A 72089-nucleotide genomic window follows, 5' to 3' on the forward strand; every position below is an offset into this window, starting at 1 on the left:
GATAGACGGTCAGTGAGAGGTTTGGGGTACATTGAAGTCCCAGTTGAAATCTGTGTGCCAGGAATGAGAGAAAAGAAAAACAAGTCTTCTTTTCTCTCAGTCTGAACTCCCTGAATTCCAGTCTAAGGGAGAAAACTCAACTCTCAAAGCCCACAGAAGAATAAATTCCCCCTTCAATAGTAGAGTTTTCAAAACAGTGCTGTCAGGTTCCATAGATCTGAATACCCATTCCAGGCCTGTAGTACCCTCCTTTGGTCCCAGTTACCTATAGCGTTTGGAATCTACTGGCACCACATCAATGGCCACATAGTACTGTTTCCCTGGGTCCAGTCCTTTCACTTTGACCCGAACAGAGGGGAACATCCGCCTGTGGGAGAGAAAACAGCGACTGACCTGGGCACGATTAGAAATGTTTGGAGCAGGGGCGAGGTTGGGGACAAATGAAAATCAAAGGCATTCACAATACTCTTCTCATTCTAGACAGGTTCAGGAATGACATTTGGTTCATGAAGAAAGATTTCTGGTTATATATTTGATTGAACGAACTCAAGATTTCTGAGTGGAGCAGAATATTCTTACCATGAGGCTTTCGTCTGCCCCACTTCCCACCACCACCACCACATAGAAGAAAAATAGGAGAGAAAAAGCTGTTCCCCTCCCATCAGTGGTGCTTTCTGTGAGGCAGATTTGGAGAAGACTGAAATTAAGAAGATTCACATACACAAAAATTACCCAGGTGATGTGAGGAAACTGTCCCACAGGAAGAGGGAAAGACCAACCTCAAATTGACTTGGGCTCAGTTTAGTCAGCCTGCTTGATGGGATATTGTTCACTAATAACTGTGAGGCTTTAACAGAAGGGCCTGACTGTAGCTTAAGACGTGGGGGTGGCATCTGGCACCTGCCTTGGCAGGTTTAATTTTTATCATTTACTTCACAGGCAGAAGCTGAGAGAATGAATTCTTAGAACAGGGTGTACAGGAAAGAAAGGATGAGCCACTAACAATGGCCAGGCAAGGCCTACTCTGGTCAACTGAGAGACAGTGGTTCCTAATACTTTTCTGGGGTGTGGATATGGGGAGAGGGGTACAAGAGCATAAAACTGGAGGAGCTCATTTTATGTGATAAGAACATTAAGTGCCTACTGTGTGAAGCCCTTGAACAACTTGGGCAAAGCCAAACCTGCCAGCCTTTGTAATGATCATCTCAGTCCCAATGTCATGGAATCTATTCCACAGCTCAGATCCTTGAAGTTCCACTTGAATAATATCTTTCTCTTCCAGACTTCCAAAGCTGTTAAAGCCGAAAGTAGTTGCTAAAGGATCTGTTTTGGTTCGCTTTTCTGTGGGAAATAGAGACACCCAGAGTTTGAGAGAGCTTCGCAGCCGTGCACCCCCTTCTCACTGACGCCTGTCTCAAAACAGACCAGCCTTGTCTCTTTCCTGGGAACCTTGGCGACTAATTTCCAAGTTCTTCAAAATACCCGCTATGTCCCCCTTGATGGAGAAAAGGGGACCCAGGTCGTGCCCTGTGAAATGCATGACACTTCTTCAAATTTTCCCACTCTCATCTCTTTTGGAGAATTTTGGTCCCTGATGCTGAATCACCTGGGGATCTGGGTCCTTGCCCTGCTTCTTACTCTGAGCAACAGCCATCCTCTGGCTCTCAGGGTTTCCAGGAGGTTGGAGAGACTCACTTCACAAACCTGTGGGGATTTCCCCTTCACCGCAAATGAACCGCAATACTATAGGCTGAACTTGGAGGCTCTGAAACTTCCCCCTACAGCCAGATGGCTGAGATATCCCCGCAGCCCGGAACGCGGCCAACAGCTGGGCCAAGACATCCTTTGATAGGGCTAAGACATCCTTTGATTGGGCCAGCAGCCCTCAAGCAGCCTTGAGAGGCCCGCCTGAGACTTTCGGACCCAGCAAACTAGGGTAGCTGGCGCAGGGATTTGGGCTGCGGTAGAGGTACTTACCAGGCGGCTCACTCTTCGTCCCTGCAGCGGCGCTGCTCCTTCTGTCCTCCTCCTCTCCACCCTCTTTCTCAAGCAGCTCAGGTTGCGTCTCTTCTCTAGGGTCTTGTAGTTTTCTTTTGCTGGGTCTCCCCACCAAGGCTTCCACCGAGAAGGCATGCGCCCGAGAGCTCAGAGCCATCCCTGGAGAGGCTGAAGAAAACTGTACTCTGCAAAGACTGAACCTGAGCCGGGTTAGGGAGGGAGAGGGTGGGAGGGCGCCGAGGATAGGCAAAGGAGAGAAAGCGGGAAAATCAGAAAAACTGAGAACTCAGAAAAAATTTTCTAAATCTATATGCAGGAGGAAAAAATGTATAATTTTTATATATACATATAAATGTTCTTTGAATAGACAGGGTGCAAGAAGATTAAACTGGAGTTAGAGTCCTCTGGAGTCTAGTCCCCTTTGTGGTCTCCTCCCTCCCAGTGGACATGTGCGGGCCGTCAGTCCTCAGATCCCTGATTCCGTGACTTGTCAGAGCTCAGAGACTGGCAAGCACAGCGCTTTTAGGGAGCAGACCTGCCGCCAATGGCGGCTCAGGCCGCTCGGATTGGGAGATACTGTTGCATCCGACTCAGTGAATACCCAGCTGGTCGGCTGCTCCTAGCCTCCACTGTTTGTTTTGGAAACTGTTGGAAGTATAGAAAAAAAAGAAAAAGAAAAAAAGAAAAAAAACACCGTGAGTGACACTTCAGAGTTTGACAGGGAAGGGGGAGGTGGGGGTGTAGGGATAAAAGTGGGTGGAGGTTGATTGGAAAGGAATTTGGGATAGTCTAATGAGGAGGAGGGGTATAAAAACTTACTGTTTTACATTAAATTGTGAAACTTGAAGACACGCAAAGTAATTGCCCACGGGAGACCACTTTTCCAACAAAAGTGAAACTGATTTAACCAGATCCAGAGAAGTATATAGGGGTTTTTGTTCTTAAGTGAGTACACTAGGGAAACAAAGAGCAGCACAAGCTTTCTGGGCCTGTCTGTTCTACAGTCTGGATCTCAAATTAGGTGGGCCCTGTGCTGGTCTGACCTCCTTATCTAGGTGGGGAGATAAGAGAGTGCAGGCAGGAAGCTCCCAGATGACCACTGTCAATGATGAAGAACAAACCTGGGCCTTCAGTCCCTGCTTCTACTGTGCCCAATATTCCCACATACAGCCTCTTACAGGGTTTAATTAACAAACACAGCCTAAGAATTCCAGGGCCACAAGTAGAGCACCAATCAGAATTGTGCTTCCAATGATGTGGCACCTCAAAATGTTGTGCTTAGTAACTGATTCCATTGTCTCCTGAAATATCCTCCTGGGCTAAATTTTCTTTTCCTAAAAATGGATAAAGTCACCTTTTTTGTGTCAGGAAGCAACTTGCCTACCACTTCCAAGGAATGTGTTTATGCATGCAGACCTGAGAGGCCTGCCTGTGTGCTTGGGATTTAATCATACACTTTTTATCAGGCATTCCTGGGCTCTCTTGCAAACTGCATCCTAACTCCTGACATTTTCAGCTTTTCAGAGAGCTGAACTCTCCCATGTGTACTGAACTAAGTTGTAGTTAAGTTATGTTAACTTTTTTCCTGAGAGTAAAGTTTTTGCAAGCCTCAGAACCAGCTCTCTGATTTGTTCAGCTGCCAAAGCACTAGGCTGTCAGCTACCTGAGGCATGAGGGACATGCATTTATGATAGAAGTTCTTTTTTCCACTGCTGAAAGTCTCCTTTGAATATTCTCTTTATTTCAACCAGAAACACTCATGAACCTTTATAAGAGATTCTTCAGCCCACATGGAACATGCAGAGACAGAGAGAGAGAGAGAGAGGGGCTCTGGAACCCATAGATGTCCACATTAGAAAGAAAGTTTTCTGGTTGACAATTGGACAATCCTTACAGTAAAATGTTGATTTTGAATTGCCAAAAAATTGTTATAACTAGGAACACATACAGAATTTATCTCTTGAAGAAAAATTAAATTTGTATTTAATACAAATCAAATAGTCTCAAAGTCTAAGGAGATACAGAGGATATAGATGTGCCTTCAGGTATATACGGTTTTGAAAGCTCTTACTGAACATGAAATCTGAACTTGCTTTAAGGAGAGATAAAGCAGTTTTTAATTCTCTAATAAAAATCTAATATTTTATTAATCACTATAAATACGTATTATGGGGTCACAGAAGAGTCAAATACAACTGAGCAACTAAACAACAACAAAAAATAAATATGTTATTTAACACATGCACAAAACAAGATCAACCCTGAAAATATTGCTTCTGATGAACTGTATGTGTGTTAAAATAAATGTTCAGATGTAAGTTTGTTTCTGAAAATGTTACGTTTCTCGGATATTTATGAAATGAAAAGGGCAAAGACTCATGGCCTTTCTACTTTTCTATATAGGCAATATGGGTTATTTGGGAAAAAAAAGTATGCATAAAAAAACTAAATCTCACTGAAGGAAAAAAATCTCATATTCTGCAGTATTTACTAACCAAACAGATTATGTCAAACTCATGTGAAAGGATTCCAACTGCCACTTTTAATTTATAAAAGAAGGAATGAAGCATACTTAATGAAATAAAATTTTCAAATATATACCTATATTGTTCATGCATGTGTGCTAAGTACTCAGTTATGTCCGACTCTTTGTGACCCTTTGGACTGTATAGCCTGCCAGTTTCCGCTGTCCATGGGATTCCCCAGGCTAGAATACTGGAGCAGGTTGCCATGGCCTCCTCCAGGAGATCTTCTCAAACCAGGGATTAAACCCATGTCTCTTTACGTCTACCTGCATTGGTAGGTGGGTTCTTTACCACTAGTGCTGCCTGGGAAGCCCTTCAGTTCAGTTCAGTTGCTCAGTCATGTCCGACTCTTTGCGACCCCATGAATCGCAGCACGCCAGGCCTCCCTGTCCATCACCAACTCCCGAAGTTCACTGAGACTCACGTCCATCGAGTCAGTGATGCCATCCAGCCATCTCATCCTCTGTCATCCCCTTCTCCTCCTGCCCCCAATCCCTCCCAGCATCAGAGTCTTTTCCAATGAGTCAATTCTTCGCATGAGGTGGCCAAAGGACTGGAGTTTCAGCTTCAGCATCAGTCCTTCCAAAGAAATCCCAGGGCTGATCTCCTTCAGAATGGACTGGTTGGATCTCCTTGCAGTCCAAGGGACTCTCAAGAGTCTTCTCCAACACCACAGTTCAAAAGCATCAATTCTTTAGCATTCAGCCTTCTTCACAGTCCAACTCTCACATCCATACATGACCACAGGAAAACCATAGCCTTGACTAGATGGGCCTTTGTTGGCAAAGTAATGTCTCTGCTTTTGAATATGCTATCTAGGTTGGTCATAACTTTCCTTCCAGGAGTAAACGTCTTTTAATTTCATGGCTGCAGTCACCATCTGCAAGTATAAATAAAATAAAATACTTTGAGACTGGTCATACCTAGTGCCACACTAGTAAAACTACAAGCGACTTCATGATAGAGATTGTTTCCTCCAAGAGTTATTCTTCCTTCTCTCCCTTGATCCTCATTCCCCATGGTTAAGATATTTTGGCACATTACCAAGCTTGTAGAATGTGAGTCTGAAATAATTTGCTTATGGTCATTGTTGCCATTTTTTGGGAAAAGTCTGCCTACAAAAGTCAAGAAGTGCAGAGAATCAGTTTCCTCACAACATCATTTGAGTACCTGAATTTCACTTTGTCTGAACTAGCTAAATTGCTTACACAAACAAATCATCTTTGCCCAAGTGAGTTTCAGCTGTCTTTCTATCACTTGCAAGGAAAAGAATCCTGATAAATACATTCATCTTGATAAAAATTTGGAAAAATCAACATTTTCCCCCTGATTCTTCTTCCTTTCCTCTTCCTCCTTCTTCAATATCACTGGTTCTGTGAACTAGGAAATTACATGCTACACACTATCCTAGAATGTAAAAACCTGGAAGAAAATTTGACTTTCTACAAAAATTACTAGGACTATGATAATTAACAAAAAGGAATAAGGCTCAAGCAATAGAACACATAGGAAGACAGACTTTGGATTAATACAGAACTGATTCAAATTCTGACTTTGCTACTTTCTATCTGAGAGACCTTACAAAAGTCTTTTTTTTTAACATTTATTCTCTTTCTTCTAATATTTCAGTTTTTACTTTTAATACCTTCATAGAGTATGTTTCTGTAAGAGTATGTATCTGAGGGTTAGTAAAAGGATATACACAAACCACTCAGCATAATGCCTGGAACACAGTAAGTACTCACAGCTGTTTTCAACATTAAAGAAATGATAGAGGTTAATTTCAAGAATGTGTTAATATTTACATTAACTATATAGTTATAAATCATTTGTACCCAGCCATTAGAAACTGAAGCACTTTACACTAATATTGGCACCTTCAACTTTTGTTTAAATCATAAAGCAGATTCAAAAGTTCAGAAGTCTTTATAAAGTAATAAAGTTTCTTAATTTGAGAATCATTTTAATAAATTCAGCCAGTGAATTAAGCAAAAATATTGCATTTCAGTTTCTAAATACATGGGAAATACTTCTGTTAGAATACGTATTCTATTCTGATTCCATTATCTTGAACTTGAAAAGATATTTTTGATATTTTACCAATTCATTGTGAGTGTATGTTTTTCTTCTTATGGTAAGTAGATAAAATTTATTAATTATAGGCCTCAAATATATAACTGTGTTCTCACTCCAGAAAATTAAGGAAGCAGGTCCAATTAATATTAAAAATAATTCTCACACTGAATCCTTGAACATTCAGTTCAGTTCAGTCACTCAGTCGTATCCGACTCTTTGCGACCCCATGAATCACAGCACGCTAGGCCTCCCTGTCCATCACCGACTCTCAGAGTTCACCCAAACTCATGTCCATCGAGTCGGTGATGCCATCCAATCATCTCATCTTCTGTCGTCCACTTCTCCTCCTGCCCCCAATGTCTCCCAGCATCAGGGTCTTTTCCAATGAGTCAACTGTTCACATGAGGTGGCCAAAGTACTGGAGTTTCAGCTTCAGCATCAGTCCTTCCAAAGAACAAGCAGGACTGATCTCCTTCAGAATGGACCAGCTGGATCTCCTTGCAGTCCAAGGGACTCTCAAGAGTCTTCTCCAACACCACAGTTCAAAAGCATCAGTTCTTCAGCGTTCAGCCTTCTTCACAGTCCAACTCTCACATCCATTCATGACCACTGGAAAAACCATAGCCTTGACTAGACAGACCTTTGTTGGCAAAGTAATATCTCTGCTTTTGAATATGCTACCTAGGTTGGTCATACCTTTCCTTCCAAGGAGTAAGCGTCTTTTAATTTCATGGCTGCAATCACCACCTGCAGTGATTTTGGAGCCCAGAAAAATAAAGTCTGACACTGCTTCCACTGTTTCCCCATCTATTTCCCATTAAGTGACGGGACCAGATGCCATGATCTTCATTTTCTGAATGTTGAACTTTAAGCCAACTTTTTCACTCTCCTCTTTCACCTTCATCAAGAGGATTTTTTAGTTCCTCTTCACTTTCTGCCATAAGGGTGGTGTCATCTGCATATATGAGGTTATTGATATTTCTCCTGGCAATCTTGATTCCAGCTTGTGCTTCTTCCAGTCCAGCGTTTCTCATGATGTACTCTGCATATAAGTTAAATAAACAGGGGGATAATATACAGCCTTGACAGACTCCTTTTCCTATTTGGAACCAGTCTTTTGTTCCATGTCCAGTTCTAACTGTTGCTTTCTGACTGGCATATAGGTTTCTCAAGAGGCAGGTCAGGTGGTCTGGTATTCCGATCTCTTTCAGAATTTTCCACAGTTTATTGTGATCTACACAGTCAAAGGCTTTGACATAGTCAATAAAGTAGAAATAGATGTTTCTCTGGAACTCTCTTGCTTTTTCCATGATCCAGCGGATGTTGGCACTTTGATCTCTTGTTCCTCTGCCTTTTCTAAAACCAGCTTGAACATCAGGAAGTTCATGGTTCACATATTGCTGAAGCCTGGCTTGGAGAATTTTGAGCAATTACTTTACTAGCGTGTGAGATGAGGGCAATTGTGCGGTAGTTTGAGCATTCTTTGGCATTGCCTTTCTTTGGGATTGGAATGAAAACTGTCTTTTCCAGTCCTGTGACCACTGCTGAGTTTTCCAAATTTGCTGGCATACTGAGTGCAGCACTTTCACAGCATCATCTTTCAGGATTTGGAATAGCTCAACTGGTGTGTGTGTGTATATATATATATACATATATATATATATATATATATATATACACACACCATGAACATACAATGAATTATATATAATCCATTGTATGTTCATAGCTAAAAGACAGCTTGGAAACAGAAAAATTAAGAGTTCTTTTCTTAAATTTTGAGTGTTAATCACAATGTATCACTTGTAGCAGTGTCTCCTAATATAAGCATTTTCTTGTTTTTGAACCCTGGCTCAGTTTATTGTTAAAAAGCAGGAAATTAATTGCCTTGTGTATCAGGGAGCTTTGCCTGGTAGTTTTTGTTTTTCAAGTACCAGATTTCTGTAATAATAAGGCAAACATTTTTGTTGCAATGTCTGTCCTAGTATTTTAGACTCTCTACTATATGACAATTTAAAAAATTAGTATCTAACATTTACAGAAGTACTAATGCGAAATATTTGGTAGTGGGCTGAGGGATTGTCCCTAAGTCCATCAGCATGAAAAGTAGGCAAACACCTACCTTGTCTATGCTTAAAGCCAAACTGTTACTTTCACCAATTATCTGCCATCCCAGGGTTTCTATGTTAATATTACTAGACAAAAAACTGCTTCTGCATGAAATAAATGTTTCTAGAGTTAGGACGCCCTGATCAATACTTCCAAGCGGCAAAAGTGCTGGCCTTAATACCCAAGGACATATACAAAAGAGGCAGTACTGCAAACAACAAGGATCTGACTACCCAAATCCATCATGTTTTAATTACTGGGGAAGAAAGAGCATGAAGGAAAGGCAAAGTCAATGGGTTTGTCTATTATCAAATGAATGCCAGCCTTTAATAAACTGGGTCCACAGAACCATGATGTGCACCCTGGCTAAAACTCACTCTGGTCACTGCTCAGTTAGGGGACTGACTAAATTATCTCAGTGAGTGGTTTAGTCACTAAGTCGTGTCTGACTCTTGGCGACCCCATGGACTCTGGCCCGCCAGGCTCCTCTGTCCATGGGATTTTCCAGGCAAGAATACAGGAATGGATTGCCATTTCCTTCTCCAGGGGATCTTCCTAACCCAGGAATCGAATGCAGGTCTCCTGCATTGCAGGCAGATTCTTTACTGACTGAGCTATGAAAGAAGGCACTCTTAAGCCTTGGAATTTGTACCTCCAGCTTAAAACTTGACTCACCTGACAGCACCAAAAAAAAAAAGTAGATAGAAAGTTGTAAAACACATTTATTTTTGTGTTTTGTGATGGTGAATCCTGAGTCGTTTAAATCGTGTGTGTGCAGGTTTCTCATGGAAAGTGATTGTTGAACTTTTTCAAGGCAATGGCCAGTAACTCTTTGGAAAACAATTGGATTATGAGGTTTAGTATGCTAGCATTTTAATAAATACCAAATCACTTGGTATCACTTCACAACTGATTTCTATTCACAGATTATGGTCTTGTTCTGATTTATTTTATTACAAGGAAATGACTTTTGGGAACTCTAGCTTAAACAGAAATGTAGTCATTACTTTCCATTTTGGCAAGCTTAAAACTACAGTCATTTTCACAGACACACACATACATTCTCTTCTCTTTTTCCTTGTCTAAGGACTAGCTGCTGCTGCTGCTGCTAAATCACTTCAGTCATATCCGACTCTGTGCGACCCCACAGATGGCAGCCCACCAGGTTCCCCCATCCCTGGGATTCTCCAGGCAAGAACACTGGAGTGGGTTGACATTTCCTTCTCCGATTCATAAAAGTGAAAAGTGAAAGTGAAGTCACTCAGTCGTGTCCGACCCTCAATGACCCCATGGACTGCAGCCTTCCAGGCTCCTCTGTCCATGGGATTTTCCAGGCAAGAGTACTGGTGTGGGTTGCCATTGCCTTCTCCAAGGACTAGCTAGAATGTCTCAATGATTTAATAAGATTTTATGGCTGGAAGAAATTTTTTACAAAAAGCATTTGTTTGTATGTATGTGTTTTTTTGTGTATTTGAATTTTTAAGTAAGAATGCTTAAGGACACATGTAGAGAGTAGTATGAAGTATTTTCCTTGAGTGATTTCTTAAAAAAATAAAAGCAAACAGATGTTCTACCCTCCATTCCCCATAATTTTATTTTGTCATTGAAAAAATTAAAAAGTCAGTTTTGAATGTTCTTTTTTGGTGACAGTGAGTTTAAACATGGATTCACCGTTTATTTTTCCTCTAGATGATGTCCTGATAAACTGGAGCCACCACAGAATGTTTGAGCTCCCCAAGATACTAGAGATGGCTTGAGTTGAGGATTATGGTTGGAAAGAGATCTCAGTGCATTTTATCAAGTTCTCTTGAAACAATAAGCCAGACTAAATCAAGCTGTCATGGAGGCATCTGATAGAAGACTCAGTGGGTCTCTACTCCTGCCACCATCCCAGTTTCCTTGTGTATCTTTATGCCTCTCTCTGTGTCTCTTTTTTGTACCAGTTGAATTTTTCTCCCTGTGTGTTTCTGTCTCTCTCAGTCTCTGTGAATTAATTTGTGCCTTTATTGCTCCTTTTATCTTCCTAATTTTCTCTCTCCTTCTTCTGTTTAGCCCTCTTTTCCCTCTCCCTGTCTCTGCCCCTTATATTCTCCTCCTATCAATAACCAAAGAAGGCCTGTATTACTAGGAGAGTACTGTACAGAAGCAACTGTACCACCTTACAGCAACTTTTTGACATCTTTTTCACTCAGATGCCCTCTGTAGTCACATGTTTTTAGCTTGAAGGCAGGTATGTGGCATGTGTTTATGTGTGTAGTTTCACAACGCAGTGTCTTAACTAAAGCTCTGGTGAGAAAAAGCAGGAACGAGTTAAAAAAAAGGTATCTTTTGGCACACCCTGCTTCTCCTTCTTCCCTCCTCTAAAGATGGTCAACGCCACACATTTTGAGGTGTCAGGCCTCCTCCATAGTGTTAGGGACTAAAGTCAAGATGAACTCAGAAAAATTCTTCTGGCTTAATGATTTGGAGCTCCTTGGAGAAAGGCCTGGGGAGAAAATATCACAGCTCAAAGCCCTCTTGACCCCTCTTAGTGCTAGACATTTACCACTCAACTCAGTATGCTTCTCTCAGATCTGACCTCATCACAGGTCAATCCTCATCTTCCAGCAAGGCATGCAAGCTTCTTCCTTTTGCTCTTTAAATCTGCCCTACATGAAGTTTCGTGGGTCCCCAGGAGCCTTCCCACAGCAACCTTGCCCAGGAAAAGGACTATTATTGGGTCATTTCTGTGTCACTGAATACCCTCAAAAGACAGGACAAGTCTAACCTTTATTCATTTTAAAAGATTAACATTCCACTTCATGTCTCCTGAGAAGTAGAGATTTCAGGATTCCTGTTACATAGCCCCCAGTTGAAGAAGATGAAACCAACAATTATGACTTCAGCTGGACTTCTTTAACTTTGTGGATTTGCCAAGTGATAGTTAATAGCAAAGGCAGATACTGAGAAGAATCCTTTCAGCTAAGGTCCCCAAAGAAAACCCACAGCGTGATCAGTAAGGGAGAAATTTTTACCTGGGTGGCAAGAAATGGTTGGCCACTGCATCACGATGCCAGGCAGGACCCTGGTTTAAAAGTCAAGTCTAAGGCTGGGCTCATTAACTCCACAGATGCCAGTACCAACTGTCTCCAGAGTCCAGAGGGGAGTGGCTCAGAGCCAGAGTAATGAGAACCCTATGTTCTGGCCCCCCAGCTACTGCATTTGGTACTTCCTGAATTGGACTGGTCCTGCACCTTCTTCCATGCATCTGAGCTGCAGGCAAATGCTTCTTAGGAACATGCCTCCTAACCAGAAGTAGACTGACCATACAAGTTGAATCGCCCCATCCCCATCCCTAGCAGCTGGAAAACCCTTTTCAAATCCCAATCAACAGCAGTTCAGTAGCTTTGCCTGTGGGGTCCAGCAATATGCTCTGTTTCCAGGTGGTCCACCTATGATGGACCCATTCAGTCTCAGCAACTTCATACAGGCAGCCCACACAGGCAGCCAATGATATGTCCCTTAGACAGCTCAGAAACTCTCAGGGGCCGTGGTCCCTCATCACCAAACCCTGCACTTCCCAAAGGAAAGAGTCAGGGCTTTCCTAAGAGGAGATATATACACTATCATACACTGGAGCTTCCCTGGTGGTTCAGTGGTAAAGAATTCCTGGGTCGGAAAGATCCCCTGGAGGAGAGCATGCAACCTACTCTAGTATGCCTAGAGAATCCCACAGACAGAGGAGCCTGGCTGGCTACGTTGGGTCGCACACAGTCACACAGGACTGAAGTGACTAAGCAGCAGCAGTAGCAGCATCATACATATATATATATATATATATACACACATACATACATACACTAATCTCTAGGGAATCTCACAAATGAGTTGGTCGGTATATTTTCCTGAGGCAGACTAAAATGTTTGATTTTTACTTGATTTAGTTCTTGAGAGTAGCTCAGAGAGAATTGAAAAGGGCTAATGCTCTAAGCTGGAAGGCTTTACTAGTGCCAAGGAATCTATGGGGACTAGAAAATTAATGCTTATTTTATCCTCTAGTGGAGTGTTTCCCTGAGAAGACAGATTTCAAATCAGTGCGGTTTAATTGAATGAACGCTAGACAGGATTCTTTACCACTGCTGGGAGCAGGAGAGCTTAATTTTTAGAGGACTGAGGGAAACCCCAGCAAGCCCACATTTGGCTACACTACTGTGAGGTCTTTTTTGTGTTATCTGGGGGCTTCCCTGGTAGCTCAGATGGTAAAGCGTCTGCCTGCAATGCGGGAACCTGGGTTCGATCTCTGAGTTGGGAAGATCCCCTGCAGAAGGAAATGGCAACCCACTCCAGTACTCTTGCCTGGAAAATTCCATGGATGGAGGAACCTGGTAGGCTATAGTCCATGGGATCGCAAAGAGTCAGACACGACTGAGCAACTTCACTGGTTCACTAGAAGAACCAGAGGCCTCCGGATTGAAACCAGTGAGCCAGGTAAAGTGAGGTCTTCCCTGGGAAACCAGCGGCCAAGGAGTGCTACACTTTATATATCAAAATCTGATACTAAATTATGAGAGTGCAGTGTGTTCTCGAGTTGCTTATGTTTCCAACTCACAGTCAACCACTCATAAATGCAGTTGCTTTAGATGATTTCCTGTGCAAGTTATAATTGTTTAAAGAAAATTGTTCTAAACTATTTTTTTCTGTTGAATATTTCCCCTTTCTCTCAAGGAAAGTGAAAAGAATTTTATTTTTCATTTATGAGTTAATTGTTCATTTTATTTCGAGTTTTAAGCCCTAAAATCAATGTAAGAAACAGGTTCCAGCCATTTTTGAAGAGAACTCAGAAACAAGAATTTCCAATGGGGTCATTTCACATCCCTTAAAGAGGAATTTTGAAACACTCTCAAATCTGTCTCTGGTCCTGGTTTCATGTTGGAAAATGTGTTTCCTATTCTAACTGGGGCTATTCACTTTTGGTGATATTTAAAATGAGCCCCACTCAGTTGATGTTTAGCTAACTATGAAGAAAATGGCTCTTGATCAGGCAGGCAATTACCAAACCAAAGCTGATCACTTCCCAAGCAAAACAAAGAAATGTGTAACTATTTTTCTTCTGCAGCAACAAACATGGAAGGCAATTATTTATAAGTGAAATAGAGTTTTCTTCACTGGTGAGCACCATCAGGGCTAGGACCCACACAGCAAACTGTCTTTACTGGAACCTAGACGAGTCATCTTTTTTTTTTTTTTTTGGGGGGGGGGGTCCATGTTGGGAAGGAGCTGAGTGAACACAAGTAAAGAGAAGATCCTGCAGTTGCAGGTCACAGCCATCTAGAGCAGAAGAGACTTGTGGCTGTCTTGTCAACAATCCCGCCCAGGCAACTAAAGAGACCTGAGTCCTCTTCCTTCCCATCAGTCTCTGCTGTGAGTCCATGGTGCTTGGCTTTGATCTATACCTCCAGTACTAATCAGCTGATACTTCACTTTTAGCCTTTGGAGATACTTCACTTTTAGCCTTTGGAAAGAGAAATTCTGGAAGATCAGGCTTGACAATCCACAGAATCACATAGGTAGCCAGAGGACAAGTGTTTGCCAGAAACCCACCTCAATGTGCCTAGGACAGAGGAAGTTCTAGATGTACTCTGCCTGCACAGATGCTGCAGTGATCTTAAACTTGGGACAAATTTTGACATTCCAAAGGAACTGCCGTTTCCCCTCATGACTTCAGCTGCTGCTGCTGCTGCTGCTGCTGCTGCTAAGCCGCTTCAGTCATGTCTGACTCTGCGCATCCCCACAGACGGCAGCCCACCAGATTCCTCCGTCCCTGGGATTCTCCAGGCAAGAACACTGGAGTGGGTTGCCATTTCCTTCTCCAATGCGTGAAAGTGAAAATGAAGTCACTCAGTTCTGTCTGACTTTTAGCGGCCCCATGGACTGCAGCCCACCAGGCTCCTCCATCCATGGGATTTTCCAGGCAAGAGTATTGGAGTGGGGTGCCATTGCCTTCTTTGCATGACTTCAGCAGGTGCCCTCAATTCCTGGTTGCTCCTAACAATCCATACTTGTGATTAGAAAAAAACAGAGGCTTGACTTTTCACAGTTCAGGGGATCTTAATAGAATTCTGTCCTAACACTGCACCCAGGAGTGGAGTCTCTAAAAATAATCACTGACATTTTTTTTAAGATTACTAGAAGTTATTGCTTTATATAATCTTAACAGCAACAATAAGAAATGAAGTAGGTAATTTCATTTCCCCATTGCCCAGATAAAGCAGTAGAAGCCTAGAAAAATTATATTAGTGGTAGAGCCAGTTTGCCAATCTCCAGCTCTTCAGTGAGCTTCCAAGAGCACTGCTCATGAGAGAGTCAATTCCTAAGCAGGTTGATAAGAAGTCTGCAGTTCCTGAGGAGGAGAAAGGGGTCTGGACCCCTTGAGGAAGAGACAGAGGTCTGGAGTTCTCAAGGAGGAGAAAAGAAAAAATAAAATTTTTTTTTCTTTAAGCCCAGAGCTGATGATTGTGCAACAAACTAACTAATCTTGCTCAATTATATATTTTCCATTAAGCTCTTTATGCATGATTATATAACAACAAAAAATATATGCAAAAAAGCAAAATGGCTGTCTGGGGAGGCCTTACAAATAGCTGTGAAAAGACAATAAGTGAAAAGCAAAGGAGAGAAGGAAAAACATAAGCATCTGAATGCAGAGTTCCAAAGAATAGCAAGAAGACATAAGAAAGCCTTCCTCGGTGATCAATGCAAAGAAACAGAGGAAAACAACAGAATGGGAAAGACTAGAGATCTCTTCAAGAAAATTAGAGATACCAAGTGAACATTTCATGCAAAGATGGGCCCGATAAAGGACAGAAATGGTATGGACCTAACAGAAGCAGAAGATATCAAGAAGAGGTGGCAAGAATACACAGAAGAACTGTACAAAAAAGACCTTCACGACCCAGATAATCACGATGGTGTGATCACTCACCTAGAGCCAGATATCCCGGAATGTGAAGTCAAGTGGGCCTTAGAAAGTATCACTACAAACAAAGCTAGTGGAGCTGATGGAATTCCAGTGGAGCTACTAAAAATCCTGAAAGATGATGCTGTGAAAGTGCTGCACTCAATATGCCAACAAATTTGGAAAACTCAGCAGTGGCCACAGGACTGGAAAAGGTCAGGTTGCATTCCAATCCCTAAGAAAGGAAATGCCAAAGAATGCTCAAACTACCACACAATTGCCCTCATCTCACACGCTAGTAAAGTAATGCTCAAAATTCTCCAAGCCAGGCTTCAGCAATACATGAACTGTGAACTTCCAGATGTTCAAGATGGCTTTAGAAAAGGCAGAGGAAACAGATCAAATTGCCATTTGCTGGATCATCAAAAAAGCAAGAGAGTTCCAGAAAAACATCTATTTCTACTTTATTGACTATGCCAAAGCCTTTGACTGTGTGGATCACAATACACTGCGGAAAATTCTGAAACAGATGGGAATACGAGACCACTTGACCTGTCTCTTGAGAAACCTATATGCAGGTCAGGAAGCAACAGTTAGAACTGGACATGGAACAACAGACTAGTTCCAAATAGGAAAAGGAGTACAACAAGGCTGTATATTGTCACCCTGCTTATTTAACTTATATGCAGAGTACATCATGAGAAACGCTGGGCTGGAAGAAGCACAAGCTGGAATCAAGATTGCCGGGAGAAATATCAATAACCTCAGATATGCAGATGACACCACCCTTCTGGCAGAAAGTGAAGAGGAACTAAAAAACCTCTTGATGAAAGTGAAAGAGGAGAGTGAAAAAGTTGGCTTAAAGCTGAACCTTCGCCAGTCCAGGTTCGATGCATGGTACTGGATGCTTGGGGCTGGTGCACTGGGACGACCCAGAGGAGGGTAGGGGAGGGAGGAGGGAGGAGGGTTCAGGATGGGGAACGCGGGTATACCTGTGGAGGATTCATTTCGATATTTGGCAAAACTAATACAATATTGTAAAGTTTAAAAATAAAATAAAATTAAAAAAAAAATTTTTTAATGAATCGAAAAAAAAAAAAAAAAAGCTCAACCTTCAGAAAACGAAGATCATGGCATCTGGTCCTATCACTTAATGGGAAATAGATGGGGAAAAAACAATGTCAGACTTTATTTTTGGGCTCCAAAATCACTGCAGATGGTGATTGCAGCCATGAAATTAAAAGACGCTTACTCATTGAAAGGAAAGTTATGACCAACCTAGATAGCATATTGAAAAGCAGAGACATTACTTTTCCAACAAAGGTCCTTCTAGTCAAGACTATGGTTTTTCCAGTGGTCATGTATGCATGTGAGAGTTGGGCTGTGAAGAAGGCTGAGCGCTGAAAAATTGATGCTTTTGAACTGGGGTTTTGGAGAAGACTCTTGAGAGTCTCTTGGACTGCAAGGAGATGCAACCAGTCCATTCTAAAGGAGATCAGTCCTGGGTGTTCTTTGGAAGGAATGATGCTAAAGCTGAAACTCCAGTACTTTGGCCACCTCATGGGAAGAATTGACTCATTGAAAAAGACTCTGATGCTGGGAGGTATTGGGGGCAGGAGGAGAAGGGGATGACAGAGGATGAGATGGCTGGATGGTATCACCAAGTCAATGGACGTGAGTTTGAGTGAACTCCGGGAGATGTTGATGGACAGGGAGGTCTTGCAGGTTGCGATTCGTGGGTTTGAAAGGAGTCGGACATAACTGAGCGACTGAACTGAACTGATAGGTTTTGCATTGTGTTTTCACTTTCATTTATTTCTATGCATATTCTGATTACCTTTTTGACTTCTTCTGTAATTTGTTGGTTATTGAGCAGCGTACTTTTCATCCACCATATGTTGGAGTTTTTAATAATTTTTTTCCTGTAATTGATACCTAATCTTACTGCATTGTGGTCAGAAAGGATGCTTGGAATGATTTCAATTATTTTTGAATTTATCAAGGCTAGATTTATCACAAAGGATGTGATCTATCCTGGAGAAGGTTCTAAGTGCACTTGAGAAAAAGATGAAATTCATTGTTTTGTGGTAAAACGTCCTATAAATATCAATTAGCTCTAACTGGTATATTATCATTTAAAGTTTTTGTTTCCTTGTTAATTTTATGTTTAGTTGATCTATCCATTAGTGTGAGTGGGGTATTAAAGTATCCCACTCTTATTGTGTTATTGTTAATGTCCGCTTTCATACTTGTTATCATTTGCCTTTCATATTGTGGTTCTCCTATGTTGGGTGCATATATATTTATAATTGCTATTTCTTCTTCTTGGATTGATATTTTGATCATTATGTAGTATCCTTCTTTGTGTCTTTTCACAGCCTTTATTTCAAAGTCTATTTTATCTGATATGAGTATTGCTACTCCTGCTTTCTTTTGGTCTCCACTTGTGTGAAATAACTTTTTCCAGCCCTTCACCCTCAGTCTGTATGTGTCCTTTGTTTTGAGGTGGATCTTTTGTAGACAGTTTATATAGGGGTTTTGTTTTTGTATCCATTCAGTCAATCTTTGTCTTTTGGTTGGGGCATTCAACCCGTTCACATTTAAAGTAATTATTGACAAGTATGATCCTGTTGCCATTTACTTTGTTGTTCTTGGTTCGATTTTTTTTTCTTTTTTAATTTTATTTTATTTTTAAACTTTACATAATTTTATTAGTTTTGCCAAATATCAAAATGAATCCGCCACAGGTATACATGTGTTCCCCATCCTAAACCCTCCTCCCTCCTCCCTCCCCATACCATCCCTCTGGGTCATCCCAGTGCACTACTCCCAAGCATCCAGTATTGTGCATCGAACCTGGACTGGCAACTCGTTTCTTACATGATATTTTACATGTTTCAATGTCATTCTCCCAAATCTTCCCACACTCTCCCTCTCCCACAGAGTCCATAAGACTGTTCTATACATCAGTGTCTCTTTTGCTGTCTCGTACACCGGGTTATTGTTACCATATTTCCAAATTCCATATACATGCGTTAGTATACTGTATTTATGTTTTTCCTTCTGGCTTACTTCACTCTGTATAATAGGCTCCAGTTTCATCCACCTCATTAAAACTGATTCAAATGTTCTTTTTAATGGCTGAGTAATACTCCATTGTGTATATGTACCATAGCTTTCTTATCCATTCATCTGCTGATGGACAACTAGGTTGCTTCCATGTCCTGGCTATTATAAACAGTGCTGCAATGAACATTGGGGTACACGTGTCTCTTTCCTTCTGGTTTCCTCAGTGTGTATGCCCAGCAGTGGGATTGCTGGATCATAAGGCAGTTCTATTTCCAGTTTTTTAAGGAATCTCCACACTGTTCTCCATAGTGGCTGTACTAGTTTGCATTCCCACCACCAGTGTAAGAGGGTTCCCTTTTCTCCACACCCTCTCCAGCATTTATTATTTGTAGACTTTTGGATCGCAGCCATTCTGACTGGTGTGAAATGGTACCTCATAGTGGTTTTGATTTGCATTTCTCTGATAATGAGTGATGTTGAGCGTCTTTTCATGTGTTTGTTAGCCATCTGTATGTCTTCTTTGGAGAAATGTCTATTTAGTTATTTGGCCCATTTTTTGATTGGGTCGTTTATTTTTCTGGAGTTGAGCTGTAGGTGTTGCTTGTATATTTTTGAGATTAGTTGTTTGTCGGTTGCTTCATTTGCTATTATTTTCTCCCATTCTGAAGGCTCTTGGTTCGATTTTATACAACCTTTCTGTGTTTCCTATCTAGAGATGGTCCTTTAGCATTTGTTGGAGAGCTAGTTTGGTAGTGCTGAATTCTCTCAGCTTTTGCTTGTCAGTAAAGCTTTTGATTTCTCCTTCATATTTAAATGAGATCCTTGATGGGTACAGTAATCTGGGTTGTAGGTTTTTCTCTTTCATCCCTGTAAGTATGTCCTGCCATTCCCTTCTGGCCTGAAGAGTTTCTATTGAAAGATCAGCTGTTATCCTTCTGGGAATCCCCATGTGTGTTATTTGTTTTTTATTCCTTGCTGCTTTTAATTATTGTTCTTTGTGTTTGATCTTTGTTAATTTGATTAATATGTGTCTTGGGGTGTTTCACCTTGGGTTTATCCTGTTTGAGACTCTCTGGGTTTCTTGGACTTTGGTGACTATTTCCTTCCTCATTTTAGGGAAGTTTTCAACTATTATCTCCTCAAGTATTTTCTCATGGTCTTCCTTTTTGTCTTCTTCTTCTGGGACTACTATGATTCGAATGTTGGGGCATTTAACATTGCCCCAGAAGTCTCTGAGGTTGTCCTCATTTCTTTTAATTCTTTTTTCCTCTCTGCTTCATTTATTCCTGCCATTCTATCTTCTACCTGTCTTATCCTATATTCTGCCTCCGTTATTCTACTGTTGGATCCCTCCAGAGTGTTTTTGATCTCATTTATTGCATTGTTCATTACTGATTGACTCTTTTTTATTTCTTCTAGGTCCTTGTTAAACATTTCTTGCATCTTCTCAATCCTTATATCCAGGCTATTTATCTGTAACTCCATTTTGTTTTCAAGATTTTGGATCATTTTCACTACCATTATTCTGAATTCTTTATCAGGTAGATTCCTTATCTCTTCCTCTTTTCTTTGGTTTGGTGAGCATTTATTCTGTTCTTTAACCTGCTGGGCATTCCTCTGTCTCTTCCCCTTGTTTATATTGCTGTATTTGGGGTGTCCTTTCTGTTTTCTGGAAGTTTGTAGTTCCTCTTTATTGTGGAGGTTTCTCGCTGTGGGTGGGGTTGGACGGTGGCTTGTTAAGGTTTACTGGTTAGGGAAGCTTGTGTAGGTGTTCTGGTGGGTGGAGCTGGATTTCTTCTCTCCGGAGTGCAATGAAATGTCCAGTAGTAACTTTTGAGATGTCAATGTCTTTGGTGTGAGTTTGGGCAGCCTGTATATTGAAGCTCAGGGCTATGTTCCTGTGTTGCTAGAGAATTTGTGTGATATATCTTGCTCTTGAACTTGTTTTCTCTTGGGTGAAGCTTGGTTTCAGTGTAGGTATGGAGGCTTTTGATGAGTTCTTATCTATTAATGTTCCCTGGAGTCAGGAGTTCTCTGAAGTTATCAGGTTTGGGACTTAAGCCTCCTGCCTCTGGCTTTAAGTCTTATTCTTACAGTAGCCTCAAGACTTCTCCATCTATACAGTACCAATAACAAAATGTCTAGGTTAATGATGAAAAGTTTCTTAACAGTGAGGGACACCCAGAGAGGTTCACATAGTTACATGGAGAAAAGAAGAGGGAGGAGGGAGATAGAGGTGACCAGGAGGAGAAGAGGGAGAATAAAAAGGGGCAAAAACAAGCTAACCAGTAATCACTTCCATATATGCTCTCCACAATCTGGATCCCTCAGAGATGTTCATGGAGTTACACAGAGAAGTGGGAGGAAGGAGACAGAGGTGGCCAGGAGGAGAAAAGGGGAAATCAAAAGAAGAGAGACAGATCCAGCCAGTAGTCAGTTCCCTAAGTGTTCTCCACAGCCCGGAACACACAAAGGGATTCACAGAGTTGGATGGAGAAGAGAAGGGGGAGGGAGGAGATAGAGGCCACCTGGTGGAGAAAAAGGAGGGTTAAAAGGGGGAGAGAGCAATCAAGCCAGTAATCTCACTCCCAAGTAAAAATGGGTACTGAAGATTGGGTTCTTAAAGGTACAAAATTGATAACAAATACCAAAAAGCAAAGATTAAAAATCTAGAATAGAGTTTAGATTATCAAAAATACAATATTAAAAAAACAAATTGAAATTATAAAAACTATAAAATATATTTATATGAAGTTTGCTTTAAAAATAGGGTCTTATCTTTGCAAGGTAATAGTAGGTTATAAAAATGAAAATTAAAGGAGTAATAGAGGGCTTAAAATTTTTTAAAAAATTAAAAAAATTATAATAATAAAAATGTATCTAGGAATTTCTCTGGAGCTGTTGTGGACAGTGTAGGGTCAGTTCAGATCACATAGTTCCTTGATCTGGCTTATACTTTTCAAGATCTATAGGCCCCTTCCTATGTAATCAGTGCTAATTACAGGTTTTTAATCTGTTGCACCTGTCACTTCCAAAGTGGTTCCCTCTGTTTATTTTAGCTTCTTCTGTTTGCTGGTCTCTTCAGTGTCTAATTTCCACCCTGACACAAGGGAATGATGGTGGTCTCTTTTTTAGGCTCACTTGTTCAATCGTGGTGTCAAGAGGGAGGAACACTGCAAACAAATATCACTGGCGCATATGTGGAGTCCTTGCAGTGTTTCAGCCACATTGGTTTTGCTCCCGCTCAGGGCTTGTGTGCTTTCATGGTCTTCCCTTCCCAGGGTCTGTGTTGCTCTGCAGGGAACTGTCTGAGGAGGGCCCTGTGTTGTGTACACTTCCCAGGCCACTCAGGTTCAGGTTCTCGGGTACTCCACAAAGGAGGAGACTTGGTTGGGCCTGTGCTTTGTGCCCTTCCCAGGTTCGAGCAGCTCAGGTGACCAGGTACTTGGCGCACGCACTCACCCCGAGGTGGGTGGTGTGTCTTATCGCCTCCCCCATCCCAGCGGCTCAGTTTGCTGGGTGTACAAGGGCGCACCTTCTCAGGTGTGCTGTGTGTCTCTTTTGTGGAGCTGGAGCTGGTCTCTGGCTGCACCCCTCCTGGCTGGTGTCAACCGTCCAGAATCCCAAGAAGTCTTGGTTAGCAACGAAGCCTGCTTGCAGTTTGGTAGAGAATATATCTCTAGGGCCACAATTGCCTGCCCTCACCTGCCTGTCTCCAGCAGGGGATGGGCCAGTCCGCAGCAGGCTAGCTCTGCTCATTCCTTTGTTCTGTGAGCAGGCCTGGCAGTGTCTTAGGTTAGGGCTTTTCATGGGATAGTTTTCTCTCACTCTCTCTCTTTTTATTTATTTATTTATTTTTTGTTTTCCTCTCTCTCTCTGGCTATCTCACAGTCTGGACTGCTATCTCATGTTAGTTCCCTCAGATTGCCCTCAGGGTATTCAGGCCCGGCCCTTACCCTAAGCAATGCAGCCCGAGCCTCCCTGTCCAGTCCCCGCTTGCTAGTTTGGATGCAAGAGTCTGCTCTGCTTCTCCACTGGGAGTTGCCATAAGGCATGTAATCTGTGGGTTTTAATTATTATTACTATTATTTTTATTTTTCCTCCTGGTTATGTTGCCCTCTGAGATTCAGAGACTTGCCACAGACCTGCCGGTGAGAGTGTTTGCTGGTGTTTGGAAACTTCTCTTTGTTTAAGACTCCCTTCCTGGGACGGATCTCCATCCCTACTTCTTTTGTCTCTCGTTTTATCTTTTATATTTTGTCCTACCTCTTTTGAAGACAATGGCCTGTCTTTCTGGGTGCCTGATGTCCTCTGCCAGCATTCCAAAGTTGTTTTGTGGAATTTGTTCAGTGTACAAATATTCAAATGACTTTGTGGGGGAGAAAGTGGTCTCCCTGTCCTATTCCTCCAACATTTTAGGACGGCTGTTAATTATTTTCTATTTTGCTTATTGTGTCCCTCTCTTCCACTTTGCTGTTTTCCTTTGTTCTTTGATAATTTTATTTAGTGATTGGGTTTAATTCTTTTCTCTATATCTTCCTGGTATCTACTGTAGGTTTTTTCCCTCCTTTGGAGTAATCTCAAGGATTGTGTAAATTATCTTATAGTTGTAACATTCTATTTTAGGTTGATAATAGTTTAACTTCAATGCCATACTAAAATACTACAGTTTTATTCCACCCCAGACACATTGTATTATTATGGTCAAAGTTTTCTTCCTTGTATCCAATAACAATTTTTTTTTTTACTTTAATATTCAGTTTAAAAGTAATTTGCACACCATAATTGCAATCTTAATTTAATTTGTATATGTCTTGGCTGCGCGGGCACAGGAGGGCCTAGAGGAGCTATCCCATGTTGAAGGTCAGGAAGGGCGGTGGTGAGGAGATACCCATCGTCCAAGGTAAGGAGCAATGGCTGCGCTTTGCTGGAGCAGCCATGAAGAGATTCCCCATGCACAAGGTAAGAGAAACCCAAGTAAGATGGTAGGTGTTGCAAGAGGGCATCAGAGGGCAGACACACTGAAACCATATTCACAGAAAACTAGTCAATCTAATCAAACTAGGACCACAGCCTTGTCTAACTCAATGAAACTAAGCCATGCCCGTGGGGCAACCCAAGATGGGGGGGGGCATGGTGGAGAGATTTGATAGAATGTGGTCCACTGGAGAAGGGAATGGCAAACCACTTCAGTATTCTTGCCTTGAGAACCCCATGAACAGTATGAAAAGGCAAAATGATACAATACTGAAAGAGAAAGTCCCCAGGTCAATAGGTGCCCAGTATACTACTGGAGATCAGTGGAGAAATAATTCCAGAAAGAATGAAGGGATGGAGCCAAAGCAAAAAGAATACCCAGCTGTGGATGTGACTGGTGATAGAAGCAAGGTCTGATGCTGTAAAGAGCAATATTGCATAGGAACCTGGAATGTCAGGTCCATGAATCAAGGCAAATTGGAAGTGGTGAAACAAGTGTGAATGTCGACATTCTAGGAATCAGCAAACTGAAATGGACTGGAATGGGTGATTTTAACTCAGATGACCATTGTATCTACTACTGCAGGCAGGAATCCCTTAGAAGAAATGGAGTGGCCATCATGGTCAACAAAAGAGTCTGAAATGCACTACTTGGATGCAATCTCAAAAACGACAGAATGATCTCTGTTCGTTTCCAAGGCAAACCATTCAATATCACAGTAATCCAAGTCTATGCCCCAACCAGTAACCCTGAAGAAGCTGAAGTTGAACGGTTCTATGAAGACCTATAAGACCTTTTAGAACTAACACCCAAAAAGGATGTCCTTTTCATTATAGGGGACTGGAATGCAAAAGTAGGAAGTCAAGAAACACCTGGAGTAACAGGCAAATTTGTCCTTGGAATACGGAATGAAGCAGGGCAAAGACTAATAGAGTTTTGCACTGGTCATAACAAACACCCACTTCCAACAACACAAGAGAAGACTCGATATATGGACATCACCAGACGGTCAACACCGAAATTAGATTGATTATACTCTTTGCAGCCAAAGATGGAGAAGCTCTATACCGTAAACAAAAACAAGACCAGGAGCTGACTGTGGCTCAGATCATGAACTCCTTATTGCCAAATTCAGACTTAAATTGAAGAAAGTAGGGAAAACCCCTAGACCATTCAGGTATGACCTAAATCAAATCCCTTATGATTATACAGTGGAAGTGAGAAATAGATTTAAGAGCCTAGATCTGATAGATAGAGTGCCTGATGAAGTATGGAATGAGGTTTGTGACATTGTACAGGAGACAGGGATCAAGACCATTCCCATAGAAAAGAAATGCAAAAAAGCAAAATGGCTGTCTGGGGAGGCCTTACAAATAGCTGTGAAAAGAAGAGAAGTGAAAAGCAAAGGAGAAAAGGAAAGATATAAACATCTGAATGCAGAGTTCCAAAGAATAGCAAGAAGAGATAAGAAAGCCTTCTTCAGCGATCAATGCAAAGAAATAGAGGAAAACAACAGAATGGGAAAGACTAGGGATCTCTTCAAGAAAATCAGAGATACCAAAGGAACATTTCATGCAAAGATGTGCTCAATAAAGGACGGAAATGGTACAGACCTAACAGAAGCAGAAGATATTAAGAAGAGGTGGCAGGAATACACAGAAGAATTGTACAAAAAGATCTTCATGACCCAGATAATTACGATGGTGTGATCACTGACTTAGAGCCAGATATCCTGGAATGTGAAGTCAAGTGGGCCTTAGAAAGCATTACTACGAACAAAGCTAGTGGAGGTGATGGAATTCCAGTTGAGCTATTCCAAATCCTGAAAGATGATGCTGTGAAAGTGCTGCACTCAATATGCCAGCAAATTTGGAAAACTCAGCAGTGGCCATAGGACTAGAAAAGGTCAGGTTGCATTCCAATCCCAAAGAAAGGCAATGCCAAAGAATGTTCAACCTACTGCACAATTGCACTCATCTCACAAGCTAGTAAAATAATGCTCAAAATTTTTCAATCCAGGCTTCAGCAATATGTGAACCGTGAACTTCCTGATGTTCAAGCTGGTTTTAGAAATGGCCGCGGAACCAGAGATCAAACTGCCAACATCCGCTGGATCATGGAAAAAGCAAGAGAGTTCCAGAAAAACATCCATGTCTGCTTTATTGACTATGCCAAAGCCTTTGACTGTGTGGATCACAATACACTGTGGAAAATTCTGAAAGAGATGGGAATACCAGACTACCTCATCTGCCTCTTGAGAAATTTGTATTCAGGTCAAGAAGCAACAGTTAGCACTGGACATGGAACAACAGACTAGTTCCAAATAGGAAAAGGAGTTCGTCAAGGCTGTATATTGTCACCCTGTTTATTTAACTTATATGCAGAGTACATCATGAGAAATGCTGGACTGGAAGAAACACAAGCTGGAATCAAGATTGCCGGGAGAAATATCAATAACCTCAGTTATGCAGATGACACCACCCTTACGGCAGAAAGTGAAGAGAAACTCAAAAACCTCTTGATGAAAGTGAAAGTGGAGAGTGAAAAAGTTGGCTTAAAGCTCAACATTCAGAAAACGAAGATCATGGCATCTGCTCCCACCACTTCATGAGAAATAGATGGGGAAACAGTGGAAATAGTGTCAGACTTTATTTTTCTGGGCTCCAAAATCACTGCAGATGGTGACTACAGCCATGAAATTAAAAGACGCTTACTCCTTGGAAGGAAAGTTATGACCAACCTATATAGTATATTCAAAAGCAGAGACATTACTTTGCCAACAAAGGTTCGTCTAGTCATGGCTATGGTTTTTCCTGTGGTCATGTATGAATGTGAGAGTTGGATTGTGAAGAAGGCTGAACGCCGAAGAATTGATGCTTTTGAACTGTGGTGTTGGAGAAGACTCTTGAGAGTCCCTTGGACTGCAAGGAGATGCAACCAGTCCATTCTGAAGGAGATCAGCCCTGGGATTTCTTTGGAAGGAATGATGCTAAACCTGAAACTCCAGTACTTTGGCCACATCATACAAAGAGTTGACTCACTGGAAAAGACTCTGATGCTGGGAGGGATTAGGGGCAGGAGGAGAAGGGTACGACGGAGGATGAGATGGCTGGGTGGCATCACTGACTCGATGGACGTGAGTCTCAGTGAACTTCGGGAGTTGGTGATGGACAGGGAGGCCTGGCGTGCTGCGATTCATGGGGTTGCAAAGCGTCAGACACGACTGATCGACTGATCTAATACATTTAACTTCACCAATGAGATTCAGTTTCAGATGCTTTCATGTTGCTGCTTAGCATGTTTTTCTTTCCATTTGTGAGACTCTCTTAAGCATTACTTGCAAGGTATGTCTGTGTGCACTCAGATGCTCAGTTGTGTCTGGCTCTTTGCAAACCCATGGACTGTTGCCTGCTAGGCTCCATTCTCCATGGGATTCTCTTGGAAATAATATTTGACTGGGGAGCCATTTCCTCCTCCAAGGGATCTTCCTGATCCAGGGATCAGAACAGGAAGCTTGGGGCTGGTGCACTGGGATGACCCAGAGGGATGGTATGGAGAGGGAGGTGGGAGAGGGGTTCAAGATGGGGAACATGTGTACACCCATGGCGGATACATGTTGATGTATGGCAAAACCAATACAATATTGTAAAGTAAAAACAAACAAACAAAAATAATAAAAAACCATGTCTCCTACATCTCCTGCCCTTGGCAGGTGGATTCTTTACCACTGATGCCACCTGGGAAGCCCATAAATTTCGTCTAGTGGTTTGAAATCCAGTCAGTTTTATTTTTTTGTCTAGGAATGATTTTTATCCTCCTACAGTTTTAACAGATAATATTGCCAAGTATATTTTTGGTTGGTGGTATTTTTCTTCAGTAATTTGAGTACACTGTCTCATCATCTCATGGCCTTCAAATTTTCTACTGTGAGATCTACTGATTGCCTTATGAGGGTTCCCTTATATGTGATGAGTTGATTTTCTCTCATAGCTTTCAAAATTATCTCTTTGTCCTTGACTTGTGGCAACTTGGTTATAATACATCTCACTGTAACCTTTTAGTTAATTCAGTCTGGGGACATTTAGCTTCATGAATGTGAATGTTCCTTTTCTACCTCAAACTATGAAAGACTTTGTGAATTTGTGTGGCATATTTGTGCAGGGATTATGTTAACCTATTTTAGGCAGTTCCAAGTTCAACACTGAATATACATATACTGTTAAAATTAGAATATATTTTACTGGTATTATTTATATATTCTTCCATTTTTTCTTTATGTAAATATAAATAAACTTCAATGTTTTTCTTTTCCTCCTCCTTTTCACAGAAAAGATAGCATTATGTATAATGTTCTACAGTTTGCCTTTTTTTTTTTTTTTTTATTCTTCCAATTTTATTTTATTTTTAAACTTTACATAATTGTATTAGTTTTGCCAAATATCAAAATGAATCCGCCACAGGTATACATGTGTTCCCCATCCCGAACCCTCCTCCCTCCTCCCTCCCCATACCATCCCTCTGGGCCGTCCCAGTGCACCAGCCCCAAGCATCCAGCATCATGCATCGAACCTGGACTGGCAACTCGTTTCCTACATGATATTTTACATGTTTCATTGCCATTCTCCCACATCTTCCCACCCTCTCCCTCTCCCACAGAGTCCATAAGACTGCTCTATACATCAGTGTCTCTTTTGCTGTCTCGTACACCGGGTTATTGTTACCGTCTTTCTAAATTCCATATATATGCTTTAGTATACTGTATTTATGTTTTTCCTTCTGGCTTACTTCACTCTGTATAATAGGCTCCAGTTTCATCCACCTCATTAGAACTGATTCAAATGTATTCTTTTTAATGGCTGAGTAATACTCCATTGTGTATATGTACCACAGCTTTCTTTATCCATTCATCTGCTGATGGACATCTAGGTTGCTTCCACGTCTTGGCTATTATAAACAGTGCTGCGATGAACATTGGGGTACACGTGTCTCTTTCCCTTCTGGTTTCCTCAGTGTGTATGCCCAGCAGTGGGGTTGCTGGATCATAAGGCACTTCTATTTCCAGTTTTTTAAGGAATCTCCACACTGTTCTCCATAGTGGCTGTACTAGTTTGCATTCCCACCAACAGTGTAAGAGGGTTCCCTTTTCTCCACACCCTCTCCAGCATTTATTATTTGTAGACTTTTGGATCGCAGCCATTCTGACTGGTGTGAAATGGTACCTCATAGTGGTTTTGATTTGCATTTCTCTGATAATGAGTGATGTTGAGCATCTTTTCATGTGTTTGTTAGCCATCTGTATGTCTTTTTTGGAGAAATGTCTATTTAGTTCTTTGGCCCATTTTTTGATTGGGTCGTTTATTTTTCTGGAGTTGAGCTGTAGGAGTTGCTTGTATATTTTTGAGATTAGTTGTTTGTCGGTTGCTTCATTTGCTATTATTTTCTCCCATTCTGAAGGCTGTCTTTTCACCTTGCTAATAGTTTCCTTTGATGTGCAGAAGCTTTTAAGGTTAATTAGGTCCCATTTGTTTATTTTTGCTTTTATTTCCAATATTCTGGGAGGTGGGTCATAGAGGATCCTGCTGTGATGTATGTCGGAGAGTGTTTTGCCTATGTTCTCCTCTAGGAGTTTTATAGTTTCTGGTCTTACGTTTAGATCTTTAATCCATTTTGAGTTTATTTTTGTGTATGGTGTTAGAAAGTGGTCCAGTTTCATTCTTTTACAAGTGGTTGACCAGATTTCCCAGCACAACTTGTTAAAGAGATTGTCTTTAATCCATTGTATATTCTTGCCTCCTTTGTCGAAGATAAGGTGTCCATATGTGCGTGGATTTATCTCTGGGCTTTCTATTTTATTCCATTGATCAATATTTCTGTCTTTGTGCCAGTACCATACTGTCTTGATAACTGTGGCTTTGTAGTAGAGCCTGAAGTCAGGTAAGTTGATTCCTCCAGTTCCATTCTTCTTTCTCAAGATCTCTTTGGCTATTCGAGGTTTTTTGTATTTCCATACAAATTGTGAAATTATTTGTTCTAGCTCTGTGAAGAATACTGTTGGTAGCTTGATAGGGATTGCGTTGAATCTATAAATTGCTTTGGGTAGTATACTCATTTTCACTATATTGATTCTTCCAATCCATGAACATGGTATATTTCTCCATCTATTAGTGTCCTCTTTGATTTCTTTCACCAGTGTTTTATAGTTTTCTATATATAGGTCTTTAGTTTCTTTAGGTAGATATATTCCTAAGTATTTTATTCTTTCCGTTGCAATGGTGAATGGAATTGTTTCCTTAATTTCTCTTTCTGTTTTCTCATTATTAGTGTATAGGAATGCAAGGGATTTCTGTGTGTTGATTTTATATCCTGCAACTTTACTGTAGTCATTGATTATTTCTAGTAATTTTCTGGTGGACTCTTTAGGGTTTTCTATGTAGAGGATCATGTCATCTGCAAATAGTGAGAGTTTTACTTCTTCTTTTCCAATTTGGATTCCTTTTATTTCTTTTTCTGCTCTGATTGCTGTGGCCAAAACTTCCAAAACTATGTTGAATAGTAATGGTGAAAGTGGGCACCCTTGTCTTGTTCCTGACTTTAGAGGAAATGCTTTCAATTTTTCACCATTGAGGATAATGTTTGCAGTGGGTTTGTCATATATAGCTTTTATTATGTTGAGGTATGTTCCTTCTATTCCTGCTTTCTGGAGAGTTTTTATCATAAATGGATGTTGAATTTTGTCAAAGGCTTTCTCTGCATCTATTGAGATAATCATATGGTTTTTATTTTTCAATTTGTTAATGTGGTGTATTACATTGATTGATTTGCGGATATTGAAGAATCCTTGCATCCCTGGGATAAAGCCCACTTGATCATGGTGTATGATCTTTTTAATGTGTTGTTGGATTCTGATTGCTAGAATTTTGTTAAGGATTTTTGCATCTATGTTCATCAGTGATATTGGCCTGTAGTTTTCTTTTTTTGTGGGATCTTTGTCAGGTTTTGGTATTAGGGTGATGGTGGCCTCATAGAATGAGTTTGGAAGTTTACCTTCCCCTGCAATTTTCTGGAAGAGTTTGAGCAGGATAGGTGTTAGCTCTTCTCTAAATTTTTGGTAGAATTCAGCTGTGAAGCCGTCTGGACCGGGGCTTTTGTTTGCTGGAAGATTTTTGATTACAGTTTCAATTTCCATGCTTGTGATGGGTCTGTTAAGATTTTCTATTTCTTCCTGGTCCAGTTTTGGAAAGTTGTACTTTTCTAAGAATTTGTCCATTTCTTGCACGTTGTCCATTTTATTGGCATATAATTGTTGATAGTAGTCTCTTATGATCCTTTGTATTTCTGTGTTGTCTGTTGTGATCTCTCCATTTTCGTTTCTAATTTTGTTGATTTGATTTTTCTCCCTTTGTTTCTTGATGAGTCTGGCTAATGGTTTGTCAATTTTATTTATCCTTTCAAAGAACCAGCTTTTGGTTTTGTTGATTTTTGCTATGGTCTCTTTTGTTTCTTTTGCATTTATTTCTGCTCTAATTTTTAAGATTTCTTTCCTTCTACTAACCCTGGGGTTCTTCATTTCTTCCTTTTCTAGTTGCTTTAGGTGTAGAGTTAGGTTATTTATTTGACTTTTTTCTTGTTTCTTGAGGTGTGCCTGTATTGCTATGAACTTTCCCCTTAGGACTGCTTTTACCGTGTCCCACAGGTTTTGGGTTGTTGTGTTTTCATTTTCATTCGTTTCTATGCAAATTTTGATTTCTTTTTTGATTTCTTCTGTGATTTGTTGGTTATTCAGCAGCGTGTTGTTCAGCCTCCATATGTTGGAATTTTTAATAGTTTTTCTCCTGTAATTGAGATCTAATCTTACTGCATTGTGGTCAGAAAAAATGCTTGGAATGATTTCTATTTTTTTGAATTTACCAAGGCTAGCTTTATGGCCCAGGATGTGATCTATCCTGGAGAAGGTTCCATGTGCGCTTGAGAAAAAGGTGAAATTCATTGTTTTGGGATGAAATGACCTATAGATATCAATTAGGTCTAACTGGTCTATTGTATCGTTTAAAGTTTGTGTTTCCTTGTTAATTTTCTGTTTAGTTGATCTATCCATAGGTGTAAGTGGGGTATTAAAGTCTCCCACTATTATTGTGTTATTGTTAATTTCTCCTTTCATACTTGTTAGCATTTGTCTTACGTACTGCGGTGCTCCCGTGTTGGGTGCATATATATTTATAATTGTTATATCTTCTTCTTGGATTGATCCTTTGATCATTATGTAGTGACCTTCTTTGTCTCTTTTCACCGCCTTTGTTTTAAAGTCTATTTTATCTGATATGAGTATTGCTACTCCTGCTTTCTTTTGGTCCCTATTTGCATGAAAAATCTTTTTCCAGCCCTTCACTTTCAGTCTGTATGTGTCCCCTGTTTTGAGGTGGGTCTCTTGTAGACAACATATGTAGGGGTCTTGTTTTTGTATCCATTCAGCCAGTCTTTGTCTTTTGGTTGGGGCATTCAACCCATTTACATTTAAGGTAATTACTGATAAGTATGTTCCCGTTGCCATTTACTTTATTGTTTTGGGTTCGAGTTTATACACCGTTTTTGTGTTTCCTGTCTAGAGAATATCCTTTAGTATTTGTTGGAGAGCTGGTTTGGTGGTGCAGAATTCTCTCAGCTTTTGCTTGTCTGAAAAGCTTTTGATTTCTCCTTCATACTTGAATGAGATCCTTGCTGGGTACAATAATCTGGGCTGTAGGTTATTTTCTTTCATCATTTTAAGTATGTCTTGCCATTCCCTCCTGGCTTGAAGAGTTTCTATTGAAAGATCAGCTGTTATCCTTATGGGAATTCCCTTGTGTGTTATTTGTTGTTTTTCCCTTGCTGCTTTTAATATTTGCTCTTTGTGTTTGATCTTTGTTAATTTGATTAATATGTGTCTTGGGGTATTTCTCCTTGGGTTTATCCTGTTTGGTACTCTCTGGGTTTCTTGGACTTGGGTGATTATTTCCTTCCCCATTTTAGGGAAGTTTTCCACTATTATCTCCTCAAGTATTTTCTCATGGTCTTTCTTTTTGTCTTCTTCTTCTGGAACCCCTATGATTCGAATGTTGTAGCGTTTAATATTGTCCTGGAGGTCTCTGAGATTGTCCTCATTTCTTTTAATTCGTTTTTCTTTTATCCTCTCTGATTCATTTATTTCTACCATTCTATCTTCTAATTCACTAATCCTGTCTTCTGCCTCTGTTATTCTACTATTTGTTGCCTCCAGAGTGTTTTTAATTTCACTTATTGCATTATTCATTATATATTGACTCTTTTTTATTTCTTCTAGGTCCTTGTTAAACCTTTCTTGCATCTTCTCAATCCTTGTCTCCAGGCTATTTATCTGTGATTCCATTTTAGTTTCAAGATTTTGGATCAATTTCACTATCATTATTCGGAATTCTTTATCAGGTAGATTCCCTATCTCTTCCTCTTTTGTTTGGTTTGGTGGGCATTTATCCTGTTCCTTTATCTGCTGAGTATTCCTCTGTCTCTTCATCTTGCTGAGTTTGGGGTGTCCTTTCTGTATTCTGGCAGTTTGTGGAGTTCTCTTTATTATGGCGTTTCCTCACTGTGTGTGGGTTTGTACAGGTGGCTTGTCAAGGTTTCCTGGTTAGGGAAGCTTGTGTCGGTGTTCTGGTGGGTGGAGCTGTATTTCTTCTCTCTGGAGTGCAATGAAATGTCCAGTAATGAGTTATGAGATGTCTATAGTTTTGGGGTGACTTTGGGCAGCCTGTATCTTGAAGCTCAGGACTGTGTTCCTTTGTTGCTGGAGAATTTGCTTGGTATGTCTTGCCCTGGAACTTATTGGCCCTTGTGTGGTGCTTGGTTTCAGTGTCGGTATGGAGGCATTTGATGAGCTCCTGTCAATGAATGTTCCTTGGAGTCAGGAGTTCCCTGGAGTCAGGGTTTGGACTTAAGTCTCCTGCTTCCGATTATTGGTCTTATTTTTACAGTAGTTTCAAAACTTCTCCTTCTATACAGCACCATTGATAAAACATCTACATTAAAGATGATAAGTTTCTCTACAGTGAGGGTCACTCAGAGAGGTTCACAGGGTTACATGGAGAAGAGAAGAGGGAGGAGGGAGTTAGAGGTGACCCAAATGAGATGAGGTGAATCAATAGTGGAGAGAGTGGGCTAGCCAGTAGTCACTTCCTTATGTGCACTCCACAACTGGACCACTCAGAGATGTTCACGGGGTTATACAGAGAAGAGAAGAAGGAGGAAGGTAACAGAGGTGGCCAGAAGGATAAAAGGGGGAATGAAAAGGAGGGAGACAGATCCAGCCAGTAATCAGTTCCCTAAGTGTTCTCCACCGTCTGGAACACACAGAAATTCACAGAGTTGGGTAGAGTAGAGAGGGGTTAGGGAGGAGACCCAGGCGACCTGGTGGAGAAAAAGGAGGGTCCAAAGGGAGAGAGAGCAGTCAAGCCAGTAATCTCACTCCCTAGTGAAAAATGGGTCCTGAAGATTGGGTCCTTAAAGGTACAAAATTGGTAACAAATACATAAAAGCAAAAATTAAAAATCTAGAGTAGAGTTTGGAATTTCAAAAATATGATGTTAAAGAAAAGAAGAAGGAAAAGAAAGAGAGAAAGAACGAACAAACAAAAACCAACAAGGTCGCGAAAATTGTAAAGAAAGTACAGGTACAAAATTGATAACTAATACCAGAGAGCGAAAATTAAAAATCTAGAGTATAGTTTGGAATTTCAAAAATATGATGTTAAAGAAAAGAAGAAGGAAAAGAAAGAGAGAAAGAACGAACAAACAAAAACAAACAAGGTCGCGAAAATTATAAAGAAAGTACAGGTACAAAATTGATAACTAATACCAGAAAGCAAAAATTAAAAATCTAGAGTAGAGTTTGGAATTTCAAAAATACAATGTTAAAAAAAAAAAAAAAGAAGAAGAAAAATAAAGAGAGAAAACAAACAAACAAATACGAACAATGTCACAAAAATTATAAAGAAAATACAGGTACAAAATTGATATCAAATACCAAAAAGCATAAATTGAAAATCTAGAGTAAAGTTTGGAATTTCAGATATACAATGTTATATAAAAGAAGAAGAGAAAGAAACAGAGAAGAAGAAGAAAAAAAAAAAATCACAGAAATTATATAAAAAAAAACTATAGGTACAAAATTGATAACATATACCAAAAAGTGAAAATTAAAAATCTAGAGTAGAGTTTGGAATTTCAAAAATACAATGTTAAAGAAAAGAAGAAAAAAACAAAAACCAACAACAACAAAAAAAACAACAAGGTCAAAAAATTATAAAATATATATATATGAAGTTTGCTGAAGAAGAAAAAAATAGGGTCTTTTTTTTTTTTTTTGCAAAGTAATAGGTTATAAAAGTGAAAATTAAAGGGACAATAGAGGACTTAAAAAAATTTTTTTTTTTAATTAAAAAAAAAAAAAAGAAAGAATGATCGTAAAAATAATAAAAATATATCTAGGACTTTTTTGTTTCTTTTTTTGTGGGTGTTGTGGGTTCAGTTCATTTTTGGCTAGTTCCTTGGTCAGATTTATATTTCTCAAGATCTATAGGCCCCTTCCTATGTAGTCCGTAGTAACCACAGGGTTTTGATCTATTGCCTGTAGCTTCCAAGGCGTTTCCCTCTGTTATATCTTCTTCTGTTTGCTAGTCTCTTCAGTATCTGGTTTCCGCCCTGACTCAAAGGGCACGGTGGAGGACACTTTTTTTTTTTTTTTTAGGCTTACTTGTTCAGTCGCGCTGTGGGGAGGGAGGGAGGGAGGGTGCAAACAAATAACACTGGCGTGGGCTTGCAGTGCCTCAGCCACCCTGGGTCTGCCCCCGCTCACGGCGCGTGTAGCCTCCCTGTCCACACTGCTCGGACTCTAGGTTGTTCCGCCGGGAACAATCCGAGGCTGGCCCTGGGCTGCATGCACCTCCCAGGTCCAAGCCGCTCAGGTTCAGGCACTCGGGTAGTCCTCAGAGGTGCAGACTCAGTTGGGCCTGCGTTTTGTACTCTTCCCAGGTCCGAGCGCCAATTTGCTCTTCCCAGGCGAGCGCCAATGCTGCGACTTATCGCCTCCCCGCCACTCGGTTATCTGGATGTAAAACCGGCGCACCTTCTCAGGCAGATGTTGACCGTCCAGACCCCCAAGAAGTTTTAGTTAGCAAAGAAGCCTGCTTACAATTTTATAGATAATGTCTCTCTGGGGCTGCGATTGCCCCCTTCCGGCTCTGGCTGCCTGTCACCGGAGGGGAAGATCTGCAGCCGGCTATCTCTGTTCAGTCCTTTGTTCCGTGCGCGGGCCTGGCGGTCTTAGGTTAGGGCTGGCTTTTCGCGTGGTAGGTATCCCACAGTCTGGTTTGCTAGCCCAAATTATTTCGCTCAGATAGCGCTCAGGGTATTCAGGCCAGATTCTTACTCTCAGCGATGCAGCCCACGCCGCGCCTCCCTGCCCAGCCCCGATTCGCTAATGGCGGATGCAGGCGTCTGCGCTGCTTCTCTGCTGGGGGAGTTACCGTAGGGCTCGCAATCTTCGAGTTTTAAATTGTTTATCTATTTTTTCTCCCTGTTATGTTGCCCTCTGTGCTTCCAAAGCTCGGCACAGATTCGGCAGTGAGAAGGTTTCCTGATGTTTGGAAACTTCTCTCTTTTTAAGATTCCCTTCCCGGGACGGAACTCCGTCCCTCCCTCTTTTGTCTTTTTTTTTGTTTTTAATATTTTTTCCTACCTCCTTTCGAAGAGTTGGGTTGCTTTTCTGGGTGCCTGATGTCCTCTGCCGGCATTCAGAAGTTGTTTTGTGGAATTTACTTGACGTTTAAATGCTCTTTTGATGAATTTGTGGGGGAGAAAGTGTTCTCCCCGTCCTACTCCTCCGCCATCTTGGCTCCTCCCCCCCCTACAGTTTGCCTTTTTTACACTTGATTTATCCTGGAGATCTTTGTTGTGATATTGATAATTATATTCCTTATCAGCCATTAACAGCTGTACTATATTTCATTCTGTGAATGAAACATGGCTAGTTTCACTAGTCCACAATAGTTGTCCACTGAGTTGTTTTCAGAGTTTGGATATTACAATCTTGCGATCAAAAGCTTTGCATACATTGTTTGATATGTGCTTGTGTGTGTGTGTGTGTGTGTGTGTGTGTGTGTGCTGTGGAGGATTTCTTCCAGAAGTGATAATGTGGAGTCAAAGGACATATGCATTTTAAATTTTATTTTTTCCATGTAATAGTTCTTCACCCATATAGTGGAAAGAGTGCTGTAATCTAAAAGGAAGTGGTATTTCAGTGTACTTTTTAATTTTTATTATTTTTTAATTTAATTTTATTTTTTAACTTTACAATATTGTATTGGTTTTGCCATATATCGAAATGAATCTGCCACAGGTATACACGTGTTTCCCCATCCTGAACCCTCCTCCCTCCTCCCTCCCCATACCATCCCAACCCTGTATATGAGACAGCAAAAGAGACAATTTATATTTCTTATTTTTTAGATCATTTGTCAATTTTTCCCCCAATTCCATAAATTAAGCTATTTATCTTTTTTCCTGACTTCTATGAGAATGTTTTATGTTGGAAATATTGTATCCTTTTCTGTCACATGAATTGTGCACTTTCAATTTCTCATTTGTCCTTGACCTTATATAGGATATTTTTAAAGAAGATTTAAATTATTTTCATACAGTTTTATAAATTTTTTTAACATGTAATATCATATGGTCTGAGGTAGGGATATAGCTTTTTTTGTTTTGTTTTGTTTTCCAGATCACTACTAGTTGCCCCCAAACCATGTGTTACACCCAAACTAATATTACAAAATTTCTTTTTATTCACATTTTTCCATATATAACCTTATATCTAGAATACATGTTTTGTTCAAATGATTAGTTGTCTTTTTTGGTATCACACTGGTTCAATTATCCAATATTAATATTATGTTTTGTAATCTGGTTGGGCTGAATTTTGTATTGTTTTATGAAATAAGCATTCATGAGAGTCCACAAGAAAAAAACAGAGGAGGGACCCAGGAAAAAATCATTTATTATACTAACAGATTATATAGAGAGAACACATGACATTACCACATGGGAAAAACACCAGGGTGTTCAGGATACAGAAGACAAGAGCAAAGGGAATGTTTATGCCACTGCCTTTATCGGGTTTTCTGCAGGAAAGGCAAGTCAGGGAAAGCTAAACAGGTTAGGATTCCTAGTTTGAGTAACTTCAATTGGTCTTTTTTTTCCTTTTCTTTTTAAAATTAATTAATTTCTTTTCATTGGAGGCTAATTACTTTACAAGGGAGAGTAGTATTATATCCTGGCATGTGTGGGCCAAATAGAGGAGGTGTGACTCTGGACTGGTTAGTATGTATATCAAACCAACTTCTAGATAAGCATTTTGCTGACTCAAAGAATTGGATCAACCTGGGAGTGGTAGTCTCTTCTAAGCCAGAAAGGTCAAAACATCATAATGAGTATTTTTAAAAAGTAAAATACCGGCTGATACTCCTCATAGTTCTTCTTTTTCTTTTATTGTTGTTGTTGTTATCTTTTAAAAAGCAATTTACATGAAACAAAACAGATTTCAAAGTGTAGAATTCAGTGAGGTTTAAAACATAGCTATACATTCATAATAACCAACCTAATTAAGGTATAGAACGATTTTATCACCTCATTAACTTACCCATGGCTTTTTACAGTCAATCCCCAGACCCTGACAGGCAATCATCATTTCATTCTTTTCACCATAGACTAGTTTTGCTTTCTCTAGGACTTCTTATATAGTATGCTATTTTTTGTATTTGGCTTTTTCCCTGGTGGATCAGACAGTAAAGAGTCTGCCTGCCAATGCAGGAGATGAAGGTTCAATCCCTGGGTTGGGAAGATTCCCCTGGAGAAGGGAACCCAGTCCAATATTCTTGCCTAGAGAATCCCAAGAACAGAGGAGCATGGTAGACTACAGTCCATGGGGTCACAAAGAGTCAGACACATCTGAGCAACTAATACATTTTTTGATTTAAAAATATTTTTTGAGATTCTTATTTTTCTTATTGTGTGTGTTGGTAGTGCATAGTTTTGTTTGGTTTGGTTTTTTTGACTGCTGAGTGGTACTCCATTTCATGGCCATATCAGAATTTATCTATTTACCTTAGTTGTTTACAGCTTTTAGGTACTGTGAATAAAACATTTAACATTATTATAAAACTATTTTTGTGGGCTTCTATTTTTATTTATCTATGATAAATTGCTGGAATATATATATACAGTTTTTTAGTCACTAAGCTATGTCTGATTCTTTTGGGACCCCATGGACTGTAGCCTGCCAGGTTCCTTTGTCCATGGGATTTCCCAGGCAAGAATACTGGAGTGGGTTGTCATTTCCTTCTCCAGGGGATCTTCCTGACCTAAGAATCAAAGACAAGGATTTCCTGCACTGGCAAGTAGAATCTTTACCACTGAGCCACAGGGAAGCCATACACACACACACACACAAATATATATATATATATATATATATATATATATATATATATGTATATAATCAGTCATGTATCAGTCTTTTTACCTCTAGTCATTCAAGCTGTTGTGTAAAGTGATATTCTTTTTTTTTTTCTCTTTCCTGATGAGTAGATTTTGAGCATTTTCTCACTTGCTAACTAGTCATTCATGTATTTCCTTGATGAAGTGGTGAAGTGTCTATTAAAATCTTTGTAATTGATCTGCCTTAAAAAATCATCAAATTATAGAAGTTCTTTATATATTCTGGTTAAGATTCCTTTGTTGGACATGTTCATTGCATAACTGTCTCCCAATATAAGTTAATGTTTTCATTTAGACAATGGCATCTCTTGATGAGCAGATATTTTAAATTTTTATTAAATGCCATTTACCACTTTTTACTTTATGCTTAGTGCTTTTGTTAAGTTGTCTAATTATATTTGTCTTAATTTTAAAAATGACTTATATGTCATCTCTAGAACATTGAAACTCAGGATTTATGTTTAGGTTGGTGATTCATCTGGAATCAACTTTTCTTTATGGTATAAGGTAGGAGCTGATGTAATATTTTATGTAAAAATATTCAGTTATTCCAACACCCTGAAGAGTCTCTTCTTTCTTGACTGAATTACCTTGGTGCTTGTGCTGAAAATCAATTAACTGATTATTTATAGGCCTAATTAGGGACTGTATTTTGTTCCATTGATTGATTTATTTATACTGATTCCAATCAATGCAGTCCTTTTTTTAATGAAGGCATAGTTAATTTACAATGTTATCTTAGTTTCAAGTTTACAACAAAGTGATTCAGTTTGTATTATATATACATATTCAGTTATATATATATATATGTATATACATATACATATATATATTTTTTAGATTAATTTCAATTATAGGTTATGACATATACTGAGTATATCTCCCTGTACTTTATACTAGGTCCTTCTTATTTATTTTATATAAAGTAATGTGCATATGTTAATATCAAACTCCTAACTTCCCTTCCCTCTTCCCCTGTCCTGCTCACAATCTCCTTTCATAACCATAAGTTTGTTTTCAGTGTCTTTGAGTCTATCTCTGCTTTGTAAATAAGTTCATTTGTGTCATCATTTTAGATTCCATATAAAAGTGATATCATATGACATTTGTGTTTATCTGACTTCACTTAATATGATAATCTTTAGACCCATGTTTCTGCAAATGGCATTATTCATTCTTTTTAATTGTTGACTAATAGTCCATTATATATACATGTGTATATATATATATGTATATACATATATATATATGTATGTATATACACACAAACACACACACCCCACATGTTTATCCATTCACCTGTAGATGGACATTTAGATTAGAATTTTCTCTGGATACATACTCAGGGGTAGAACTGCAGAATAATAAGGTTAACTCTAAATTTTTAAAGCAGAACCTCCATATTTTCTACATTGTGTCTGCACCAATTTATATTCTCCTCAACAAAGAAGCAGGGCTTCATTTTCTCCACACCTATTGTACATATATATTTTTAAATGATGGACATTCTGACTGGCATGAGGTTTTGTCAAAACTCATTGAAGTTTTGATCTGCATTTCTCTCATAATTAGCAATACTGAGCATTTCTTCATTTGTTCTGTTGGTTATCTGTATGTCTTCTTTGGATAATATCTGCTTAGATCTTCTAAATGTGTTTTTTTTTTTTTTTTGATACTCTACTGTTCAGTCTTGGGTGACTGTACATTTCTGAGAATTTGTCCACTTATTCTAGCTTATTAATTTTCTGGGTGCACAGTTGCTTGTAATAGTCTCTTCTGATTCTTTGTATTTCTGTGATGTTGGTTGTAACTTCTCTCTTTTCACTTCTGAATTTACTGATTTGGGTCCTCCCCCTTTTGTTCTTGATGACTCTAGCCAAAATAAATTTTATCAATTTTATTTATCTTTTCAAAGAAGCAGCTTTTAATTTCATTGATCTTTTCTATTCTTTTAGCCTCTATTTCATTGATTTCTGCTATGATCTTTATGATTTCCTTCCTTTGGACTTTGATTGTTCTTCTTTGTCTACTTGATTTAGATGCAAGTTTAAGTTGTTTATTTGAGATTTTTCTTCTTTTCTGAGGTAAGCTTGTATTGATATAAACTTCCCATTTAGAACTACTTTAGCTATGTCCCATAGGCTTTGGATCGTCATGATTTTGTTTTCATTTGTCTCTAGATAATTTTTGATTTCTGTTTTATTTTATTTTTTTGATGGTCTATGGGTTGTTCAGTAACATATTGATTAGCCCCCTTCTGTTTGTGTTTTTGAAATTTTTTTAAATGTCATAGTTGATTTCTAGCTTCAAAGTGTTGTGGTTAGAAAAGTTACTTGATAGGATTTCAGTTTTCATAAATTTACTGAGGTTTGCTTTGTGGCCCAGCATGGGATCAATCCTGAATAATATTCCATGTGCACTTGGAACGAATGTGCATTCTTTGGCTTTTGGATGGAATGGCCTATAAATATTAATTAAGTCCATCTGGTCTAATGTGTCATTTAAGGTTCATGTTCCTTATTGATTTTTTCTCAATATTCTATCCACTGATGTAAGTGGGGTGTTAAATACTATTACTTTGTTATGGTCAATTTCTCCTTTAAGTCTGTTAACATTTGCCTTATTTATTGAGTTGGTCCTATGCTGTGTGCAGATATATTTACAACTGTTATATCTTCTTGAATTGGTCCTTTGATCATTATGTGATACCTTTCTTTGTCTCTTGTGAGTCTTAAAGTCTATTTTGTCTAAATATTGCTATTCCAGCTTTCTTTTGATTTTCATTTGGATGGAATATTTTTCCATCTCCTCACCTTCAGTCTGTATTGTCTTTAGATCTGAAGTCAGTCTTTCAGAAGCAGCAAATATATGGGTCTTGTTGCTGTATCTACTCAGCTAGTCTGTGTCTTTTGGTTGTAGCATTTTATCTGTTAATATTTAAGGTAATTATTGATATGTATGATTTTATTGCCATTTTGTTCATTCTTTTTAATTTGTTTTTATAAGTCTATTGTTCCTTTCTCTTCTTTTGTTCTCTTGAGATTTGATTACTCTATTTAGCATTGTGTTTGGATTCTTTTTTCTTTTATGTGTTCAAATGTATTATAGACTTTTGTTTTGCAGTTATCATGAGCTTTTTGTATAGAGGTGTGTTTGTTTCAAGTTGATGATCTCTTAAATTTAAGCACATTTTTCAGTTCAGTTCAGTCGCTCAGTCATGTCCAACTCTTTGCAATCCCATGAACTGCAGCACGCCAGGCTTCCCTGTCCATCACCAACTCTTGGAGTGCACCCAAACCCATGTCCATTGAGTTGGTGATGCCATCCAACCATCTCATCCTCTGTTGTCCCCATCTCCTGCTGCCCTCAATCTTTCCCAGCATCAGGGTCTTTTCAAATTAGTCAGCTCTTCACATCAGGTGACCAAAGTACTGGAGTTTCAGCCTCAACATCAATCCTTCCAATGAACGCCCAGGACTGATCTCCTTTAGGATGGACTGGTTGGATCTTCTTGCAGTCCAAGGAACTCTCAAGAGTCTTCTCCAACACCACAGTTCAAAAGCATCAATTCTTCAGCGCATTTTAGATCACTTCATTTGTTCTCCCCTCCCTTCATGATTATGCTTTTTGGTATTATAATTTACATCTAGTTATTCTGTGTATCTGTTAAATCTTTATTGTAAATACAAATATTTCATTACTTTTGACTTTTAACTGTTGTGAATAGATGGTTACCTACCTTTATTGTATTTTTACCTTTATTAGTGAACTTTTCCGTTTTATATTATTTATTTATTTTTTGTTTGTTTCTAGTTGTGGCCTTTTCTTTTGTCTCTAGAGAAGCTTGTTTAGCATTTGTCATAAAGTTGGTTTGATGGTGCTGAATTCTTTTTGCTTTTGCTTGTCTGTAAACATTTTTCTCTATCAAATGTGAATGAGTGCTTAGCTGGGTATTCTTGTTTGTAGATTTTCCTCTTTCATGACCTTAAGTATATCATGCCACTCCCTCTGGCATGCTGCTGCTGCTGCTGCTAAGTCACTTCAGTCATATTTGACTCTGTGCGACCCCACAGATAGCAACTTACCAGGCTCCTCTGTTCCTGGGATTCTCCAGGCAAGAATACTGGAGTGGGTTGCCATTTCCTTCTCCAAAGCATGTAAGCATGCTAAGTTGCTTCAGTCGTGTCTGACTCTGTTCGACCCTATGGACAGCAGCCCACCAGGCTCCTCTGTTCACAGGATTCTCTAGGCAAGAATACTGAAGAAGGTTGCCATTTCCTTCTCCAACCTATGCATAAAGACAAGCTAATAGCCTTATGAGAATGCCCTAGTACCTTATTTCTAACTTTTACCTTCTTGATTTTAATATTCTCTCTTTATCTTTGATTATGTCATTTTGATTATAGCATGTTGTGGTTAATTCCTTTGTGGATGAATCCTGTATGGGACTCTGCACTTCCTGGAATTGGGTGAATATTTCCTTCCCCAGGGTACCTATTGTCTCTTCAGATATATTCTCAGGCCTCTTCTCTCTCTCTCTCTCTTCTCTTTCTGGAACCTGTATAATGCAAGTGTTAGCCTGTTTGATATTTTCCCAGAGGTCTGTTAAACAGCATTTGCTTATTTTCATTCTTTTTTGATTCTTCTGTTTTGTCACAGTGATTTCAGTGATGTGTAATTTCTGTTTTCCAGCTCACTGATCTCTTAATCTACTTCATTTAGTCTACTATTGATTTCTTCTAGTGTATTTTTCATTTAAGTTATTGCATTCTTTAATTCTGTTTGACTTTCTTTATATTTTCTAATTTTCTTGTTAAAGAAACCTTCTAATGTCTCATCTGTACATTCATTCTGTTCCCAAATTCTTTGATCATCTTTACAATCCTTACTCTGAATAGATTGGCTATATACACCTAACACATTGATAGTTCTGATTGGGTTTTATTTTGTTTATTTATCTGAAATACATTCTTTTGCTTAAATTCTGCTTTATTGACTACACCAAATCTTTTGACTGTGCCAATCAAAATAAGCTGTGGAAAATTCTTCAAGAGATGGGAATAGCAGACCGCCTTACCTGCCTCTTGGGAAATCTGCATGCAGGTCAAGAAGCAACAGTGAGAACTGGACATGGAACAACAGATTGGTTCCAAATCAGGAAAGGATAACATCAAGACTGTATATTGTCATCTAGCTTACTTAACTTATATGCAGAGTACATCATGTGAACTCCCAGGCTGGATGAAGCACAAGCTGGAATCAAGATTGTTGGGAGAAATATCAATAACTTCAGATACACAAATGACACCACCTTTATGGCAGAAAGCGAGGAAAAGTGAAAGTGAAAGAGGAGAATGAAGAAGTTGGCTTGAAACTCAATATTCAAAAAACGAAATCATGGCATCTGGTCCGATCACTTCATGGCAAATAGATGGGGAAACAATGCAAACAGTGAGAGACACTATATTTTTGGGCTCCAAAATCACTGCAGATGGTGACATTAAAAAAGCTTGCTCCTTGTAAGAAAAGCCATGATTAACCTAGACAGCATATTAAAAAGCAGAGACATTACTTTGTTAACAAAGGTCCATCTAGTCAAGGCTATGTTTTTTCCAGTGGTCATGTATGGATGTGAGAGTTGGAGTATAAAGAAAACTGAGCACTGAAGAATAGATGCTTTTGAAGTGTGATGTTGGAGAAGACTCTTGAGAGTCCTTGGACTGCAAGGAGATCCAACCAGTCCATTCTAAAGGAGATCAGTCCTGGGTGTTCATTGGAAGGACTGATGTTGACGCTGAAACTCCAATACTTTGGCCACCTGATGAGAAGAGCTGACTCATTTGAAAAGACCCTGATGCTGGGAGAGATTGAGGGTAGGAGAAGAAGGGGACAACAGAGGATGAGATGGGTGGTTGGCATCACCGACTCGATGAACATGAGTTTGGGTAGACTATGGGAGTTGGTGATGGACAGGGAGGCCTGGCATGCTGCAGTTCATAGGGTTGCAAAGATTTGGACATGACTGAGCGAATCACTGAACTGAATATTCCATCATGTATATGTACACCAACTTCTTTATCCATTATCTACCGATGGGCATCAAGGTTTCTCCCATTTCCTTGATATTGAAAATAGTGCTGCAATGAACATTGAGGTACATGTGTCTCATTTAATTCTGGGTTCCTTGGAGTATAGGCCCAGCATTGGATTTGCTTTGTCATATGGCAGTTCTATTCCCATTTTTTAAAGAAATCTCCACACTGTTCTCCATAGTGGTTGTACTAGTTTGCATTCCCAACAATGTAAGAGGATTCCCTTTTCTCCACACCCTCTCTAGCATTTATTGTTTGCAGACTTTTTGATGATGGCCATTCTGACCAGTGTGAGATGATACATCATTGTGGTTTTGATTTACATTTCTCTGATAATGAGTGATGTTGAGCATCTTTTCATGAGTTTATTAGCCATCTGAATGCCTTATTTTGGAGAAATGTCAATTTAGGTCTTTTGTCCACTTTTTAATTGGGTTGTTCATTTTTTATGGCATTGAGCTGCATGAGCAGCTTGTATATTTTGGAGATTACTTCTTTGTCATTTTTTCATTTGCTATTATTTTCTTTTCAGCTTGTTTATAGTTTCTTTCATCGTGCAAAAGCTTTTATGTTTAATTTAGTCACATTTGTTTATTTTTGTTTTTATTTCCCTTACTCTGGGAGGTAGGTCATAGTGGATCTTGCTGTGATTTATATTAGAGAAGGTTCTGCCTACATTTTTCTTTAGGCTTTTTACAGTTTCTTTTCTTACATTTAGGTCTTTAATCAATTTTGATTTTATTTTTGTGTATGGTGTTAAAAAGTGTTCTAGTTTCTTTTTTTCACAAGTAGTTGACCAGTTGCCCCAGCACCACTTGTTGTGGAGACTATTTTTGCTCAATTGTATATTTGTGCCTCCTTTGTCAAAGATAAGGTATCCATATCTTAGGTGCATGGATTTATCTCTGGACTTTCTGTTTTGTTCCACTGACCTTTCTTTTTGTCTTTGTGCCAGTACCATACTGTCTTCATGACTGCAGCATTGTAGTACAGTCTGAAGTCAGGAAGTTTGAGTCTTCACGTTCCATTCTTCTTTCTCAAAATTGTTTTGGGTATTCAGGGTCTTTTGTATTTCCATACAAATTGTGAAATTATTTAGTGTAGTTCTGTGAAAAATACCATTGGTAGTTTGGTAGGGATTGCATTGAGTCTATAGATTGCTTTGGGTAACATACTCATTTTCACTACATTGATTCTTCCATTCCAAGAATATGGTATATTTCTCCATTTGTGTCATTTTTGATGTCTTTCATCAGTGTTTTTTAATTTTGTGTATGTAAATATTTTGTTTCATTAGGTAAATTTATTCCTAATTATTTCATTATTTTTGTTGCAATGGTAAATATAATTGTTTCCTTAATTTTTTTCTCATTTTTCATTGTTAGCATATAGGAATACAAGAGAATACTGTGTATTAATTTTATATCCTGTGGCTTGACTTTATGCATTGATTTGTTTCAGTAATTTTTTGGTGATATTTTTAGGGTTTTCTATGTAAAGGATCAGGTCATCTGCAAGCAGTGAGAGTTTTACTTCTTCTTTTCCAATATGGATTACTTTTATTCCTTTTTCTTCTTTGTTTGCTGTTACTAGGACTTCCAGACTCTGTTAAATAGTACTGCTGAGTGTGGGCACTCTTGCCTTGTTTCTGATATTAAAGGAAATGATTTCAGTTTTTCACCGTTGAGAATTATGTTTGCTGTTGATATGACATATATGGCTTTTATTATGCTGAGGTATGTTCCTTTTATGCCTATTTTCTGGAGGGTTTTTATAATAAATGGGTGTTGAATTTTGTCAAAGGCTTTCTCTACATCTATTGAAATTATCATATGATTTTTATAATTCAATTTGTTAATATGCTGTATCACATTGAGTGATTTGTGAATAATGAAGAATCACTGAATCACTGTAATAAAGCCCACTTGATCATAAAGTCTGAACTTTTACATATATTGTTGGATTCTCTTTGCTAGAATTTTTTTCAGGATTTTTGCATCTATGTTCGTCAGTGATATTGACCTGTAGTTTTCTTTTTATTGTGGCATAATTTTCTGGTTTTGGGATCAGGGTGATGGTGGCCTCATAGAATGAGTTTGACAGTTTAACTTCCTCTGCAATTTTCTGGAAGACTTTGAGTAGGATAGGTGTTAGCGCTTCTGTAAATTGTTGGTAGAATTCTCCTTTGAAGCCATCTGGTCCTGGGCTTTTGTTTGTTGGAAGATTTTTTTATTAGTTTCAATTTCCCACTTTGTGGTTGACTTGTTCAAATTTTCTATTTCTTTCTGGTTCAGTTTTGGAAGGTTATGCTTTTCTAAGAATTTGTCCATTTCTTCCACATTGTCTGTGTTATTGGCATATAGTTTTTTGTAGTATTCTGTTATAATTGCTTGCATTTCCATGTTATCTGTTGTAATTTCTCCATTTTCATTTATAATTTTATTGATTTGAGTCTTCTGCCTTTTTTCTTGATAATTCTGGCTAAGAGTTTGTCTATTTTGTTCATCTTCTCAAAGAACCAGCTTTTAGTTTTGTTGATCTTTGCTGTACTCTCCTTCATTTGTTTTTAATTTATTTTTGCTCCGACTTTTATGATTTCTTTCCTTCTACTAACTTTGGGTTTTTTGTTTGTTTGTTTGTTCTTTTTCTAGTTGCTTTAGGTTTAAAATTAAGTTGTTTATTTGGTGTTCCTCATTTTTTTGAGGTAGGTTTGTATTGCTATTAATTCCCCTCTTAGAACTATTTCACAAATCACATAGGTTGTGGTTTGTCATGTTTTAATTATCATTTGTTTCTATCCATATTTTGATTTCTTTTTGATTTCTTCAGTGATCCATTTGCTATTCAGAACAGTGTTTTTTGGCCTCCATATGTTTGTGCTTTTATAGTTTTTCCCCTCCGGTTGCTGTCTAATCTTACAGCATTTTGATCAGTAAAGATGCTTGAAGTGATCTCAATTTTTAAAAAATTTACCAAGGCTAGATTTGTGGCCCAGGGTATGATGATGTGATCTATCCTGGAGAATGTTCAATGTGTACTTGAAAAAAGCCAAAATCCATTGCTTTGGGGTGAAATGCCCTGCAGATATCTATTAGGCATAACTGGTCCAATGTATTATTTAAAGCTTGTGTTTCCTTGTTAATTTTCTGTCTGGATGATCTGTCCATTTGTATGAGTAGGATATCAAAGCCCCCAATTATTATTGTGTCACTATTAATTTCCCATTTAACAATTGTTAAAATTTGCCTTATGTATTGAAGTGCTCCTATGTTCGGTGCATATATATTTATAATTGTGATATCTTCTTCTTGGATTGATCCCTTGATCATCATGTAGTGTCCTTCTTTGTCTCTTAAAACAGTCTATATTTTAAAGTCTATTTTATCTGATATGAGTATTGCTACTGCCAATTTATTTTGGTCTCTGCATGAAATGCCTTTTTTCTATCCCTCACTTTCAGTCTGTATGTGTCCCTAGGATTGAGGTGAGTCTTTTGTAGACAGCATATATAGGAGTTTTGTTTTTGCATCCATTCAGCCAGTCTTGGTCTTTTGATTGGAGCATTTAACCCATTTGTGTTTAAGGTAATTATTGATAAGTATGATCCACTTATCACTTACTTTATTATTTTAGGTTAATTTTTATAAATCTTTTCTTTGTTTTCTGACTAGATAGATCATTGAACATTTGTTGAAGAGCTGATTTGGTGACGCTGAATTCTCTTAGGTTTTGCTCGTCTGCAGAGCTTTTTATTTCTCCTTTGAATGAGATCCTTGCAATCTTGGTTGTAGGTTTTCCCTTTCATCACTTTATGTAAATCCTGCCATTCCCTTCTGGCATGCAGAGTTTCTGCTGAAGATCAGCTGTCATTCTTAGAGAGATCTCCTTGTATATTATTTGTTGATTTTCCTTTGCTGCTTTTAATATTTGTTCTTTGTGTTTAATTTTTGTTAGTTTGACTAACATGTGTCTTTGCATGTTTCTCCTTGGGTTTATCCTGTATGGGACTCTCTGGACTTCTTTGACTTAGGTGGCTATTTCTTTCCCTATTTTAGGGAAGTTTTCAACTATTATCTTTTAAATATTTTCTCATGTCTTTTCTTTTTGTCTTATTCTTCTGGGATGTTTATGGTTTGAATGTTGGGTTGCTTAACATTGTCCCAGAGGTCTCTGAGACTGTCCTCACTTCTTTTTATTCTTTTTTCCATGCTGCTTCATTTATTTCCACCATTCTATCTTCCAACTAACTTATCCTTTCTTCTGCCTCATTTACTATACTGTTGGTTCCATTCAGAATGTTTTAATCTCAATGATTGCACTGTTCATTACTGATTTAATATTTTTTTTTTTATTTCTTCTCTCTCTTTGTCAAATACTTCTTGCCTTTTCTCAGTCTGTGTTTCTAGTTTATTTATCTGTATCTCCATTTTGTTTTCCAGATTTTTGATCATTTTTGCTATCATTATTCTTAATTCTCTTTCTGGTAGACTCCCTATCTCCTCCTCTTTTGTTTGGTTTGGTGGGTTTTTATCATGTTCCTTCATCTGATGGATATTTCTCTGCCTTTTCATTTTGTTTACTTTGCTTTGTTTGGGGTCTCCTTTTGCAGGCTGGAGGGTCATAGTTTCACTTAATTGTGGAGTCTCCTCCCTGTGGGTGGGGTTGGACCAGTGACTTGTGAAGATTTCCTGGTTGGGGAAACTTATGTCTGTGTTCTGATGGATGGAGCTGGATCTCATCTCTCTGGAGGATAGTACAGTGTCCAATAGTGAGTTTTGGTGTGTCTATGGATTTGCTATGGCTTTTGGAAGTGTGTCTTTTTAATTTTCAAGGTTTCCTTCCTGTTTTGTTTGAGGATTAGTTTGGGGTGTCTTGCACTGGAGTTTGCTGGGTCTTGAGTGGAGCCTGGTCTCAGTCTCAGTCTCAGAGCCTGGGTGGGCTCTCATCTATTAAAGTTCCCTGTGGTCAGGAGTTCTGTGATGGTCAAAAGTTATGGAGTTGAGCCTCCTGTCTCTGGATTTTGGTCCTGACCTCTTACGATAGTATCAAGAGTTCTCTGCTGACACAGCATAGAAGACAAAACCCTTTGGTTAGTGGTGAAATATTTCTCCACATCAAGGAACAACCAAAGATATTCACAGAGTTATATAGAGGTGATAAGAGGGAGGAAGGAGATAGAGGTGACCAGGAGGAGAAAAGGAAGAGTCAAAAAGGAAGAGAGCAATCAAGCCAGCCATCAAATCCCTAAGTGAAAATGGATATTAAAATTTAAACTCTTAAAGATACAAAGTAGTAACAAAAGATAAAAAGCAAAAATTAAAAACTTAGAATAAAAATTAAACTCTCAAAGGTATGATATAAAAAAAAATGAGCTCGAACATGAAGAACCATATTAGGACAGTAGGATGGAAAAAAGAAAAAGAGGATGGGGAAGAAAGTAAAGAAAGAAGAGAGAAAATAGAATTAGAAAATTAAAAGAAAGTAAAGAATAGTAAATTTTTTTTAATTAAAAAATTGTAATAATTTAGAAAAATGTATCTAGGAATTTCTCTGGAGCTTTTGTGGGCAGTGTTGGGTCATTTCAGTGTCAAATAATCCCTTGTTCTTGTTTGTACTTGTTCTCAAATTATACAGTTACCCTTCAAATGCAGTCTCAGCTTAACTGAAGGATTTTAATTTGCTGCACCTGCCACTTCTGGGGTGGTTCTCCTGTCTTTTCATTTCTTAGGTTGGCCTCCCCTGCTTCTAAGTCTCTTCAGTGACTAATTCCACCCCAAAATGAGGGGGCAAAAATAGCCACTTATCTGGGCTTGCTTGCTTAGTTGTGCTGTGGAGAGGGAGGGACACTGAAAACAAACACCACTGAAATATGTGGAGAAAGCTGGCAGTAGATGGACCACATGGGGTTTGACATAGTCCAAGGCTGCATGCACTTCCCAGGTCCAAGCCACATAGGCTCCTGGGTGTTCTGCCAGGGCACAGTCCCAGGTGGGCCATGCATCTCCTCAGGGAAGCTGGTCTCAGGCTGTGACACTCCTGGCAGATATGAACCATCCAGGATCCCAGAAAGACGTGGTTAGCATAGAAGAGTATCTGCTGTAGGACTCCATTTATAATGAACTTAAAAAAAAAAAAAAAAAAAGACCGATCTAATCTATGGTAAAATAAATCAGAATAATGATTGCAATTTGGGAGGAAAAATAGAGTGGAAAGGGGTATAAGGGAACTTGCTAGAGGGGCAAATTTTTTTAAATCTTACTTTGGGTTATGGTTACAAAGTAATATAATTTGTCAAAACACATTGAGTTGGACACTTACCTTTGCATTTTACTGAATGAAATTATACATCAACCAAAGGAAGAGATGGAAATATAAGTGCCAACATGTAGATACTAAGAGTTCTAGGAGAGGAAAATAATTCAAGGGAGAAGATATTTGAAGAAATAATGAAGATAATTTGGAAATGAAGGAATATGAAAGGTATGCATTTGAAAAGGGCCCCCCAATACATGAAATAATAATAATGAATAAATAATAATAATGAATAAATACATGAATAAATAATGAAAAGTGCATACTTAGAATTATTAGAGTGAATATCAGAACACAAAAACATTCTAGAAGTCTGGAGAAAAACATTATGAACAAAGGAATGTGTCAAAATTATTGATCTAAGCAACAAAGAAAAATAATTTGAAATTAGAATTTTCAATTTCTACTCAAATGATAAGGCTTCCCAGGTGGGGCTAGTGGTAAAGAATCTCTCTGCCAGCACAAGAGACTTAAGAGACATGGGTATGATCCCTCGGTAAGGGAAATCCCCTGGAGGAGGGCATGGTAACCCACTCTAGTATTCTTGCCTGGAGAATTCCATAGACAGAGGAGTGTGGTGAAGTTGCAAAGAGTCATACACATCTGAAGTGACTTAGCAGAGTAGTAGAGATTCAAATGATAAAGGCTAAAAATATCATAACATTCAATGGCTCAGGTTTATATAGAATCCCTTTATTTATTTATTTATTTTTTTGAAATAACTACTTCAGCAATAGAAAATTCCAAAGACTATACTAAAGGTATGAGAACACTGAACAAATAGCTTAGTAAAGTTTGATATTTAAAAACTTTTCCAGATTAAAGAAAAAAACAAGTCACAATTTTATAGTCAGAAAATAAAATCAGGACAAATTTAAATGTGCTGTCATGGGAGCACAAGGGCATGTCATTGAAGAGCACAAGAACTGAGGGTGAAAAGAGATATAAAGGGGTATGAGAAAAGCCTAATTTTGTCTTTGTGGGGAAAAGTTACAGTTAACAATTTTCATTAATTTTTTTACTTTCTGTATATATATATATATATATATATATATATATATATATATAATTTTTCCTGTTTAGATTATTGCAGAATATTAGGCAGAATCCCCTGTGCTATACATTAGATCCTTGATGATTATCTATTTTAAATATAACACTGTGTTTTTACCTTGTTTATAGTTTCCTTTTTTGTGCAGATGCTTTTAAGTTTAATTAGGTCCCATTTATTTATTTTTGCTTTTATTTCCATTACTCTGGGAAGTGGGTCATAGAGGATCTTGTTGTGATTTGTGTCATACAGTGTTCTCCTTATGTTATATCTAAGAGCTTTATAGTGTCTGATCTTACATTTAAGTTTTTAATCCATTTTGAGTTTATTTTTCTGTATGGTGTTAGGAAGTGTTCTAATTTCATTCTTTAACATTTAGCTGTCCAATTTTCCCCTCAGCACATACTGAAGAGACTATCCTTTCCCATTGTATAACATTTGCCTCCTTTTTCAAAGATAAGTGCCCATTGGTGTGTGGATTTATTGCTGGGCTATCTTGTTCCACTGGTCTATATTTCTGTTTTTGTTCCAGTACCATACTGGATTGATGACTATAGCTCTGTAGTATAGTCTAAAGGTAGGGTGGTTGATTCCTCCAGCTCCATTCTTCTTTCTCAAGATTTCTTTGGATATTCAGGGTCTTTTGTGTTTCCATATGAATTGTGGGGATTTTTTGTTCTAGTTCTGTGAAAAATCCCATTGGTAATTTGGTAAGGATCACATCGAATGTGTAGAATGCATTTAGTAGTAACAGTTATTTTCACAATATTGATTATCCCAAACCAGAAACATGGAATATCTCTCCATTTGTTTATGTCATTTTTTATTTCTTTCATCAGTGTCTTATAGTTTTCAGTATATAGCTCCTCTGTCTCCTTAGGTAGGTTTATTCTTATTATTTTTGTTACAATGATAAATAGGATTGATCCCTTAATTTCTCTTTCTGATTTTTCATTGTTATTGTTTAGGAATGCAAGTGGCTTCTGTGTGTTGATTTTGTGTCCTGAGACTTTGTTAAATTTACTGATTAGCTGTAGCAATTTTCTGATAATATCTTTAGGGTTTTCTATATATAGTATCTGGTTGTCTCCAAACAATTAGAGTTTTATTTCTTCTTTTATGATCTGGATTCCATTTATTTCTTTTTCTTCTCTGATTGCTGTAGCAAGGACTTTAAAAACTATGTTGAATAATAGTGGGCACCTTTTCTTGTTTCTGATCTTAGAGGGAATGCTTTCAATTTTTCATCATTGGGAAAAATGTTTGCTGTGGGTTTATCATATATGGTCTTTACTCTGTTGAGGCAGATTCCTTTTTATGACCATTTTCTGAAGAGTCTTTTTTTTATCATAAATGGTTGATGAATTTTGTCAAATGCTTTTTCTAAATCTATTGAGATTATCATAAGGTTTTTATATTTCAATTTGTTAATATAGTGGATTACATTGGTTGCATTGCATACATTGTAGAATCCTTGCATCCCTGAGATAAATCCAACTTGACCATGGTGTATGATCTTTTTAATGTGCTATTAATTTCTGTTTGCTAGAGTTTTATTGAGGACTTTTGAATCTATGTTCATCAGTGATATTGACCTGTAATTTTATTTTTCGTGTTGTCTTTGTCTGGTTTTGGTATCAGGGTGATGGTGGCCTCATAGAATGAGTTTGGAAGTGTTCCTTCCTCTGCAATTTTTTGAAAATCATTTAGAAAGATAAGCATCAGTTCATCCCTAAATGTTTAGTATAATTCACCTGTGAAGCCATTGGACCCTGTGTTTTTGTTTCTGGGGAGATTTTTGATCACAATTTCTATTTTAGTTCTTGTAATTGGCTTGTTCATAATTTCTATTTCTTCCTGGTTAAGCCTTGGAAAATTGAATTTTTCTTAGAATCTGCCCATTTCTTCCAGCTTGTCCATTTTACTAGTATATCAGTTCAGTTCAGTTCAGTCACTCAGTTGTGTCAGAATCATTGTGACCCCATGAATTGGAGCATGCCAGGCCTCCCTGTCCATCACCAACACCCGGAGTTTACCCAAACCCAGGTCCATTGAGTCAGTGATGCCATCCAGGCATCTCGTCCTCTGTCGTCCCCTTCTCCTCCTGACCCCAATCCCTCCCAGCATCAGGGTCTTTTCCAATGAGTCAACACTTCGCATGAGGTAGCCAAAGTACTGGAGTTTCAGCTTCAGCATCAGTCCGTCCAAGGAACACCCAGGGCTGATCTCCTTTAGGATGGACTGGTTGGATATACTTGCAGTCGAAGGGACTCTCAAGAGTCTTCTCCAACACCACAGTTCAAAAGCATCAATTCTTCGACACTCAGCTTTCTTCACAGTCCAACTCTCACATCCATACATGACCACTGGAAAAACCATAGCCTTGACTAGACGGACCTTTGTTGGCAAAGTAATGTCTCTGCTTTTGAATATACTATCTAGGTTGGTCATAACTTCCCTTCCAAGGAGTAAGCGCCTTTTAATTGCATGGTTGCAGTCACCATCTGCAATGATTTTGGAGCCCCCAAAAATAAAGTCTGACACTGTTTCCACTGTTTCCCCATCTATTTCCCATGAAGTGATGGGACCAGATGCCATGATCTTCGTTTTTTGAAAGTTGAGCTTTAAGCCAAGTTTTTCACTCCCCTCTTTCACTTTCATCAAGAGGCTTTTTAGTTCCTCTTCACTTTCTGCCATAAGGGTGGTGTCATCCGCATGTCTCAGGTTATTGATATTTCTCCCGGCAATCTTGATTCCAGCTTGTGCTTCTTCCAGCCCAGCGTTTCTCATGATGTGCTCTGAATATAAGTTAAATAAGCAGGATTGTAACAAAATATAGTTGTTCATAATAGTCTCTTATGAAACTTTGTATTTCTGCATTGTCTGTTGTAACCTTTCCTTCTTTATTTCTCATTTGTTGATTTGATTCTTTTTTTCTTGATGAGTCTGGCTAAAGTTTTGTCAATTTCTTTTATCTTCTCATAAAACCAACTTTTATTTTTATTAATCTTTACTATTATTTCTTTCATTTCTTTTTAATTTATATCTGCTCTGATCTTCTGCTCACTTTGAGTTTTTGTTGTTGTTATTGTTGTTCTCCTTTTTCCAGTTGTTTTATGTGTAAAGTTAGGTAGTCTTTTCCATGGTTTTCTTGTTTCTTGAGGTAGGATTGTATTTCTATAAACTTCCCTCTTAGAACTACTTTTGATGCATACCATAGGTTTTGAGTTGTCATGTTTTCATTGTCATTCATTTCTAGGAAATTTGTGATTTCCCTTTTGATTTCTTAGGTAACCTGCTCTTTATTTATAAATGTATTGTTTAATCTCCATGTGTTTGTATATTTTTTTCCTGAAATTGATATCTAGTATCATAGTATTGTGATCTGAATTCATGATCTTAGAGGGGATGCTTTCAGGTTTTCACCATTGAGAATAATGTTTGTTTCTATTCTGTTGTATATAGCCTATAAAGACAATATTTAGAATGAGAAAAAAACAATAGCAAGTGAAGCTGACAAAAGGTTAATTTCCATAATCTACAAGCAGCTCATAAAATTGAATACCAAAGAAACAAACAACCCAATCAACAAGTGGGGGAAAGACATAAACAAATAGTTTTCCAAAGAATACATACAAGAGGCCAATAAACACATGAAAAGATGTGCAACATTGTTCATTATTAGAGAAATATAAATCAAAACTTGAATGAGATATCACCTCATGCCAGTCTGAAAGGCCATCATCAAAAAATCCACAAACAAAAAATGCTGGAAAGCGTGTCGAAAAAAGGGAATTGCCTTGCATTTTTGGTAGGAATGTAAATTGAAACAGCCACTATGGAAGACAGTATGGAGATTTCTTTAAAAAAATCTTGGAGTAGAACTACCCTATGACCCAGAAATCCCAGTACTTGGCATATACCTTGAAGAAATCAAAATTGAAATATACACATGCACCTCAATGTTCATAGCAGCACTATTTACTATAGCTAGGAAATGGAAGCAACCCAAATGTCCTTTATCAGATAAGTGGATTAAAAAAAAATGTGGCACATATATACAATGTAATAATACTCTGCCATAAAAAGGAATGAATTTGAGTTAGTTCTAATGAGGTGGATGAACCTAGAGCCTATTATACCGAGTGAAATAAGTCAGAAAGAGAAAAATAAATAGCATGTATTAACATATGTATATGGAATATAGAAAGATGGTACTGATGAAACTATTTACAGAGCAACAGTGAACACACAGACATAAAGATAGATGGGGAACACATGTATACCTGCGGCGGATTCATTTTGATATTTGGCAAAACTAATACAATTATGTAAAGTTTAAAAATAAAATAAAATTAGAAAAAAAAAAGAATATTGTTCTGGATAAGGGCAAAGTGGAGGAAGAAGAGGGTGGAATGAATGGAGATAGTAATATGGAAGCATATACACTACCATGTGTAAAATAGATAAGCAATGAGAATTTGCTGTATGACTCAAGGAACTCAAACCAGGGCTGTGTAAAAACTTATAAGGGTGGGGAGGGGTGGGAGGTGGGAAGGAGTTTAAGAGGGAAGAGAAACATGTATGCCTATGGCTGACCTATGTTGATGTATGGCAAGGCCAACACAATATTGTGAAGCGATTTTTCTTCAATTAAAAATAAATAAATTTGAAAAACATATAAATATGTGTACATGTCAATCCCAAACTCCCATTCTATCCCCTTTTCCCAATAAATTTGTTCTCTAAGCCTGTGAGTCTGTATCAGTTTTGAAAATAAATTTGTTTCATTTTTTAAGATTCTTCAAATCTTTCTCTGTCTGACTGACTTATTTCACTTAGCATGATAGTCTCCAGGTCCATCCATGTTGCTTCAGATGGCATTATTTCAATTTTTTTCAATGACTAATAGTCCATTGTGTTTGTGTGTGTATGTGTGTTTGTGTGTGTGTGTGTGTGTATATATATATATATATATATATATATATATATATATATATATATCATGTCTTTTTCACTCATTCATCTGTAAGTGGACATTTAGGTTGCTTCCATGTATTGGGTATTGTAAATACAACTGCAATGAACACTGGCATGCGTGTACACTTTTGAACCATGTTCTTCTCTGGATATTTGCCTAGGAGTGGAATTAATGGGTCTTATGGTAGCTACATTTTTAATTCCTTAAGGAACTGCCACACTGATCTACATAGTGGCTGCACACATTTACATTCCCATCAACAAGGAGGAGTGTTTTCTTTTCTCCACACCCTTTCCATCATTTATTATTTATAGACATTTGGATGATGGCCATTCTGGCATGAAGTGATATATCATTGTAGTTTTGATTTGCATTTCTCTGAAATGGCAACCCACTCCAGTATTTTTGCCTAAAGAATCCATGGACAGAGGAGCCTGGTGGGCTACAGTCCATGGGGTTGCAAAAGTCAGACACAACTGAGCGACTATAAGCAAATATGAACACCTTTTCATGTGCCTCTTGTCCATCTGTATGTCTTTTGTGAAGTGTTTATTTAAGTTTTCCACCCATTATTTATTGAGTTGTTTGCTTACAATATTTAGATTCATGAATTGCTTGTGTGTTTTGGAGATTAATCCTCTGTCAGTTGCTTCATTTGAAATTACTTTCTCTCATTCCAAGAGTTGTATTTTCATCTTGTTTATAGTTTTCTTTGATGTGAAAAAGCTTTAAGCTTAATTAGGCTCCATTTGCTTATTTTTGTTTTTATTTCTATTATTCTAAGAATAAGAGTCAAAGAGCCTCTTGATGTGATTTGTGTCAAAGAGTGTTCTGTCTCAAAAATAGTTTATTTTTGAGTATGTTGTTAAATCATGTTATTTTATTTTTTAATATATAGTTGTCCTGTTTTCTCAGAATCATTTATTGAAGAGACTGTTTTTTTCTCCACTGAATAGACTTGCCTCCTTTGTCATAGATTAATTAACCATATGTTTGTGGGTTTATTTCTGTGTTTCCTATCCTATTCCATTTACCTATATTTCTGGAGTTTTTTTTTTTTTTTTTGCCAGCAAAATACTGTTTTCATGACTTTTGGTTTGTAGTATAGTCTGAAGTCAGGAAGCCTGATTTCTCCAGTTCCACTTTTCTTTCTCAAGATTGTTTTGGATATTGGAAGTATTTTGTGTATACATAAACATTTTAACATTTTTAAATTTAGTTTGTGGAAAATGCAAATGGCAGTTTGATAAGGATTGCATTGAATCTGTAGATTACTTTGAGTAATATAATCATTTTAATAGTATTGATTCTTTCCATCCAAGAACATGTCATTTCTTTATGTCTGTGTTGTGTTTTATAGTTTTCAGAGTACAGGTCTTTTGTGTCCTTGGGTAGCTTTGTTTCTAGGTATGTTATTCTTTTTGATGGAATGGTAAATCGAATTGTTTCTTGATGGATAAGAAAGCTGTGGTACATATACACAATGGAGTATTACTCAGCCATTAAAAAGAATACATTTGAATCAGTTCTAATGAGGTGGATGAAACTGGAGCCTATTATACAGAGTGAAGTAAGCCAGAAAGAAAATACAGTATACTAACGCATATATATGGAATTTAGAAAGTTGGTAATGACAACCCTGTATGCAAGACAGCAAAAGAGACACAGGTGTATAGAATAGTCTTTTGGACTCTGTGGGAGAGGGAGGGGGGATGATTTGGGAGAATGGCATTAAAATATGTATAATATCATATAAGAAACAAATCACCAGTCCAGATTCGATGCAGGATACAGAAAGCTTGGGGCTGGAGCACTGAGATGACCCAGAGGGATGGTATGGGGAGGGAGGTGGGAAGGGGGTTCAGAATGGGGAACACGTGTACACCTGTGGCGGATGCATGTTGATGTATGGCAAAAACCATTACAATATTGTAAAGTAAAAAAATAATAATAATAATAAAATAATTTAAAAAAAGAATTTCTCTTTCTGATCTTTCATTGATAATGTATTGGAATGTAAGGGATTTCTGTGTATTAATTTTGTATCCTGCAATTTTACTGAATTCACTGATGGAACTGCAGTACTTTTCTTGTAGCACCCTTAGAATTTTCTATGTATATAGAATCTTGTCATCTGCAAACAGTGATAATTTTAGTTTTTCTACAATTTTGATTTATTTTATTGTTTTTCTTTTCTAATTGCCATGACTAAGATGTCCAAACCTATGTTTAATAAAAATAGTGATTGTGGAGATTCTTTTCATGTGCTGATCTTAGAGGAAATACTTTCAGCTTTTCACCGTTGTTATGATGTTTGCTGTAGCTTTGTCTTAAATGGCCTTTATTATGTTGAGATATTTTCCCTTTATGCCCACTTTGTGGAGAGAAATAGGTGTTGAAATTTGTCAAGTGTTTTCCTGTATATATTAAGAAGATCATATATTTGTTTATTCTTTAATTTTGTCATCTGGTGTATCACAGTGATTTAGTTGAAGTTATTGAAAAATCCTTCTATCCCTAGGATAAATCCCACTTGATCATAACATATGATTCTTTTAATGTGGTGTTGGATTTAGGTTGCTAGTATTTTGTTGAAGATTTTTGTGTCTGTGTTGAAGTGAAGTGAAGTGAAGTGAAATCGCTCAGTCGTGTCTGACTCTTTGTGACCCCATGGACTGTAGCCTACCAGGCTCCTCAGTCCATGGGATTTTCCAGGCAAGAGTACTGGAGTGGGGTGCCATGTCTTTCTCCAGGGGATCTTCCCAACCCAGGGATCAAACCTGGGTTTCCCCTCATTGTAGGCAGATGCTTTACTTCTAATTTTCTTTTTTATGTGATGCATTTGGTTTCATTATCAGGGTGATGGTGGCCTCATAGAATGAGTTTGAGGAGTGTTCCTTTTTCTGAATTTTTTGGTGGGAATAATTTCAAAAAATAGGGGTGAATCTTCTCTAAATATTTAATATAATTTGCCTGTGAAGTTGTGGTCCTTGACTTTTGTTTATTGGGAATTTTAAAATCACAGTTTGCATTTCAGGACTTGTGACTGGTCTGATCATATTTTCTTTTTTCTTCCTGGTTCAGTCTTGGGTAATTGTATTTTCAATGGATTTGTCCATTTTTTTCTAGGTAGTCTGCTTTATATTCATATAGTTTCTTGTAGTTTCATATAGTTCCATGTAGTTTCTTATGATCTTTTGCATTTATGTTACGGCTGTTGTAAGTTCACCTTTTTCATTTCTTATTTTGTTGATTTCAGTCCTCTCCCTTTTTTCCTTGATTAGTTTGGCCAAAGGTTTCTAAATTTTGTTTATCCTTTCAAAGAATCACTTTTTGTTTCATTGATCTGTCTGTTGCTTACTCTGTCTCTATTTCATTTATTTCTGCTTTGATCTTTCTGATTTCTTTCCTTCTCCTAACCTTTGAATTTTGTTGATCTTTTCTAGTTGCTTTAGGTTTATGGTTAGGTTATTTATTTGAGATTTTTCTTATTTCCCAAGGTAAGCTTGTATTGCTATAAACTTTCTTCTTAGAATTGCATTTGCTGTGTCCCATAGGTTTTGGATTTTTGTGTTTTTATTTTAATTTTATCTAGGTGATTTTTTACTCCCTTTAGATTTCTTCAGTTATCTGTATGCTATTCAGAAGCATATTATTTAGCCTCCATGCTTTAGTGCATTTTACTGTTTTTTATTATTGATTTATAATCTCATAGCATATGCTCAGAAAATATGCTTGAGATGATTTCAATTTTCTTAAATTTATTGAGGCTCAGTTTATGGCCCAGCACATAGATAAGTCCTGGAAAATTTTACATGTATATTTGAGAAGAATGTGTATTCTGCAGCTTTTGGATAGATTCTCTGGAAATATCAATTAAGCCTATTTGGTCTAATGTGTCATTTAAGGCCTGTGTTTCTTAATGGATTTTTGGTTTGGGTGATTTGCTTGAAAGATTGTTGCTGAACCACAAAAGACGCTGGGATTCTTGGACTCTGGAAGAGAATAATTCAATCTGGGGCCAGAGATGAGGCTTGATGGCTCAGAGCTTTTGTGTAATGAAGTTTTATTAAAGTATAAAAGGGATAATGAAAGCTTCTGACATAGACATCAGAAGGGACCAGAAAGAGTACCCCCTTTGCTAATGTTAGCAATGGAGTTACATACTTTTTAATTAGTTATTACAATAAATCAAAAGAATGTCTGGAGATTGTAAAGATCTTACTAGACCCACTCCCATAATTTACAATTTTAAGATAACAGGATTAGCCAGAAGGTATTTTCCAGAAACTGTCTTCCAGCAGGATACATTATTGTTATATAATCCTAAGGAATATAGAGGGAAAAAAAAGTTTGTCCTTTCCTCTTTGAGAATTCCAGACCCCTCTCTCCTTGGGGACCCCTGGACTTCTTATCAATCTGCCTAGAAACTGACTCTCTCATGCCTGATGATGAAAGTGGGGGTTAAGTTCCCCCAGTATTATTTTGTTGTTGTCATATTCTCCTTTTATTGTTTTTAATATTTGCCTTATCATTTGAGTGCTCCAATGTTGGGTGTATATGTATTTAAAATTGTTATATCTTCTACTTGGATTGATCCCTTGATCATTATGCATTGTCCTACTTTGTCTTTTATAACAGTCTTTATTTTTAAAGTCTACTTTGCCTGACATGGATACTGTTTCTCCAGCTTTCTTTTGGTTTCCATTTGTATGGAATACATTTTCCATTTGCTAACTTTCATTCTGTATGTGTCCCATCAACTGAAGTGGGTCTTTTGAAGACAGCATATATACATGTCTTCTTTTTATTCATTCATCCAGTCTACATCTTTGGTTTGAGCATTTCCTCTGTTTACATTAAAGTAATTATTGGTATGTATATTTTATTGTCATTTTGTTTACTGTATTGCATTTATTTTTGTAGGTGTTTTTTCTTCCCTTCCAATTTTGTTTTCTCTTTTGATTTGATGACTAACTTTAATGATGTGTTTGCATTCCTTTTCTTTCTTTATGTATATATCTATTGTAGATTTTCAGTTTGTGGTTATCATGAAGATTAGATATACCAATCTATATATTATATAAACAAGATTGTTTTAGGTCTTTTGATTTCAAAACTTTTCAAATAACCTACATTTGTGCTCTCCTCTTCTCACAGTTTTTCATTCTGGTATATTTGTGTGCAGATCATTTCCTATCTTTACTATATTCTTGCTTTTACTGATGAGTTTTGCCAGTCATAATTTTCTTGTTTCTAGTTATGGATTTTTCTTTTATGTTTAGCATTTGCTGCAAAGCTGGTTTAGTGGTGCTTAATTGTCTTAGCTTGTGCTTCTCTCTAAAGCTTTGTGTTTTTTTTTTTGTTTGTTTGTTTTTTTCCTTTGTCGAATCTGAAGAAGAGCCTTTCTGGGTCAAATATTCTTAGTTGTTAACTGTTTTCCTTTCATTACTTTAAATATATTGTGTCACTTCCTCCTGTCTTGCAGAGAATACAGCTGTTTACCTTATGAGAGTTATCTTATATGTTATTTGCTGCTTTTCCTATGTTTCTTTTCATATTTTTTCTTTGTCATTAATTTTTGTCAATTTGATTTTATGTGTTTTTGCATATTATTCCTTGGGTTTATCCTGCCTGGGACTGTCTATGCTTCCTGGGCTTAGATGATGATTTCTTTCCCATGTTAGAAATTTTCAGATATTAGCTCTTAAAATATTTTTGTATATTCAGTTCTCCTACTGGGACCCTGATAATGTGAATTTTGGTGTGTTTAATGTTGTCACAGAGATATCTTAGAGTGTCCTTATTTCTTTTCATTCCCTTTTCTCTATTCTGTTTTAGGCAGTGAATTTCACCTTTTTGTTTTCCATGCCACTTATCCATTCTTCTACCTCAGTTATTCTGCTATTGATTCCCTCTAGTGTATTTTTTAAAATTATTGTATCATTTTTTTTTTGTTTCTCATTTAGTTCTTCTAGTTCTTTGTTAAATATTTCTTGCATCTTCTCAATCAGTGCTTCCATTCTTTTTCAAAGATCATAAATAATCTTTGTATCATTACTCTGAGGTTCTTTTTCTTTTTTTTTAGTAGGTTTCCTATCTTCACTTCACATAGCTGTTCTTTTGAGGTTTTATCTTGTTTCTTCATCTGGGTAATATTCCTCTGCAATCTCATTTTGTCTAATTTTCTGAAGTTACAATTTCTATTTCATAGGCTGCAAGGTTTTATTTATTCTACCATTTTCCTGCCTGCACACTTAAGTCTGTCTAAGAGACTTATGCAGACTTCCTAGTGGAAGGGACTGGTACCCACCCTCTTGTGGATGAAGCTGGGTTTTGTCCCTCTGGTGAGCAGGGCAATTTTAAGATGTGTGTTTATTTTCAGGTAGTTGTTTTTATTTTCAGGAAAACTATAAGCAGCCTGTCTGCTGATCGGTGGGGCTGTGTTCCTGTCCTGTTGGTTCTTTGACCTGAAGTGTCCTATCACTTGAGCCTACAAGCTGTTTAGTTGGGCCATGCATTAGTGAGAAAATGGTAACTTCCTAAGGGTCAAATGGTAACTTCCTAAGGGTCCACACCAATGAGTATTCATCAGAGCTCCCCACCACCAATGGCCTTGTTCCCGCAGTGAACCAGAGCCATCCCCTATCTCTGGTGGCACCCGTATAACACTAGCAGGTACATCTGGGCCAGTCTCTTATGATATCATTGATATTTTCCCCAGGATCCTAGTGTAGATAACCCCTGTTTGTGCCCTCCAAGAGTGGTATTTCTGTTTTTCCCAATCATGTGGCATTCCTGCAGTTACACCTGCTGGCCTTCAAAGCCAGACTTTCTTGGGTCTCCTTCTCTCATTGTCAAACCCTCAAAACAGGGAACCTGACACTGGGCTCAGAAATTTAAGTCCTGTCAGAGACCATCTGTGGTATAATTACAAGTGGGTCATTCACTTGGCATATATGGGATTTGATTTTATCACAGTTTTGTCCCTCCTACCATCTCATTGTGGCTTCTTCTTTGTGTTTGGGTGTAGGGGCTTTTTGGGGGGATAAGTCCAGCATTTTTTTCTTTTTATTTTTTTCCAATGGCTGTTTAGCAGTTGTTAGTTGTTTTTCAATGGTTGTTAGTTGTGATTTTAGTGTTTCTGTAAGAAGGGGTGAGCTAACGTCCATCTACATCATCTCACTCCTTCCTCCTTATTTATTTTTAAAGCTTCAAAACAAAAGCCTTCTGAACCCCCCCCCCACCACCACCACACACACACACACACAGGAGTCAGGAAGATTATCCTAAAACACTAAATCCAGATTGGTATTTCTTCAAGATTCAAGACAGCAAATAATTCCCTATAGTTGTTGTTGCCAAAGAAGTGAAGGAAAGAGGTGAAGGGGGGTTCAGAATGGGGGATAAACATGTATACTTGTGGCTGATTTATGTCCATGTATGGCAAAAACCATCACAATATTGTAAAGTAATTATCCTCCAACTTAAATAAATAAATTTATTTTGATGTTTGGCAAAACTAGTACAATTTGTAAAGTTTGAAAATAAAATAAAATTTAAAAAAATAAAAAGGAAAAAAAAATAAATAAATTTTAAAATTTTGTGATAACTTGCTATGGTAGACATAAATAAATAGTACAATGGCCAACCTAGAAATCAACATTCAAGTAAGTCATCCTTCAAAATTGAAAGACATAAGGCTTTTTTTATAGAAACAAAAACTGAGGTAATTTAGAACCATCAGAGCTGCCTTGCATGAAATGAAAGAAGGTGAAAGAAGGTCTTCAGGAAGTGAAAACATTGTATAAGTCAGAAACCCAGATATACACAAAGGAAAGGAAGAGCACTGGAAAGGAAATTAATGTAATGAATGTAAAGTATTTATGATTCTTAATTTCTCTAGTAGAGAATGTTCAAAATATTTCTCCAGTAGAGAATGTTCAAAATAATAATAATAACGTTTCAGCTGATTATAGCATATGGATAAGTGAATTGAATGATAGAAATGTTATAAAAATTGGATGAAAGAATTGGGAGTAGAGTATTATAAAGAGCTTACACTACCTGTGCAGTTTTATACTATTATTTGAAAATTGTCATAGATTAGTTGGAAATGTACATTGCAGACTTCAGGGCAACCACTAAATATTTATAAAAAGAAATAAAATCAATATGCTCAGAGGGGGAAAATAGATTTATAATAAAATGCTTGATATAAACCAGAGAAGTATGAAGAATAGAGAGAGAAAAAAGAAACAAATGCAAAGAATAGAAAACTATTACAAGCATAGTAGATATTAATTCAACTATATTAATAATGGTTTTGTGAAAAAAACAAATTTACCAATTAAATGATAGAGGGCAAATTTGACCTTGGAGTACAGAATGAAGCAGGGCAAAGGCTGACAGAGTTTTGGCAAAGAACGCACTGGTCATAGCAAACACCCTGTTCCAACAACACAAGAGCAGACTCTACACATGAAAATCACCAGATGGCCAACACCAAAATCAGATTGACTGTATTATTTGCAGCCAAAGATGGAGAAGCTCTATGTAGGCAACAAAAACAAGACTGGGGCCTGACTATGGCTCAGATCATGAGCTCCTTATTGCCAAATCCAGACTTAAATAGCAAAAAGTAGGGAAAACCACTAGGCCATTCAGGTATGACCTAAATCAAATCCCGAACTATTATACAGTGGAAGTGAGAAATAGATTTAAGGGACTTAGATCTGATAGACAGAGTGTGTGATGAACTATGGATGGAGGTTCATGACATTGTACAGGAGACAGGGATCAAGACCATCCCCAAGAAAAAGAAATTCAAAAAAGCAAAATGGCTGTCTAAGGAGGCCTTACAAATAGCTGTGAAAAGAAGAGAAGTGAAAAGCAAATAGAAAAAGGAAAGATATACTCATTTGAATGCAGAGTTCCAAAGAATAGCAAGAAGAGATAAGAAAGCCTTCCTCAGTTGTCAGTGCAAAGAAATAGAGGAAAACAATAGAATGGGAAAGACTTGAGATCTCTTCAAGAAAACTGGAGATACCAAGGAAACATTTCATGCAAACATCGGCACAATCAAGGACAGGAATGCTATGGACCTAGCAGAAGCAGAATATGTTAAGAGGTGGCAAGAATACACAGAATAACTACAAAAGAAGACCTCAATGACACAGATAACTATAATTGTGTGATCACTGACCTAGAGCCAGACATCCTGGAATGTGAAGTCAAGTGGGCCTTAGGAAGCATCACTATGAACAAAGCTGGTGGAGGTGATGGAATTTCAGTTGAGCTATTTCAAATCCTAAGAGATCATGCTCTGAAAGTGCTGCACTCAATATGTCAGCAAATTTTGAAAAATCAACAGTGGCCACAGGACTGGAAAAGATCAGTTTTCATTCCAATCCCAAAGAAAGGCAATGCCAAAGAATGCTCAAAGTACCACACAATTGAACTCATCTCACAGGCTAGTAAAGTAAGGCTCAAAATTCTCCAAGCAAGCCTTCAACAAAACATGAACCATGAACTTCCAGATGTTCAAGCTGGTTTTAAAAAAGGCAGAGGAACCAGAGATCAAATTACTAACATCCACTGGATCATTGAAAAAAAAAGAGAGTTCCAGAAAAACATCTATTTATGCTTTGACTATGCCAAAGCCTTTGACTCTGTGGATCACAATAAACTGTGGAACATTCTGAAAGAGATGAGAATACCAGACCACCTGACCTGCTTACTGAGAAACCTGTATGCAGGTCAGGAAGCTGCAGTTAGAACTGGATATGGAATAACAGCCTGGTACCAAATAGGAAAAGGAGTACATTAAGGCTGTGTATTGTCACCCTGCTTATTTAACTTATATGCAGAGTACATCATGAGAAACGCTGGACTGGAAGAAGCACAAGCTGGAATCAAGATTGCCGGGACAAATATCAATAACCTCAGATATGCAGATGACACCACCCTTATGGCAGAAAGTGAAGAGGAACTAAAAAGCCTCTTGATGAAAGTGAAAGAGGAGATTGAAAAAGTTGGCTTAAAGCTCAACATTCAGAAAACTAATATCATGGCATCTGGTCCCATCAAGTCATGGCAGATAGATAGGGAAACAGTGGAAACAGTGTCAGACTTTATTTCTTGGGGCTCCAAAATTACTGCAGATGGTGATTCCAGCCATGAAATTAAAAGACGCTTACTCCTTGGAAGGAAAGTTATGACCAACCTAGATAGCATATTGAAAAGCAGAGATATTACTTTGCCAACAAAGGTCCATCTATACAAGGGTATGGTTTTTCCAGTGGTCATGTATGGATATGAGAGTTGGACTGTGAAGAAAGCTGACCGCAGAAAATTGATGCTTTTGAACTGTGGTATTGAAGAAGACTCTTGAGAGTCCCTTGAACTGCAAGGATATCCAACCAGTCAATCCTAGAGGAAATCAGTCCTGGGTGTTCATTGGAAGGACTGGTGCTTAAGCTGAAACTCCAATACTTTGGCCACCTCATGTGAAGAGTTGACTCATTGGAAAAGACTCTGATGCTGGGAGGGATTGGGGGCAGGAGGAGAAGGGGATGACAGAGGATGAGATTGCTGGATGGCATCACCAACTCAATGGACATGAGTTTGAGTGAACTCAGGGAGTTGGTGATGGACAGGGAGGCCTGGCGTGCTGTGATTCATGGGGCTGCAAAGAGTCAGACACTACTGAGTGACTGTACTGAACTGAACTGAGAAAGTCTCCATGCTCTCCATAGTGGCTATGTCAGTCTGTATTCCCAGCCATAGTGCAAGAGGGTTTTGTTTTCTCCACACTATCTCCAGCATTTGTTGTTTGTAGACTCTTTTAATGTATTTATTTTTAATTGAAGGATAATTGCTTTCAATATCATGCTGTGTTCTGTTATATATTTGTAGACATTTTGATGGTTACCATTCTGACCAATATGAGATGATACATTTTTGAAATTTTGCTTCACGTTTCCCTGATAATAAGCCATCTGAGGATTTTCCATCTGCTTATTAGCAATCTTTGTGACTTCTTTGGAGAAATGTCTGTTTAGATCTGCCCACTTTTTGATTGGGGTTTTTTTTTTTTTTTTGTATTAGTTGCATGAGCTTCTTATATTTTTTGGAGGTTAATCCTTTGTTAGTTGTTTAATTTGCTATTATTTTATCACATTCTGAGGGCTCTTTTTTCACCTTGCTTATAGCTTCCTTCATTGTGTGTCAGGGAATGTTTAACAGGGGGATTCCGACGTGCTGTTTCTCATAAATTCTCTGTTCCTTATCAGTTCCTATTCTGAGAACAAGTAAAGCTGCATGCAGCTCCCAGGACTGAGATCATGAAAAATGGTATCTGCTTGGATTCCTTTCACAGCTATTTTTAAGGCCTCCCCAGACAGCCATTTTGCTTTTTTGCATTTCTTTTCCATGGGGATGGTCTTGATCTCTGTCTCCTGTACAATGTCACGAACCTCTTTCCATAGTTCATCAGGCACTCTATCCATCAGATCTAGGCCCTTAAATCTATTTCTCACTTCCACTGTATAATCATAAGGGATTTGATTTAGGTCATACCTGAATGGTCTAGTAGTTTTCCCTACTTTCTTGAATTTAAGTCTGAATTTGGCAATAAGGAGTTCATGGTCTGAGCCACAGTCAGCTCCTGGTCTTGTTTTTGCTGACTGTATAGAGCTTCTCTGTCTTGGGCTGCAAAGAGTATAATTAATCTGATTTTGGTGTTGACCGTGTGGTGATGTCCATGTATAGAGTCTTCTCTTGTGTTGTTGGAAGAGGGTGTTTGTTATTACCAGTGCATTTTCTTGGCAAAACTCTATTAGTCTTTGCCCTACTTCATCCCATATTCCAAGGCCAAATTTGTCTGTTTCTATATCTATTTCTGCTTTATTGACTATGCCAAAGCCTTTGACTGTGTGGATCACAATAAACTGTGGAAAATTCTGAAAGAGATGAGAATACCAGACCACCTGATCTGCCTCTTGAGAAATCTGTATGCAGGTCAGGAAGCAACAATTAGAACTGGACATGGAACAACAGACTGGTTCCAAATAGGAAAAGGAGTTCGTCAAGGCTGTATACTGTCACCCTGTTTATTTAACTTATATGCAGAGTACATCATGGGAAACGCTGGACTGGAAGAAACACAAGCTGGAATCAAGATTGCCAGGAGAAATATCAATAACCTCAGATATGCAGATGACACCACTCTTATGGCAGAAAGTGAAGAGGAACTCAAAAGCCTCTTGATGAAAGTGAAAGAGGAGATTGAAAAAGTTGGCTTAAAGCTCAACATTCAGAAAATGAAGGTAATGGCATCCCGTCCCATCACTTCATGGGAAATAGATGGGGAAACAGTGGCAACAGTGTCAGACTTTATTTTTGGGGGCTCCAAAATCACTACAGATGGTGACTGCAGCCATGAAATTAAAAGACGCTTACTCCTTGGAAGGAAAGGTATGACCAACCTAGATAGCATATTCAAAAGCAGAGACATTACTTTGCCAACAAAGGTCTGTCTAGTCAAGGCTATGGTTTTTCCAGTGGTCATGTATGGATGTGAGAGTTGGACTGTGAAGAAGGCTGAGCACCGAAGAATTGATGCTTTTGAACTGTGGTGTTGGAGAAGACTCTTGAGAGTCCCTTGGACTGCAAGGAGATCCAACCAGTCCATTCTGAAGGAGATCAGCCCTGGGATTTCTTTGGAAGGAATGATGCTAAAGCTGAAACTCCAGTATTTTGACCACTTCATGCGAAGAGTTGACTCATTGGAAAAGACTCTGATGCTGGAAGGTATTGGGGGCAGGAGGAGAAGGGGACGACAGAGGATGAGATGGCTGGATGGCATCACTGACTCGATGGACATGAGTCTGAGTGAACTCTGGGAGTTGGTGATGGACAGGGAGGCCTGGCGTGCTGCAATTCACGGGATTGCAAAGAGTCGGAAATGACTGAGCGACTGATCTGATGTGATCTGGTCTGGATTCCTTTCAGTAACTCCCTTCAGTGATTCTTTTCAGCGTCAGTGACCTTGTATTAGTCTGTCCATATTGTGGCTATTGATAAAATTTCATCCTGTGTAATAGCTGAGTAATTATCTTACTAAAGATATATAAGCCTGCATTTCTTCTATGAAAATACCTTCGCTCCATCAGAGCTTGGGTCTCTGTGTCTTTCTTTCTTTATTTCTTTCTCTCTCTCTTTCATATTCTTATCATCGACTCTGGACCACCAGATTCAAGTCCATTAAAGGACCCCAACAATTTTGCAGAAACTTTCAAGGTTAATTAGATCCCACTTTTTATTTTTTTGTTTTTATTTCCATTTATCTAGGAGATGGGTTATTGACAATCTTGCTGAGATTTATGTGAACGATTGTTCTGCCTATGATTTCCTCTAAGTTTTTTAGAGTTTCTGGTCTTATATTTAGGTCTTTAATCTACTTTGAGTTAATTTTTCTGTATGGAGTTATGAAGTGATATAATTTCATTATTTTTTATATGTATCTGCCCAATTTTCTCACCACCATTTATTGAAGAAGCTGTATTTTCTTCATTGTATATTTTTGTGTCTTTTATCAAAGATAAGGTGCTAAAAGGTGTGTGGATTTACCTCCAAATTTTCTATTTTGCTTCACTGAAGTATATTTCAGTTTTTGTATAAGTACCAAACTGTCTTGATGACTGTAGCTTTGTAGTATATGCTAAAGTCTGTAAGGTTGATTCCTCCAGCTCCATTCTTCCTTCTTAAGATTGCTTTGACTACTTGAGGTCTTTTGTGTTTCCATACAAAAATTAAAATCATTTGTTCTAGCTCTGTGAAAAATATCATCAGTAGTTTGATAGGGATTGCAGTGAATATGTAGATTGCTTTGGGTATAATAGTCATTTTCACAATTTTGATTTTTCCAATCCAAAGTATATCTCTCCATCTGTTTGTGTCATCTTTAATTTCTTTCATGAGTGTCTTATAGTTTTCTCCATACAGGTCTTTTGTCTATTTCAGTAAATGTATCACTAAGTCTTTTATTGTTTTAGTTGCAATAGTGAATGGGATTGTTTCCTTAATTTCTCTTTCTGATTATTCATTGTTAGTGTATAGAAGTGAAAGTGATTCCTGTGTATTAATTTTGTATCCTATGACTTTACTGTATCCGTTGATTAGCCCTAGCAATTTTCTGGTGGCATCTATAAGATTTTCTATGTAAAGAATCATATCACCCGCAAAGACTGAGAATTTTACTTCTTCTTTTCCAATCTGGATTATTTTTATTTCTTTTTCTTCTCTGATTGCTGTGGCTGGGACTTCCAAAACTATGGTGAATAATAGTGGTGAGAGTAAGCACCATTATATTGTTCCTGATTTTAAAAGAAATGCTTTCAGG

At 38.1% G+C, this 72089-nt stretch overlaps 1 protein-coding gene across 1 annotated transcript in view; it reads right to left on the reverse strand.

Annotated features, from left to right (window-relative positions):
• Positions 1-2155, reverse strand: part of TBX22 (T-box transcription factor 22) — a 9683-nt gene extending 7528 nt beyond the window's left edge. The window contains exons 1-3 of the mRNA XM_061408627.1: positions 1978-2155; positions 1182-1341; positions 266-367 (exon numbers count right to left, since the gene is read on the reverse strand). Of these exons, the coding sequence (XP_061264611.1) occupies positions 266-367; positions 1182-1341; positions 1978-2155 (440 nt within the window). The remainder of the gene's footprint in view (positions 1-265; positions 368-1181; positions 1342-1977) is intronic.
• Positions 2156-72089: the final 69934 nt, after the last annotated feature.

This window comes from Bos javanicus, chromosome X (assembly GCF_032452875.1).
Source record: "Bos javanicus breed banteng chromosome X, ARS-OSU_banteng_1.0, whole genome shotgun sequence".
Taxonomy (NCBI): domain Eukaryota; kingdom Metazoa; phylum Chordata; class Mammalia; order Artiodactyla; family Bovidae; genus Bos; species Bos javanicus.